Here is a 72089-nt window from a genome sequence, read left to right as displayed (position 1 = left end):
TTAGGTCCTCTTCTTCTCTCTCTCACATTAAATAAAGCATTAAACTGATTCTATGTAAATGTTGATGCTGCAACATGTTTCTCTCTCTGCAGTCTGTTTTCTCCTCTCTCTCCTCTTCCTCTCTTCATTCTGACTTTTATTTATATTATTTCATAGAATTATAATATTTCCTTTTTTTAACCACATTTGTTAAGGGTTTTTATTTTCAAAAATGTAATTAAATTAAAATTTTAAAAATTCTAAAAATAAAATTTTGTAAAAACAAATTGGAAAAAATGTCAGTTTTTTTTCTTTTCTTTTTTTAAATTTTGGAGATTAAAACTATTTTTCAAGAATTAGTGACTGTTCATTATTGTCAGTGTCTCTGCTGTGATGTTCTGTGTTCGCTATAGTCCACTTTGTAATTTCCTTTTTTGGTGATAAAGTTGAACTGTTTCATCCTGTTTGGCCTTGTGTGTGTAGCACATTATTTAAAGGAGACGTTAGTTTAGAATCACTGTATAATGTGTTTTTTTTTTTGTTTTTTTTATATGCATACCCCCCACCCATTTAAACTCCTCTTCCTCTTTTTATGACATCACTGATATAAGATGATATTTTTGCTCAGTGCACTCACAGATCAGAGTGTGAGGAAACATTAGAAACATTGATCTACAGCAGAATGCTTCTCCTGCAGCTCACTCTGCTCTTTGTGCTCGTGCTTGGAGGTAAACTTCTTCTTCTGTTGATGTTGTTTTATCATTTAACAGAGTAGATGCTTTGAATTTCATTTGTTTTAATGAATTAGTGATAAAAAAAAAAAAAAAAACAGACCTCCGTGTTGTTACGGCAAAATTTGCGGTTGACCTCATTTGGAGACATGATTTATTGCTCTGGTTGAGTGATGGAGTCCAGGCGAAGCATTGATGATTTTATAAAAAAGGTTTCTTATAAAACTAAGTAAAAAAAAGTACAAAGATGGACAAAATTAGTGACCGTCCGGCCGGACGTTCGAAGGCAGAGTGAGAGACAATTCTCACACATCACGTATATTGCCCCTCCGTCCCCCCACTCCTCCCCCCAGGAGATAAAGAGGACAGAGGAGGGGGAAAGAGGAGAGTGAAAATAAGAGACAGTTTTCTTCTTTGGGTCAAAACAACCAGTTCTGGTATCTGCTGGTTGTCATGGGAGTGGAGGTGTGTGCGTTTATGTGTTTGTGTGTGTGAATGGATGTGTATGGGGTGTGTATGTGTGACTATGTGAGTGTGTGTAAGCATGTGAGTGCGCACACAGAGTGCCTACGCGTCCTTGTGCGATTATTGTTTTGGGGAGATATCGTGTGCTTTGGAAAGGGTGGCCTGACCCAGTGCTGGAAGCAAAGATGAAGACATGAGAATAACACAATGGAAACTTACAACCCAAGGCTTAAGGATCAAAAATACATGAGTAAATATATTATTAAGCATAACTAATAATTTTGCCATAACAGTGTTAAAAACATATGGTTAGAGAATATTGACAAAAATACAATTTAAAAAAAAAAAAAAAAAACAGCAGAAAATGTCTCTGTCTAGGGTTGAATGTTAAAATAAGGTGAATAAAATAAATAAAGGACATCCTGGATTTGTGTTTTTTCTCTTCTTTATCTTTTTAAATATTATAGAAGTATCGGATCGGGACTCGGTATCGACCAATTCTCAAAATCAAAGGACTCGGAGGCAAAAAAACTGATCGGGACATCCCTAGATAGAACATCAGAGTGTCCCAGACTAGTTGAGCTGTGAACTGTTAGCTCCAGCATCAAGAACCTGAAACAGAAAAGAGAGAGAAGGGCGAGGAGAAGGCACTGACTGCAGAAAAACATGATACAGTATTATCAGGTCTACCTGCATGGAAACATCTGGTGCTAGACTATGTGTGAGTGGAATGAGAATGAGTATGGGTGGACATCAGTGTAAATGGTGTGTAAGCAGTGTGGTGGGTATACGAGGTTCAGAACTGGGGGAGGAGTTGTCTACAACCCTGCACGACTGTGTCTGACTGGACTTCACCCATTGCAGCCCATTAGAGCTATGTGTAGATAGTGGATTGTGTTTGAATTTAATGTTGCTGTTCTACTACATAATTTTGGTTTTAGTTTCTATTTTTAGGTTCAGGGCTTTGTTCCTAGAGGTTAACACTATTATACGATATATGCTTTTGCAAATAAGTAGGTTTTTAGTTTAGCCAGGGCGGGCTCACTCAATAGGCAGAATTGAATGATGCTCAGGGCGCCGTGGCGCCAGAAAATTATGGAAAAAGTACGTTACTTGAACTGCTTTTATTTTGAAAACCTTCCGGCCGCACCACTGTTTTCCGCCTCCATGGTTGTTTTAAGTTCTGGGTGATCTGCAACCGAGCCACACTTGTGTTAAGTTCCTACGTGAACCGGCTCAAAAGTCCTGAATTAAATCAATGGATGGACGTGAATTAGCCTTTAATCGGATTCAACGGTGAGTTTATCAATCAGTTCGGTTTTTAAGAATTTAATTTTTTAAAAAGATATCTTTAATTTTCTTGTTTCTTTGTAGCGGAGGTGCTTAGCGCCATTTTTACAGAACTTCTAACAAAGTTATGTCAAGGTATAGAAAACTATTATTTCTTTATGAAAGTTAATAAAGCCAAAGTATAGGTTTGATATACGCTTTTCATGTATTGTTTACACCTTTTTTTTCCTTGATGAACTTACGTTTGTATATTTTGTAAACCAACCTTGGTTTTGTATGGGCCCAATTATGAAAATAAATGATTATGTTGTCCAACTTAAAATAATGATTGTGAACAATCTGAACATTGCAATGATTTAATGAATATACTTTTGGTTATTATAAGTGCACTTAATTTGAATTAATAATTGTAAATATGAAAAATGTATTTCTCAGGTAATGATAGATTACGTGATTCCTAATTGACCTTCTTTAGGTCAGTTTTTTTTAAAAAATCTTTTTGTACATAGTTTGCAAACAGTTGTATACAAGTATTTTGTACAGCTTTTGTATATTGTTATTGCGTATTATAAATGTATAGATTTTTTTTGTTGCAAAATGTGGTTATTTAAAGGGGACATATCATGCTAAATCCACTTTTTTAGCCCTTAAATGCATTTTGTTGTATATTTAGAGTGCTTAGAAGTACATAAAAGTTCAAATTAGTATCTTCAGGTGCTCCGTAGATATCTTTATATTCTGTTTTGCTCATATTTTTCAATCTGTTTCGATTTTTCTATTCTCTATTACGTTTTTTGAACTATTACATCACAGTATTTGCAGCGGAACTGCCAAATTAGTACATCAACTCCTGGTCCAACACTTTGAGCAATCCTCCATTTTTATTTCTCGCTTTTATTTTGTAGTCCAAGCTCAAGGATACCGAAGTTACGAGAGGATAAGTCAAAATGTTTGGTTGTTGGATGTAGTAACCCACACGCTTCATTACAACGTCTCCCAGCATCAGAACCTTTTCAAAGTGCCTGGTTTTTTTTAAATTTTTATTTATTCAGTTCATTTCCGACATGGTTGCATTCACAGAAATTCATTTGACATTCAGAGCAAAATCACATCAATGTTTTTTTTTTTTTTTTTTGTCCTTTTTTTGTCCTTTTTCATGCCGGAAAGGGCGACGGAAAAAAGCATTATGCTTATCCAGATCCGTCCCCTAATTTGAACACAGATAATTTTACATCCAAGTTTCTGAGTTTTATTTTTCATGGAAATGTACCCACATCTGTGGGTAAGGTCATTTTTGTGTGTGTGACGCACTTCAAGGATGACTGCTTCTGCAACCTCCACCAGTATAAAGAAGGATTTACAGAAAGACTTTGTCTGATTGAGGGTTCAATTCCTTCTATCTTTGGAGACGACGAACAGAGCACTTCGATAAGCTGTGAATAACGCTAAAAAGTGTGATGATAAGACGTCCCTGTCATTGTTTTGTTAGCATTAGCAGTTGCACCGTCTTCATATGTTAGCGCTGTGTGCTTGTTTTAGATCCTTGATAATATGGCCTACGTGATTTAATTTAAGTCTAAAGTTTTCATTAGTCATTTCATTTTGCCGTTTTTGTCTTTGAAAAGACTGTATTAAAATGCATTTTGTGACGTTAGCTTGGCGCTAGCGTTAGCTCGGTGCTTGTGTTAGCTCACTTGTTAGGGTTCTGCAGGTTCATCATCTTCATTTTCATCTCGCTCTGCTGGGTCAGACTCTGGCTCAAACATGTAAAGCTGGATGGACAAGTCTTCCGTTGTTGACATTTTGTAAATAATGTGTGAATATAACGTTTATGCGCCGCTACATAGACATATCTCTTCTATCAAACTACAAAAATGGCTGAACAGGGTGGAGTTGAACCGAGTGTCACCTGGAGAGGGGGCGGGGTATGAAGTGTCTCATTTGCATTTTTTTTTTTTTTCTCATTTGCATTTAAAGAGACCGCACCAAAACGAGTTGCTCTCAGAAGCACATCAGAAAAGGGGTAGAAAAGGGGTGGAGCTATAATAATGAGGAATTCAGACCCAAGCATTGCAGTTCTGCGTTATATAGACCACAACTGTATGATTTAAATGTAAAAAGGAAGGATTTAAAACCATGATATGTCCCCTTTAAATTTGATGTTTATTGTTGTATCTATAATATTTTATTGCTATTATTATTTATTCACATAATTTTTATTTTGTGGTAAAGATATTGATATTATGTGTCATATTTTCTTTTATTTCTTGTTTTTTAATCATCTATATTTTGTGACGTGTTCTACATTAAAGACAATGGTAAAAACAATTATATTCAATTTCTTTGAATTAAGTAAATTGCCGATGGGGGGGTGCCAAAGAAAATCTCTCCTAGGGTGCAGCATTGGGTAGAGCCGCTCCGAGTTTAGCCTTAAAGTTGGAGAGGGTAGCAGCCTCCTGTAGTAAGACTGGGAGCTGGTTCCAAAGGGGAGGAGCCTGGTCGCTGAACGCTCTGCCTCCTGTTCTACTCCTAAACACGTTTAGAACTTCCAGTAGACCAGCAAACTCAGAGCGGAGTGATCTGCCCGGACAATAGAGCACTACCAGGTCTTTAAGATACACAGGAGCTTGATCATGTACAGCAGGGGTGCCAGGGTGAAAATGGTCAGGGGGCCAAATTTTTTTCAAGTGAGACCTCAGGGGGCCGAATTACAATTACAATAACACTGACTCAACACATGGATATGCTGCTTGAAATTATTCATAAAGACCTACACATTAAAAAGAAATTGCATTGGCACCACAATAGCCTCACAATGAGGACTACAATCATATTTATTGATGGCTTACACATGAAAACATGCCAATGCATAATTAGGACAATTAAAAGAAGGCCAGGCCCAGTAGGCCTAAATGAGTCACAGAAAGTAAGTGTCAGAATAAAGTCATCCAACAATAGGCCAAGTGACTGAATAACCAGTAGGAATTAGTAAAACAAAAAGATTCTTGAAATAATATCTTAAAACATTACATTGGCTCAATAACAGATGACACATTAACTTTACCAGTCATCATCACCAGTAAACTCCAACCCACATTTCCACACACCCATGCCTATGACACTAGCCTATTATACAGCCTACACCAGTCAACTCCAACCCCTTTTATTCCCTCCCACCCATATCACACAGGATTATGATAAATGGGGAAACGAGCCTTCTTCAGCTACATTTTACTTGTTGAAGTCAGACATCTTTTAACTTTTACCAGCTTAGCTCAGCTGCAGCTGAGGCAGCAGCAGCAACAGAACAACTGACAGATTCTATGAAAATTAAATATGCTATTTTTCACTCATCTACATTTGTTCTAAGAACCCCAACAACATAGTAATTGAGGTTTATTTTCCCAAACCCGCCTGTTTTCTGGAGTTTTAGCCTCTGAAAAGTGACTTTCTGACCAAATCTAAAATCAGGCTGTTTGAGTGGGCGTGTCTATAGACACGGACTCCACCTATGGCTCCACACAAAAGCTGATCACTAGTGACTTTCTTTTGCTATTCACACCCTCTTGTTATTGTTTTCAGCCAAAAAACTGCACATTACAGTAAAACACATGGCTATTTAAGTGGATATTGTGATTGTGAGTCAGAAAAACACTGTTTTATGAAGTTCATGCACCGTGCAGCAACAGCAAAAGCAGCTGTTTAGCTGCTTCAAACACTTAACAGAGCTGCTACATTATACAAATGAGAATATTAGTAATGTACACGCATTATTCTAATAAGCAAATTTAAACAATGATTACTTAAAGGTAGGGTAGGTACAGTAATTTCCTTCAGATACACTTTTAAGTTTTTGGTTAAGCCTGTAAAAACTTCGACCAATGGCAGAAGACAGTTTGTTTTTCATTAACCAATCATGTCTCCTTGTCTCCCTGCTTTTTCTTGACCCCTTGCGTGCACTAGCCCACACTCAAAGTGGTGACAGAGTTAAAATGGAGTTAGCGTTGACACATATATAATAATAAAGTTTAGTGTTTGCTTACTGCTGAATGAGACATGAGACGTAGTTTCTTCACAATACAAGCGATGAGCTGAGGTCTGGTTCTGGAGCACCGGTGCTCGTGCATGTGACTAAGGGGCGTGGCATTAGAGGAAGCACAGAGGGGAGGAGACTGGTATAAGCAGAGCACTTTCAAAATCATGCTCGTTTTTCAAAAATTACCTACCCTGCCTTTAAGTTTACTACTGGCTAAACATTAAATACATTTTGTACACATATATATACAGTACATGTTATGAGTTAAATGTATGAAGTGTGTAGGTTGTTATTAATTTGCGTTGATGCAATGTAAAAGGGTGTGCGAAGGGAAAACTAATATAATAAAAATAAACTAATATTATAGTGGTCGTTTGTATACATTAATGAACATAAGTCCCTCCCTCATCCTAAAGACCCCTATACAAATGAAAACGAGCGCCAAGTGCGCCCAGCCAATAGGCTTCGACTTCCTGTTTTTGAGACTGTCAATCAAAGTGAATGCAGAACTGTGCACGGAAACAAGGCCGCGCGTCACAACATCAAACAGGTAAATATGATTTTGGCTGTTGTCTGACCCATAGACCAATATCAATGTGACCCGATGCAACCTTGTTATGTTCCACGATGCGCGTGGAGAACATGACGTACCTGGTGACATGACCACTGCTCTCTGAGAAAACATGGTGCGGTACATGTAAACAGAAGAGGAGACCGGGAGATTTCTTAGCGTTATACTTTAAAATTATTACTGCCACATTAGACGTGAAACAACAAAGGAATACGGAGTGTTATAAGGAGGTTCTGAGCATCAAAGTCTCGCGGGATGAGATTTCACAGGAGTTGCGAGGCTCCTGTCCAAACCAACGTTCAATGGAAACACGTTCAAAGCGCAATTATACTTTGTTGACATTTAGAAATATCACTTTTATTTTATGAACATCTGTAATGGAAATCCAGCTTGTGTTAAGAGTTCTGAACAAGTGACTCCGGCTGCTTGTTAGCAATCAAACAGTAACTAAACCCTTAATTCTAGGCTGGAATTTCAAAAAATGCCTTGATTATGGGTGGAGCTCCTGGAGCAGCTTGGACATGCCTATTCAGTCAGTCAACAGGTGTTAGCTTATATAGGAGGGGCGAGGCCAACAGTGGTGGTTGGTGACGAAAGCTGCCTCCAAAATGTCGGTGACCTCATCTCAGATAGCAGGCACCAAAATAACAGTTGAAATTGTCTCCAGTTTAGGGGTGTCAACTTTTAAATGTAAGGGTATAGATAATGTCTTAAAGAAGCGTGGATTTCTCTTGATTAAAACAAAAACACTGACGTACTCCAACATAATTTATATAAGCACATTATACACTGCTAAAAAAAAATAAGGAAACACCAAAACAACACAATGTATCTCCAAGTCAATCACACTTCTGTGAAATCAGCCTGTCCAGTTAGGAAGCAACACTGATTGTGAATCTATTTCATGTGTTGTTGAGCAAATAGAACATGCAACAGTTGGAAATGAGAGACAATTAACAAGGCAATCCCTATAAAGGAGGTTCTACAGGTGGTGGTACAAACCATTTTTCTGCTCTCATCCTTTCTGGCTGATATTTTGGTCACATTTGCTTTTGTCAGTGTCCCACCCCTGGAGGTACCATGGGGCGCTCAGGTGGTGCTGCTCATCCAAAATGTGGCAAGAAGGTTTGCTGTGTCTCCCAGCACAGTGTCCAGAGCATGGAGGAGACACCAGGAGACAGGCTAGTACACCAGGAGACGTGGAGGGGGCCATAGAAGGGTAACAACCCAGCAGCAGGACTGCTACTTCCTCCTTTGTGCAAGAAGGTACAGGAGCACTGCTCAAACAATCAGAAACAAACTCCATGAGGGGGATATGAGGGCCCGACGTCCACAAGTAAGGCCTGTGCTTACAGTCCAACACCGTGCAGGGCGATTGGCATTTGCCAGAAAACATCAGGATTGGCAAATTTGCCATTGGCGCCCTGTGCTTTTCACAGATGAGAGCAGGTTCACACTGAGCACATGTGACTGTCTTGACAGAGTCTGGAGATGTCGTGGAGAACGTGACGCTGCCTGCAACATCATCCAGCATGACCAGTTTGGCGGTGGGTCAGTAATGGTTTGGGGAGGCATTTCTTTGGAAGGACGGACAGCCCTCCATGTGCTAGCCAGATGTACATTGACTGCCGTTAGGTACCGGGATGAGATGCTCAGACCCATTATGAGACCATATGCTGATGCAGTGGGCCCTGGGTTCCTTCTGATGCATGACAATGCCAGGCCTCATTGGGCTGAAGTGTGTCAGCAGTTCCTGCATGATGAAGGCATTGATGCTATTGACTGGCCTGCCCGTTCCCCAGACCTGACTCCAATTGAGCACATCTGGGACATCATGTCTCATTCTATACATCAATGCCACATTGCACTACAGACTGTCCAGGAGCTGACTGATGCTTTAATCCAGGTCTGGGAGGAGATCCCTCAGGAGACACTTTGCTGTCTCGTCAGGAACATTCCCAGGTGTTGTAGGGAGGTCATACAGCCACGAGAAGGCCACACACGCTACTGAGCCTCATTTTGACTTGTTTTGAGGAATTTCCACTGAAGTTGGATCAGCCTGTAATGTGAGTTTCCACTTTTATTTTCAGTAGAATTCCAAATTCAGACCCCCATGAGATAAAAATTACAATTTACATTGATAATTTTTATGTTCTTTTGTTGTAAGCACATTCCACTATGTGATTAATAAAGATTTTCTACTGGAACATTTACATAATTGATATATATATATACTGTATATATCTACGCACACCCAAGTTTATGCAAGAATTTTTGTTAAAAAATAATTTGACAGAATTTTTGAATATTAGGAATTGCTAGAAAATATCTAAATTTTATTTGGCCCATTTTTTGTCAGGTAAGTAAATTGTTAAAAGCAGCGGCTTTTGACTAATTTTCTAGTGTGATGATAATATAATTCATATCAAGCTATTGCATGTGGCATTATTGATTTAATATAATCACATTTAATAGCCTGCTACAGTAGCAACACACTTATTCAAATGTAGAGCTAAAATGTGCTGTATTTCTCATTGTATTCCAGGTAAAAGGTCTGACCTTTATCTAAAGGATGACCCAGATTGGGTTAGGGTTAAAACCAGGTAGTTGACAATATCGGGATAAGCACTAGATGGAAAACTCTCTGGGTCGTCATTGATCCAAGACAAGAGAGCCAACAGCGGTAGAATATAGATGGATGGATGGACGGATGGGTGGGTACTCCAGCACACAGAATATTAAGGACAGTCCTGCTAAATTCTGGTATTTTCTGATATTTAGTTTTGAGTATTTTGAGTCATTTTCATATTCTTGTTGTTTGGTGTATTTTTCTGTAATATATGTTTTTTTGGAGTCATTTTGTGTGTTTTTGGAGCCTTTTCGTAAAAGCTGAATAAGTTTCACTTCTGGGCCGTCCAGAAGTGAAATAAAATTAAAATAAGCATTTGGAAATTACTCCAAAATACTAGTGTACTAGAGTACTGGTTCTTGATGAGATTGGGTTGAAAGTGAAACCAAGGCCAACTCTAAAAACAAGAGCTCCACCTATTCCTACTTTGTGTTGACATGACTGAATCCTCCAAATTGTACATTATTTATTGATATCGTATAACTAAATGTGTGGGAAGATGTTCAGGTCACAGTGGGGCAACACAATCGTCACCCCAACAGGGGGAATTGAAGGATATTTCACATGAGACGTGTGACATTCCATGTGCTTTACATGATCAAAAAGTGCAACAGAAAACATTCAACAGCTTCAAACAGCAGCAAAAAGTACCCTTCTTGGCTTGTTCACCCCCAAACCCAGCATGAAGCTAGCGATTGTTGATTCAGGCATGTTGGGCAGGCCCCCAACAATTCCCACTACAGGGGGAGCTTTTTATTAATCAAAGATATCTGATTGGCTATCGCAACTGACTGTGTCCATTCACTGACAGCGGACTGGAGTCTGCTCCATAGATATAATATACTGTGGTGTAAATGTTTCACATTTGTGCTACTGAACGTACCCCAAAACAGAAATACAGAAAAATAAAAAAACAGATAAGCAGAGTTTGTTCTGTTTGTGTGATATTTACAGGGACATTAGAGTGAGAACTGAAGTCTGCTGCAGCTGGTTTCCCTCCCCAGGTCTCCTCACACAATAGGATTTATTTCAGCAGTTTTCTGGTCCTGCTCCTGTTTTCATTCAGTCTGTGGATGTTTGAGCTCGTAAAAAGCTGCTCACGCTGTTGTTTTTGAACTGTAACACCGTGAAACAAGAGTATCCAAATAAACTACTGACTGACTGACTGTGAGGCTGGTGTGAGGAACAATAGATGTTAGAACTTCTACCATTTGACACTTTTGCAAAAAAAAAAATTACAGCTTTTTTTAGGATAGTAAAAATATTTTGCAAATACCGCTAAATACCCTGCTGCACACTGTGCACATAAAGCTGAAAGCCTAATGCTATTTCACTACATGTCATAAAGTACTATTCAGCAGTAGTATATATGAATGTGACAAACAACATATTGTTTATTTTTTACTCTAATATGTAATATACTCAATTTTTAAACTTTACTTATTTCCAAGCACTTAAATTATATCAAAATAATGTTTTAATCTAATCCACAACAAAAGCAGTACATACTCGGTCAAATATGAGAAATACAAAGCGTCCCTGAATGCAACATTGTTGTACACATTTAAGACTGAATGAAGCACATCCGCGGAGCAACAAGCTCTTACCGGCGGTGTCTTCGCTTATGAGCGAGTCAGTTTGTAGTAGGGAAAGTCCTCCAAACATACAGTGCATGGTACAGCTGTTCATGTGCTCTCTGATCCTTGCTGCTGCAGAGAGCATGCCAAACACTCAGATGTTCTGCTGATTACCCACACGTGTGCACCTGCTGAGCTACTCAGGTATGCAGCAGAGGAGGAGGCAGAGCTCACCAACAACACGCCCATTGTTTGACCCAACACGGAGAAACTCACAACAAACCTTTTATTTAACACACAGGACCACATGAGAACTGTTTTCACCTTTATTTTGACTGTAGTTTTGAAGCAACAGCTCAACAATGACACACTTTGGTGTCTAATTGCAAACAATGAGGTTGTAAATTGACTGGTATCTAATCCAGAATCTAGAGCTGTGTATCGTAGTGTTACAGTCAAATGTTCAGTGCTGTGGACAAAGGCCAGTCGCTCCACAGTTGCATCAGAGTTCCTGGAAGAGGTCAGTGATAGAAAGTTGTTTGTCCCCACAGTAACACGGTAGAAGTCATTATTTAACTCCTATGGTCAGATCACAGAAAGGCCCCTGACTGACATCAATAGCCTCTGCACAAAACTTCAGATTAAATGTATGAACAACAGGGAATATCAGTTTCTTAAGGAATATTGTGCCATTATGAAGCCTTTCACAGTCACACTGGACATCCTACAGGGTGAAGACACTTGTTTTTATGGAACGCATCAACCAACGCTAGAAGTTCTGACGGCCAAAATCTTAGGAATGAAAAATGGCCTATCACAAACGACCACTGGGCTGCCTGAGGTTATTGTGGGAGCAATCAAAACTCAATTTGCCACCACAATTGATTCCAAGGAAGCACTTCTGGCTGCTGTCTCCCTGCCAAAGTTCAAGCTGCGCTGGGTTAAAGAAGAAGCCAGAAGAGACCACATCAAGTTGCTCCTCACAACGGAGTGCCGACCCCTAACAGCAGAAGAGCCTACACTGTAGGGTGCATTAAATTTCAAAGTTAAATTTTAATTTCAAAATATCAATTTGGCTGGCATTGCATGTTGTTCCAATTAACATAAAAATGACCTTTGCAAAGTTTTGAGGAATTCCATTGAGCTTTAGGGGTGCCACCTCACACATGAACTTTGGTGAAATTTCGAAAAATGTGCAATTTTTAGTCTAATTGCCAAATGGTTGACCTGGAAATGTTGAGGACAGTGAACTTTTATACAGTAACATGTTCTATAGGGTTATCAACATCAAAGTTGTTTGTTTGCCCTTTGGGCAACTTGGGCATTTCTCAGAATTCAACTTTCAAGATTCTCCTTCATTTTTCCTATGGATAAAATGAATGGAGGTCAATGGGACATGTTTACGTCACCTTACCCTGAATTTTGTACAGCAGTGATGGATTTCGGACGCACATACACAGTTTAATTGACTTTAATGTTAGACACAAGGGGAGATACTGACACACTTAAAATAACAAACCTTTTCTAGTGGCTAACTCACTGGCAACTAACAGGGCCTAATGGTAAGACTGACAATAACTAAACGTCAAACTTAATTGCTCAGTCTGTGCCAGGGTCTGCTCCATGGAGCAACATCACCAGGGAGAAGGAGAGAGGAAATGGAACCTGAACTCTGAACCTAGCCATTGCGTCTCCCCCCCAGATATGTCTCCCCACCCGCCACCAAAGAGTAACCGTACTATTCAGGGATTAGCTTGCGTTTGCAGCGGCGAAGGTTTGGCTGTTGGTTGCGGTCATGTTCAACTGCCTGCAGCACATTCTGCAGGTGCTGCTCCTTCCTTGCCACTGCGACAAAGTCGGCGGTGAGCTTAACGCCACGCTCGGCACAGTCATTGACGACGTTCATTGCACGTACGTTGACCACACTTTTTTTGAACGCAGCATTGGTCACCCATTCTTTCACATCCAGAGACATAAATTCTGGATCAATGTGCAACTGGTGCATCCCAAACCAGCAATCCTTATTGGCGAGGTCAGATAAGCTGGTGGTTGGCAAGAGGGTGGGGAACTTTGGCTTGCCAAAGCCAGTGCCAAAGCGCTGCACAGGGATGTGCAGGTGGAGATCAGAAGGCTTGTGCTCCAAGATCGCTCTGGCAAGTGCACGCTTGTCATCAATCAATCAATCAATCAATCAATCTTTATTTGTATAGCGCCAAATCATAACCAATGGTATCTCAAGGCACTTTACAGTAGAGCAGTCTTAAGGACGGACTCTTCATTTTATGGATACACACATATGCATATATACGTATATACACATACATATGTATCCCACACCCAACATGAATTCATCATGGCGGCAAGGAAAACCTTCTGTTAAGCAGCAGGAACCTTGTGTGGATCCCATTCCTATGATGAACAGCCATCCACGTTATGCTGTGTTGGGTGTGTGCAGAGAAAAGGGTGGAGACAGAGCCGCTGAGTCTCTGTAACTCCACACTGAGGATCCCACGGACCTGCAAGACAAAAGCCAGAAGGAGTACAGGAGCAAACACACAAGGGAAGAAGCAGACATAGAGGGAGTGTTTGAAAGAGGAATGGGACCCTCTCCGGTCCCTCTCTAACCTAAATGACCTCTCTCCTAACGCCCTCTCCAACCTCTCTCCAACCGAGCATGCCAGACCCCCCCCCCCGGCAGTCTATGCCTATTGCATCTTAATTATGAGCTATGAGCTGGTTCCTAACTAAAAGCTTTATCAAAGAGGAATGTTTTGAGCCTAACCTTAAAGGTAGAGAGGGTGTCTGCCCCCCGAACCGTGGTTGGTAGATGGTTCCAGAGAAGTGGGGCCTGATAACTGAAAGCTCTTCCTCCTATACTACTTTTAGAGATGAATGGAACAACGAGTAGTCCAGCATTTTGAGAGCGTAGTGTTCTGGGGGGATTGTATGGCACTACAAGCTCCTTGAGATAGACTGGTGCCTGTCCATTTAGGGCTTTATAAGTGAGAAGAAGAATCTTGAATTCTATTCTATATTTTATGGGAAGCCAATGCAGAGAGGCTAATACAGGAGTAATGTGATCTCTTCTCCTAGTTTTAGTCAGTACACGTGCTGCAGCATTTTGAACCAGCTGAAGTGTCTTAAGCGACTTGCTCGGGCAGCCTGCTAAAAGAGAATTACAATAATCCAGTCTAGAGGTAACAAGAGCATGGACTAGTTTTTCAGCGTCGCCCTGAGACAGGATAGATCTGATTTTAGCAATGTTACGGAGATGAAAGAAGGCAGTTCTTGAAGTTTGTTTTATGTGAGAGTTGAAGGATAAGTCCTGATCAAATAGAACCCCAAGGTTTCTAACAGTTGTGCTTTGTGCCAGAGTAATGCCATCTAGGGCAGTTAGGCTAGCATAGGTTTCTCTAAGGTGTCGTGGGCCCAGTACAATGACCTCAGTCTTGTCTGAGTTGAGAAGAAGAAAATTTTGGTCCATCCAGGCCCTAATGTCCTTTAGACAGGCCTCAAGTTTAGATAGCTGATTTGTCTCACCTGGCTTCATTGATACATACAGTTGGGTATCATCAGCATAGCAGTGGAAGTTAACAGAGTATTTTCTCATAACATTACCAAGGGGGATCATATAGATACAGAAGAGGATTGGACCTAGCACAGAGCCCTGAGGAACCCCGTAGCTTACTTTAGTGTACACAGAAGACTTATTATTCACGTGTACAAACTGGTACCTATCAGATAGGTAGGACTTAAACCAGTTTAGGGCAGTCCCTGTGATTCCAAGTAATTCCTCTAATCTCTCTAGTAGAATATAGTGATCTATAGTGTCAAAAGCTGCACTAAGATCTAATAAAACCAGCACTGAGAGTCGTCCTTCATCTGAAGCCCAGAGTAGATCATTAGTTACTTTAACTAAAGCAGTCTCTGTGCTGTGTTGAGCTCTAAAGCCTGACTGGAAGTCCTCGAACAGGCTGTTGTTTTGAAGAAATTCACAGAGCTGAGCTGCCACAACTTTCTCAAGAATCTTTGAAATAAAAGGAAGATTAGATATAGGCCTGTAGTTTGCTAAAGTGCTGGAATCAAGAGTAGGTTTTTTGAGAAGGGGTTTGATTACAGCTACTTTAAAGGACTGTGGCACGTAGCCTATTGATAGGGATATATTTATTGTCTCCAACAAAGATGGGCAGACCAGGGGAACAACTTCTTTAAACAGCTTAGTTGGGATCGGATCTGAAAGGCAGGTCGATGGTTTGGAGGATGAAATAATAGAGTTAAGTTCCTGAAGTCCTATATGTGTGAAACAGTTTAGGTTAGGCCTATTTACATTTAATGGTACAGCAGGCCCAGGTGAAGGCAGGGAGTGGCTAATTTTATCTCTAATCTTGTGAATTTTATCGTTAAAAAATGTCATAAAGTCCTCACAGCTGAGGGCTAGAGGAATCATGGGCTCAATAGAGCTCTGACTTTGTGTTAGCCTGGCTACAGTGCTGAAAAGGTACCTCGGATTATTTTTATTTTCTTCAATTAGTGAGGAGTAGTATGTAGATCGACTATGTCGTAAGGCTGTCATGTATTTACTATGGCTTTCTTGCCAAAGTATTCGTGACTCCTCTGTTTTATTGGAGCGCCACATTCTCTCTAATTTACGGGTTGTTTGTTTGAGTGTGTGAGTTTCAGAGCTAAACCACGGAGCTTTCCTCTGACGTTTAATAGTTTTTTCCCTCAATGGGGCAATTGAGTCCAAGGTGGATTTTAGTAGACTAGCAGAGCTATCGACAAGCAGATCCAGTTGAGAGGGGTTATAATTAATATCATAGTTATTTATTGGATGGTGCACTGAGTTTAAGGCAGCAGGAATGGCCTCTTTAAATTTAGCCACAGCACTGTTGGACAGATTTCTACTTGTAACTATTTTATTGCACAGTGCGAGATCCTCTAGGATAATGTTAAAAGATATTAAAAAGTGATCTGATAGCAGAGGATTTTCAGGGTAGACTTTTAGTTCATTAATATCAAGGCCATATGTTAGAACAAGATCAAGGGTATGATTTAAACGATGAGTAGCTTCATTAATAGTTTGAAAAAAGCCAACTGAGTCTATTAGGGACATAAAGGCTGAGCTCAGGCTATCACTATCTTTGTCCACATGGATATTAAAATCTCCTACTATCAGTATTTTATCTGAACTGAGGACTAAGTTTGATATAAACTCAGAGAATTCTGATAGAAATTCAGAATAAGGGCCTGGAGGACGGTAAATTATCGCAAATAAGACTGGCTGGCAGGTTTTTGATTCGATATGAGATAAATTTAGAACCAGGCTTTCAAAGGAAGTGTAATTGGCCTTTGGTTTAGGATAGATTAGGGGAGAGGAATGATAAATAGCTGCTACACCACCTCCACGGCCTATGTGTCGTGGCATATGAGTATTTAAATGACTGGGAGGAGTGGCTTCATTTAAACTAACATATTCATCTTGATACAGCCATGTTTCAGTTAAACAGAATAAATCAAAGTTATTTTCTGAGATAAGGTCATTTACTAGTAGAGATTTGGATCTCAGTGATCTAATATTTAATAGAGCACATCTAATGGTTTTATGTTTTGGTGTTTCTAGATTTGAGATTTTAATTTTTTTCAGATTTTTATAATTGATAGCTCTTTTATTTGATTTTATGTTAAAATCATTGTGAAATATGGGTCGGGGGACTGACACCGTCTCCATAAAATAATATTCATCACCATCACAACAGTTGTCATGGCGATGAACACAGCTATCCTGATAGCAATGGGGGGGAAACTGTCCTAAGGCAAGCGCAGAGGGGCGTGGAGGACTCCCCCTCTGTAACATGGGATGTCATAAATGTGATGTCATAAATGTGCCATGTTTTCTGATAGTAGAGATGCTCCCTCCAAAGTAGGATGGATTCCATCTCTTCCTATCAGGTTCGGTTTTCCCCAGAAGGATCTCCAATTATCAATGAAGCCCACCTCGTTTTCTGGACACCACCTCGATAGCCAGCGGTTAAATGATGACATGCGGCTATACATGTCATCACTGGTCAGATTTGGTAAAGGACCAGAGAAAATTACGGAGTCCGACATTGTTTTAGCATAAGCACAAACTGATTCAATGTTCACTTTGGTTGCTTCCGACTGGCGACGTCGGGAGTCATTAGTGCCGACATGGAGGACTATCCTATCAAACTTACGATTACTCTTTGCCAGCAACTTTAGATTTGATTCTATGTCGCCCGCTCTGGCCCCTGGGATGCACCTCACAATGCCCGCTGACTTCGCTAGCTTCACGTTTCTCACTATGGAGTCGCCAATTATCAGAGTTTGTTCCCCGGTGAGTGTGTTGTCCTCACAGAGGGGGGAGAACCTGTTTGAGACGTGAACATGGTGGTGTCCCGAGCGGCTGTGGACCTTCGACTATGCTTACCACGGACAGTAACCCACTCATTGCTGGCCGGGGGGGAGGCTAAGCTAGAGCTAGCACGGTCCGCACCGGCTAGGTCCTGCTTGCTAGCTTCGGTTTTGGTATCAGGGGTGCGGAACCGCTTCTCCAGATTGTTGATCCTCGTCTCCATATCTAACAGTACGCTACACTTTATGCAACTACCATTGTCCCTAAAGGAGGACGAGGAGTAACTAAACATCTGACACACCGGGCAGGAGAGCGGAGGGGAGGAGAGAGAAGCCATAGGTGCTAAATTTAAGCTAAGCTAAGCTAAGGACAAAAGGAAGTTTAAAGGAGATTGTACTGCCTATAAGAGGCGAGATTGCTTTTTACTTAACCTTCGTACGTTTAACTGTACGGTAAAAATTAAAACAAGTGTTTTCAAGGCTAAAATATCAATGACAACCCATCATTGGGCACCTTGCTGCTGAAGAGAGCCAGGGGTAGCATCTCACCTGTCAGGTACCAGCGATGCCTCTCCAGCGCCTTGATCGCTGATGCTGCAATGCCCTCATCTACAGCCTTGTATGCCTGCAGTTGGTGGTAGAGTGTCAGGTCATTCCAGGCAGCATCTACAGCTTTCTCGCAGGTCAACCACCACTTAGCATAAATGTGTGAAATGAAAATGGCAAAAGCCCTAATCTTCGGCACCTGCTGCCGTGTGGTGATTGTGCCCTGGGGAAGCAACGTGATGTGCTGCTCCATCAAAGCCAGCTTAAGAGTGTAGAGCAGCTTGGCCATCCATCGTGCCTTGTGGAGCGCTCCCGGACGTTGGAAGGTCACTGTAGTCTGCTCTTCACAATCCAGAAACACAAGACACAGCTGCACAAACTCTTGGTAGTCACCTCGCTTGTGGTCCGTGACTTCCTTTGCGCACCTGACAAGTTCAGCACGTAAATTGCTTAGGAGTGGTTGCTCAGTGTTGCCAGGAATGTAGCGGGACCATTGGCTGCTTGATTCTTGTGGTAGCAGTGTCCATTTCTCTCTGAGACGGGTGAACAAGCTAACCTCTGGCGAGCGTGATGACTCCACCTTCAGGTCTGTAAAAAACCTGGTTCAGGATGACCTCGCCAATGTGGTGCCGGCACCCAGACCAAAGCAGTGGTCGGCCCAGTGAGAGCTGTATGGCAATGCAGGCTGCTGTGAGATGGCCGGTGTTTGACGCAGTGGTGTCAAATGCCATGTTGACAACATGGTCAGCGCAGCGCCAGTCCTGCAGCAACATGCATGTCAACTGTGCAATGATTGCTCCACATGCCTCATTGGTCTGCTTTTTATACGCTGGGACACCAAGCAGTTTCAGCCGCTCTGCATCTCCAACCACCACTGTAAGACGCTCCTCCAACTGGCGCACATTGCTGAGCATCGGTGTTAACTTGCTGTCCCAGTGTAGGGTGCACAATGGAGGTGGTGTCCACTGCTTGTGCTGTTCCTCACTGATAGCCTCCAGCACTTGGCGTCTTGCTCGGTCAGCTGTTGCATAAGATGCAGAGAGATGTGTACATTCACCGCCTGACTCTGCAATAAGGCCACGCGTGAAGGCAGCCTGTTGCATTGGTGACATCTTCAACCTTGTAGCCAGTGACACAACACTAGGTCGGCTAAGGATGTCATGTGGAATGAAGACGTTTGTTCCAGTCTTCTTATACTTGCGGGATAATTCGCCCTCAGATGGTGGATAGACTGTGTTAGTATCCTCCCCTGACTCCTCATCACTCTCCGACTCGAAGCTGGACATTGCCGTCATCTCCTCCAGCTCCTTTAGACAGCTGGACTGCCTGGCTGCTGCGGACGCTTGACGCTCCTCTCGCCGCTTCACCTTGAGTTGCAGCTTTTTGTCCAATACACCAAATGTGGCCACTCTGTCGGTCTTCATGCTGGCCAAGAAAGCCAGGTCTTCTGGATTATCAATCAGCTTTTCAACATTTGGGGGCCACAGCGGAAATGTGGCATCAAGTCTGGACTCCATTTTCTCCAATTGTTCTGCTGTAGTCTCACTGGAGCGCTTGGCCTGGGAGATCTTCTGCAGCTTGTTGTTAGCGTTGACTAAGTCTACCATTTTGTGGCACGCACGCTTGTCGCTCACCATTGGGATGTTGGCTTTCTTGTAAAATGGCCGCACCTGCTCCAGGACAACCCTGGCTGCCTCAAACTGCGATAACGCTCCATTTGCACCAGGTTTCTTGGCAAGCATGCAGCGTAAGATCTGACGACCAGTTGGAAGTTTGGCACCGGTGATGATGCCATCATCACTGGTGATGCTGGGGCCCAGACCAAAGACCAGGCTGCGACTGCTAGTCTGGCAGGGAACAGTTGGTGAAGGCAGCATCTTAGGAGAGCTGGATCCTGGGGTGGGTTGTGTTGTGCAGTGCCTGAGAATGAAAAGGATACAAGCTCAAGGACAGTGTTTAAAATAATTTTATTTTGGTAGCACTTTACAATAATGGTACATCAATTAACTGAGTTAATGCTAATATAATGCTATTAATGGTTAGTTAATGCATAGTAAATGCCTATTTAGCATTAAGTAAGTGTTAATGCTTAGTTATTTACGGTTAGTTAATGCTTAGTTAACTAATGCTTAGTTAAGCACAAACTAAGCATGACAGTTAGTTAATGCTTAGTTTATGTTTATTAAGCATTTACTAACTGTTTATTAACAGTTAGGTAATGCTTATTAAGCCATTAACTAGCAGTAAATTAATGTACCCTTATTGTAATGTGCTACCTTTATGTTTTATTTTATTTAACCTTTGTTTAACCAGGAGAAGTCTAATTGAGATTAAAAATCTTTTTTACAAGAGTCCTGGCCAAAACAGGCAGCAGCACAGTTAAATAGAGAACATATAAATAGAGTCACGGTCATATAAATAGAGTCAAATGTTATAACTATCATATCTTACCATACTTAATATCACTTAATTTGATAAACCATTCTTGCATAAGCCTCAACTTTTAGCTGTACATAGTCTAACTTCATCATAACTTGTCGTTACATCACTACCAGAGTAGCTAGCTGTGCTTGCAAATATACTTGTATTTAAAATGTTCATTTACTGTACCAACTACAATGCTACTCTAAATAAACATGAGACATATATGCTCTGAATATGACATTGATATTAAGCTTAATAGCTTAGCAAACATAGATAGCTAACTGTGGTTAGCAAACTGTTGCTAGCTAACGTTAGCTAGATGTAATGAGCACCAAATGCCTATTAATATGACTTATGATAAATAAGTATACAAACACACAACTACAGATATGATATTAATGTGTAATAATACATACCCAACACAGAAAGATCACTTGAAACAGAAAGATCTTTTCTTGAGCTGTAGTATTGTTTACCTCAGATCTCCATGGCGACCATTGAGCACTGTTAACCACTTTATCCAACAAAAACAGATGTGCGGTGGCACCCCTAAATCATCATGTACTGGAAAAATATTTTGCATGTGTTGTTTCTACATATATTGGAACACTTTTAGCACCCAGCCATATCAAGATTCAAGAATTGTGTTTTTTGATGCACCCTAGCCTACAGCCCTGATGCCCGATGCCCCTCAACCTGCTGCGACCAGCGAGGATGACTTTTTTCCCTTTGATGTACAGCCCAATGCCACGGCTGATGTGCCCATGTCAGTGGAAACAGAGGTAATGTTTTATCTCAATTCTGCCCCTGTGATGGAAAGCCTTATCCTGATGTGCTTCAACAGATATTTCAGTCAAGTGGGTAGTGAAATAGGCTAGCCCACCCCACCCCAGCCTTCTTTAGCAGAATGCTACCTCTGTTGAATAGGCTGTAAGTTAACAGCTTTCCTATTTTTTTCTTGTCCGTGTTTGTTTCATTTATTTTTAGTATTCTTGAAAAATGTGGTCATTAGCTAGAGTTCTAGCTCTAAGTTATTTTAATTTGACCAGCCTTTGTTTGGTAGCCTATGTATTAGCCATTTTTTAGCAAATTGGCCTGTGTTTTATTGATAAGCAGTGGTAGACTTTGTTTAACCTACATGTTCTTTGTTATTGTGAAGTTGGACTGAAATGACTGAGCCATGTTCCTTGAGGCCTACTCCTTCAAGAGCACTTTTTGATTCTTGATGAAGCCTAAGTTATGTCTGTCCAGTGCATGCCAGCTTTGTGCTGTGAGCTTTAATTAAAATAATAGAAACAAAAAGATTGTGCGTCTTGTCACGTCATAAGGATATAGGTTACATTGTAGTTGTTTCTAGCTCTATGTGTTTCATGTGAATTGGCCTAGACTTTAAATATGTACAATATCTTTATTATAACTTACCAGATTTTAACTTTGTCTGCTTTTGTGATTCTGACAGTCAATATCACTTATTGTATTGCACCATGAGCTTTCACTGTAGATATTATATTCAGTTGTTAGTAGCCTACACAGTCATTGTGCTTTACCACATCACCCTCCACTGGATATATAATCAGCTACAATAAACTATATTTTAGCATTTTACAATGCAACTCATACTTCTGCTGTTATTTTGGTGAAAGTAACTCAAAAGTAGTGTAACACATTACAATTCAGAGAGTAATATTGTAATGTAACTAATTACTTTTAAATGACACTAACTACTAATATGCAATTAAAAGTAACTTGCCCAACATTACTCAACACACACTTGCTCACATTTAAAATGAAATTGATTAAACACTGATAGAGTTTAAATTCCAAACATAAATAGTTTAAAGTTCATCAGTTTCATCTTTGTTGTTGGTTTAGTTAATACATCTGCATCCATTTCATTTGTTGGACAGTATTCCAAGCTCGGCTCATCCTGCTTCATTCATCACAGATCTCTCAAAATGATTTTTGACATAAATGTGCTTACATCGTTGTCCGTACACTTTGCCAAGGCTATCGCTCCTTGGTTGTCTTCATAGATTTGACAATTATACTGTAGCCCTCTAAAACATTTCAGTAACTGTAACTACAAGCACTCCTGTATTGTGGCAGCTAAAGCCATTACTCAGCCTGGCAGGTGGACAGTGCAACTGTAGGCTGTTTATTTGTTTTCCATGAAACCAAGGGACTCGTTCGAATAATGCAACACCCAGTGGTACAGTAGTGTGTTCAGAGTGAACACTAATTTAGTACTAGATTTATCTTGTATACCGCTACCTCCGAGGAACAAATGTAGTTTATCATAGAAACATTGAAAAATGACCAATAAAAAAACCTTGAACTTTTGACTAGCTGGTTAACAAATAGCCAAAACTACAACTTTCCCGTGATGCTGGACCCACTGAAAATGACTCATGTACACGACCACAGGCAGAGATCAGGCAAAAATCCAAGAACTAAGTCAAGGTACCGGGCAGACTAAATCACATGAGGAAAACTGCTGGACCACTGGTCTATGATGAACACAAACAATCTGGAAAACAGAAACTAAAGGAGCAGAATTAAATAGAGCAGGGATAACGAGTGAAATGGGTGACAGCTGGTAGAACAGATAATGCAGATTGCAGAGTGAATGAAGCAGCCTGAAACAGGAAAGAAAGTGAGGTAACAGGAAGTGTCAAAATAAGACCAGAACGAAACCAAACTGTGAGTGTGACATTTCCTCTCATACGTTTTAGGGCCTGTACTACAAAGCTGGACAAGTGTATACTGTTGCACAATATGGACTTATAGAAATGTTGCATTGCTTCATGACCTACTTAGCAAGGCAAAGAACCACACCCAAAAGATAGAAACCACCACTCAACTGCTTCTAGCCTCTTTGACTCGGTGGTCAGAAAAGGAGGGGTGTTGATTTTTACCCAGTGAGGCTTGCTTGCGCATGCAGCATATATGCGCACGCAGCTGAGCTAACCTCATAACCACAAGTGATGTAGAAGTTTCCATCAGGAAACTATATAAACCAAATGTTTTTGTATGTCAGGGCCGAACTCTTGCATGAGACACAGACCCTGTTGCTGATTGATTGATTGAAGACCTTTAAGCCTGTGAGCTCACTTATACTTTGTTCTTTTATTATTTTGATTTTTTATTCTTGATTAAACCAATTAATTGTAACATCAAAGAAGACTTCTATACTTTATCTGGTGACACTGCTAAGTGTCAGTCATAGTACCGATCACTCAATCTGCTGGTAATCATTAGGAGAAAACCCTTTAGGAAATTCCTGTCTGAGGGCTAGACGCTCAGTGCAATAATATATGTCAGTTCATAAGGTATTAGGAATTAAAAGGGAGTTGGCTGAGGCACATTACTGAGAAAGAAACTCAAGAAACGGGTTAAGGCGACCAGCATCCGAAGGGAGGTGACAGAGTACTAGAGGACCTACGGGTCGGTATAGGAATCGTCAGTCCGGACTTCGTCTTGTGAGAGGGCCGTAAACCCTGCACGGATCTCTCCCTCGCTGAACCTAAGAGGGATTGACGGTCCTCACCTTCTTGCCACGGGGGCAAGAGGACGTGACCTGAAGTATCTCGGGGGTCGACGTAAAAGTGGGGTTAAAGTGAAGCCGTGACAATCTTCTGTAGCAGGGCCCAGGCTATGACAGCGGGTTAACACTTGCCGTGCCGCGAGGTATAGCAGGACAACCGCTTGGTCTCTACGTCAACATATACACAGATAACTGTGATTGGTCTGACTTCATAAAAAAATATGAAGAATTAAAATCTACAATTCAGACCAAAAACTTTGTTGCTCTAAAAGCTGAAAAAAAAAACACAGCAAAGAAGCTGCTGACACTGTTAAAAGGACAGTATTAGGAAAAATTCACTTTATTTTTTATGAGTTGGATTTTTCTCCTCCTGACAATCTTCGCGCCTCCTACCCTATAATAATGTGAGAATGTGAGCTCCTCCCTCTCAAACTACCTCACACATAAAACAAACACAGTGAAGGCAGGTTGATATTACACTTAGTCACAGTTCATATCTTTACGTTCAGTATATAGATAATCCAGTATAAAGATAAACCAAAGAGTGCTCACAATCAGTTCCATTTTTAGTAGCCGTTATACCACCTTGTATCACCTTTATGGGATGATCTGACGTGTTTGTAAACCAATGCGACGCAGCGGTCGGACAAAACAATGGACAATTGTCTTAAATTGACTAGTTCTGTGACCAGACAAGTAAGGAGGAGAAGGAAGACTGTTGGTTTACTGTTGCTGCTGTTTGTGTTTCTGCCCACTCATGCATATGCATGAAGGCCCAAAATTAGGGATTATCCAATATTAATCCATGGGCTGATAAACAGACAGCTCTCTGATCAGTTTCACTTTCTTACAGCACACGTGTTTCTATACAGGTAGACCACACACTCTGGGATGAGAGCACACTGTTTGCTGATGCTGTCTACATCACTATAGCGTATGTATAAATGAATGAATGAATGAATTGATCGTTCGTACATACAGAGAGTGTCCAACACAGGTTTCATCAGCTGACTGTAGATCAGTCCATCAGATGTAAATCTATATCTTTCATCAAGGATGTCATTGGTAAACGAAATTATTACATTTATCTATTAATAATCTTTCTTTCCTAAACACAGCTGTCGGCTCTGCACCAACCAGTATCTTCTAACAATGGGCAGCTCCTTTTCTAAGAGAACTGATTGGTCAGGAGGCGGGGCTTTTGTACTCACTCAGAACTTATCCAGAACAAAATCTGGTCATGACCAAGTTAGTCGTTCAGTCTAAGTTACCATGGTGATTTAAGTTAGCCAGCGTTGTAGTACAGCACATACCCAATAAATCCCGGACGTTTGCGTGAGAGGAAGAAATCTAGCTTCATAGTACAGGCCCTTAATGATAACAGGAGATAAACAATATATTTACAGACTCACATGAAAAAACGTATTGTCCTCTCACCTCATTTTACAGCTTGATAATATATAATTAACCAATTATTTTTAGTACCAATTACTTGTGACAGCGCCCTCTATTGTGTGAGTTATGACGAGAGTGACAACCAACCCTGTTCTAACTTAAAGTGAAATGAATGTGCAGGAAATAATGTCAGTTCTATAGTAAGTATGGTGTGTAAAATAAAACAATTACATGGAACCTCAGGTGTCGATGCATTGCTACTGTCTATAAGTGCTGAACAGTTTGTCGTCTCCTATCAGCATGATGTATTTAACATTGTTTAAAAAGAACTGATTCCATACAAAGGCTGACAGGAATGTGTGGATTTTTACAGCTGCTGTTACGAGAGCTGTTAAACCTAAACTCATTTTCCATTGAACGTCTAAGTCCCACGAGGTAGAGAAGCCAGAGGAACTAAACAAACAGTAAAAATGTATCTTACTCAGGGGAGCAAGAGGCAGTGAGGACTATTTGTGATTAGTGAGAACTGACGCATGCTGCCTCGAGGACAACGCGCTCTCTCACTCTTTTCTTTTCTTTTGAAGAAGTCAGCGTTTAATATTAAAATATCAGGAAAGAACAGCATTAGTAGTGACTGAATGCAGAATGTCTCTTTACATGCTGTCTCAAATGTGTTTTTAGCACAGACTTTTCTCTTCCCTAAATTCATCTTATTTACTAAATGAACATAAAAAGAAACAATCAGAGATATTTAACAACACGACTTGTCACTACCAGTCTCCAGTTGTAGGACACACAGTCGCTTTTATTTTTGGCCATACCTGCCTGCCATTGGCTGATCTCGTCAGAACTCTGAAGCTAAGCAAGGCTGGGCCTGGTTATTACTTAGATGGGTCACCACTGAGATTTCCAGTTTCCACAGAGGGGTGGCAGTCGCTCCAGTGCAGTGTTTGGAATAACGGCGATAGGTAACAGCATTTTTTTTTTTACAGTAACAGGGTAATCTAACTAAATACTTTTTACACTGTTGCACCGCATTTAACGTTCAGTAACGTTAACGGCGTTACATGCATTGATATAATAAACTGTTATCTGAAAACACCCCTGGCTTCATACGCAGATGTAGTGAGGAGGTGGGTTAAAAACAAGGTGAGTGATTATGATTGGCTAAGGTGGCGTCATGTTTCATGGTAGCCAATCAGAGCCAGTGTTTTTACACATGTGCCAGCACACACACGCACACGCACACACACTACAGATTTGATGAATCAGCACCTCACAATGACACATCTAAAAAATCTGAATTCTTTGACATATAACCTTGGTAATGAGTTACCTTTATTATAGAGTAATTCAGTTACTAACGCTTTACTACTACTTATTAGACCAAGTAGTGAGTAACTATAACTAATTACTTTTTTAAAGTAACGTTCCAAACACTGCTCCAGTGGTATCTGTCAGTGGCCACGTTTACAAGGCAGCTTTAATTCCTCTTTAATTCAGAATAAAAGTTAAATCCTCTTTAAACTGACCTTGTAAACACTTAATTCCTAATGCAAATGCAATTCCGAATTAAACTTAATTCTGAATTAAGTGGCTGGTTTATTCCGATTTTAATTCTGAAATAAATGATTCCTCTATTTTGATGAGGTGGTGACAACATAGTCCAGGATGGCCGCCCGGACTCCAGCCGACACTATTTATTTAATCAGAGCCTTAGAAGACGTGGATCTAATGAAAAGAGTGGATGAACGGTAGTATAAACATGCGGACCATCACACGGACTTATTACACACACACAAAAACAGGCTTCATCGGTGCTGCGGGGTATGAAGCACCAGAGCGTCATCATTATGAAGTTCACTTTACTCTCATCATCCTGTATAGTGGAGGTAGAACAGCTGTTGCATTAACCGCTGGCTTTGATTGGCCAAAGTACGGACTTCTATCACCCTTCTCCGCTACTGTATCTCTCTTCTCCTGCTCCACGGATGAAAGTGAAACCGTGTGTTACTGTTAAGTTCCTGCTACAAAACTACAATTGAAATAAAAGTGAAAACAGTTCTAATTATGTGGTCTTCTATGTTAGAACGGAAAATAAAAGGTTTGTTGTGTGTTTTTCCCACTAGAAATGAATATATATGGTTTGCCCCCTGTCCAATAAGAACCCTTACCAACTCCCAGATCTAAAGTGGAATTAAATATAGCCGAATACACTTGTTTTTAATGTAAACCTCAATTTAGAATTAGTATTTCCATGTAATCATGAAGCAGAACACTTTAAAACTGAATAACTAATTCTGAATGAAAAAACATGTAACTGTGGCCATTGTGTCCTAGGCATTGCTCCCACATTGTTTAGTATGAATGCAGTGTGTGAGTGAGTGACTGGTGTTCGGAGGGACCGATGGTGCGCTATGGCAGCCTCGCTTCTCTCAGTCTGCCCCAGGGCAGCTGTGGCTACATCAGTAGCTTACCATTACTAAGCGTGAAGTGAAAAAACAGAAAAGCGCTATATCAAATCCAATGCATTATTATTGCAACAAAAGACAGCCAGAGTATCAGTGACGTGCTATGAAGAAAACCAGGAACACGTCTGCTTGATCGGATAAAAACCTGGATTTTTTTTTTTTTATAAATTTGCTAGTTGACAAGGGACAACATTCAAACGGCCATAATTCCTTCAAATACTCTTTATTTTCTGTGTGTGTGACACCACTGGAAAGCTTAGAATCTACAATTCCAGAATCTGTAAAGGACTCAAAACGCCCCCTGATTGATTTGTTCCTGCTTTTCTTATGGTACGTCACACTTCTTTGACAGTTTGGAGAATTATTTCAGAATGGGTGGTTGTGGTGGTGGACGACCCAAGAGCAGAAAGTGAACGTGACATTTAATTGCAAAGCTAACAAATGCCAAATCCAAAAACAGGCACAAGGAAAACTGGAAGCAGGGGATAAAATGCTGCAGCACACATTCCCAATGATCCAGCCATTATTCTGTGTCCTAACACTGAACAGCTAAATAGTGAGGGAGGCTTGATTAGGAATGGGCCACACCTGGGTGCAAAACACGAAGCAGCTAATCAATCACAACCCAAACACACTGACATCACCGGGAGGAGGAGACACGAGCAGGAATACCAGGGGGTATTTCAGCAAAGTGTTCTCAGTAGAGCCAGGCTTATGGTTTAAACCTGGTTCAGCTAAGCCGTCTGTGACCACGCTGGCTTTTACTATTTCATCAAACTTTTCTCAGCTTCCATCTCCCCATCTGAGCCGAGCCAGCTGACAGTGTTTAGCTTAAGTGCACATCCTCATAAGACCCACGAGATCGATCACAGATTTAATGATTAAAGAGTGACGGCGCATGCGCTGCAGCTTTTATGATGAATGAGAAGCCAATAGGAACCAATGCTGAGACCAACAGGATGTGATGTCATCTGTTACTGATCAGTGAAAATAAATGACACACACACGTTAAAAAAAAAAAAAAAAAAAAGGACAGACTGTGGTTTGACATTTTAAAAAAATTGAGTATTTCTCAGAGATGGAGGAAGAAATCCCAATAATACTTTAGGGTTGTTTTTGATAAAGAATTAACATTGTAACAAAGCTCAAAAAATGTGATTTGATGATATACAGTGCATACGGAAAGTATTCACAGCACTTCGCTTTTCCCACATTTCATGTTACAGCCTATGGCAAGCCCTTTTAACATTTAATAAGATATCTGAAATTGAATTGCAGATATCTGCAATTCAATTGTTACATGTAAAAATTGAATTGCAGATATCTGCAATTCAATTTCGACATGTGGCAATTCTAATTCATGATATCTACAACTCAATTGTTACATGTAACAATTGAGTTGCAGATATCTGCAATTCAATTGTTACATGTAAAAATGTGCCATTGACTTCCATTCAAATTGAATTGCAGATATCTGCAATTCAATTGTTACATGTAAAAATGTAATTGCAGATATCTGCAATTCAATTTTGACATGTGGCAATTCTAATTCATGATATCTACAATTCAATTGTTACATGTAACAATTGAATTGTAGATATCTGCAATTCAATTGTTACATGTAAAAATTGAATTGCAGATATCTGCAATTGTTCTCACATTGCAGATATCTGTAATCTAATTGTTACATGTAACAATTGAATTGCAGATATCTGCAATTCAATTGTTACATGTAAAAATGTAATTGCAGATATCTGCAATTCAATTTTGACATGTGGCAATTCTAATTCATGATATCTACAATTCAATTGTTACATGTAACAATTGAATTGTAGATATCTGCAATTCAATTGTTACATGTAAAAATTGAATTGCAGATATCTGCAATTGTTCTCACATTGCAGATATCTGTAATCTAATTGTTACATGTAACAATTGAATTGCAGATATCTGCAATTCAATTGTTACATGTAAAAATGTAATTGCAGATATCTGCAATTCAATTTTGACATGTGGCAATTCTAATTCATGATATCTACAATTCAATTGTTACATGTAACAATTGAATTGCAGATATCTGCAATTCAATTGTTACATGTAAAAATTGAATTGCAGATATCTGCAATTGTTCTCACATTGCAGATATCTGTAATCTAATTGTTACATGTAACAATTGAATTGCAGATATCTGCAATTCAATTGTTACACGTAACAATTGTATTACAGATATCTGCAATTGAATTACAACATGTCGAAATTGAATTCTTGATATCTGCAATTACATTTTTACATGTAACAATTGAATTGCAGATATCTGCAATTACATTTTTACATGTAACAATTGAATTGCAGATATCTGCAATTGAATTACATGTTCAAATAACATTGTAGATATCTACAATTAATATGGTAATTCGGACTACATATCCGAAATTAATATGGTAATTCGGACTACATATCCGAAATGACGTCATTGTCCCGCCCACATATCCGAAATTAATATGGTAATTCGGACTACATATCCGAAATTAATATGGTAATTCGGACTACATATCCGAAATGACGTCATTGTCCCGCCCACATATCCGAAATTAATATGGTAATTCGGACTACATATCCGAAATTAATATGGTAATTTGGAGCACATATCCGAAATGACATCATTGTCCCGCCCACATATCCGAAATTAATATGGTAATTGGCAGCCTCTGACTTCTCAGGACTTCTCATTGGGCAACTCCACAACCGTGACGCGCACGTGCGGAGCGCGCATAATCTGCGAGAGACGTTTGAAAATGGATCGAGAGGGAAACACTGAGACCGCAGTTTCTGCGTTTGATCGAATTTTTAATGTGGCGAATCGAGCCAGACAGGAGCTGTTGCAGAGTAACAGTGACATCCTTGTTCCTACCAGACGCTTGTTCTGACGTGCCCGACATCGAATGACAGGTAAACTATAACGGTGTAGTAAAATTAATGCTACCGTCGCTAGAGCTAGCCATAAGCTAGTACTACAGTATTGTTAGCTAGAGTAATGTCACCAAACAGGTAGTGCAACGTTATTAACGTTATATAGCTAAGATGCTAGCTGAAAATCAGTTTATATTTAAAATAGAATAGGTAACTGGACTTTGTTTGGCTGTTTCACGAATATTAAAATGAACATTAAGGTCAAGTATGTAGACAGACTAATGAAAGCAAACAATATAGCCCATATTCTGATTGCTAGTAATAATAGTAGTAATAAATAAAAAGTAATAAAGCCATATTCTTTTGCAGGGACAGTTGGGAGGAGGGAAAACCATTGTGGAATGTGAGTCTTTTTCTGTTCCCTGGTCCAAATTACACACGGATCCCAACACCAAAACAACGAGAGGAGTTTACTCAGATTGGTTTTGGTAAGTTTAGGATGTCTGAGCGAGTGAAACCATTGAAACAGGCCTTACCTAACCAAAATGAGACAATGAATATAAAGTAATTATATGTCATTTATAAATTATATTTACAAAACATGTTCACAAAAGATTGACATTGTACAAACTTAAACAGTAAATCATGTGTGCTGAATGATAAATCTTTTTGTATCTCTCAAATTTCTTCAATTTTAGGGAAACCAATGCGTGAGACAGAGAAAAAACAACGCTCTCAAATTAAACTGAACTGGAGCTTGGCAGAGTTTAATCAGTTTGTCCATCAGAACTACCCCCAAATAAGCTTAAATCTGGTTGGGTTTGAGTTGGCCCGGGCTGATAAAGGCAAGAGGCTGACAAAGATCCAAGTCCATTCTGTCAAAGAATTAAAGGAGGGTACTGGGAGGAGTAGACTATACATACTCCCACTTGCTAAAGTGTTACAGGTTTGCAGTTCCTCATACAGTAACTTTAAAAAGTGGTAAAAAAAAAAAAAAAAAATGTTGACCTTGGATTGCATGAGTTAATTGTCTGTGAACTTTCACACTATATCACAGGAAACAACATTAAATATGCCTCTCGCACCTCCTGAGCCTGCACCAGCAGGATCCTTTGAAAGTGAGCCTGTGCCAGGACCACTTTTTGAAAGGAACACAACTGAGGTAATGAAGAACACACCTCTTGCCTTCATTGCAATTCATTTTTGGTAAACGTTTGTATTTTTCCAGGAATGGATTACTGTCAAACACTTGTCTATTCTAATTATGTTGTATCTCTCGGTTATACTGATTGCTATTCAGACATTGCAAGAATGGCGGGCTCTACGGTGTCAACAAGATGCAGAATTTAATGCATCATTGTTGGCAGACAGACAAAGAGTAGGCTACTTTCATGCTGGATTGTCATTGAAAAAAAAAATTGTGTTGTATTAATGGATTAGTTGAAAACATGTTCTTCTATCAAACAGGAAATGAGACATCAGGGACTGGAATCACAGGAACAGAGAAGGTTAAAGGTAAATTTTATTGCTTATGTAATGAAATACGATTTCAATTACTCTTTCACAGCCTGTTGCTCTAAACATGAATTTTAAAATTTATACAAGTGTAATTATGTGTTTTAGGCAATGGAGGCAAGACAAGACAGAATGGAAGCTTTTCAAGAGCCTGCTGATGGTGTGCCGCTCAAATTAAAGTTTCCAAATGGATTGGAGAGGATGAGGAAGTTTGTCTTGTCTGAATCCATTCAGGTTATCACTTTACCTGTCTTAATGTTAACCTCTGAGAAGGAGTTCACTTCTGATGTTAAGTTGTGCCCTGGGTTGTGTGTGATAATTCATAGATGTAAACTCTTGTTTCTGTTCTCTGCTTTAGACATTGTTTGATTTTGCTGGGCAAGAGGAAATGGCCAGTGAGGTTTTTTGTCTTAGAGAAGCAGCATCAACCAATCTACTCGAAAGCACACTGTCAGGATCCATTGAGCAGTACAACATCAAAGGTTTTTCAACTCTCTATGTTCAGTGGATGGCAAGACCAGATGGACAGGTGATTAACAATGTAATTTCAAACATTTTAATTTGTACTATTTTGTATTTTTTTTTAAATAACAGTTTTAATGTATATTGTGTATCTGTATTTGTGTGTATTTTTGTCTCCAATTCAGGAAATGGATGCATGTGACCTGAGCAATGCTTGCCTTGCCATAGACCAACACAGCCCTTCAGCTACTCCTTCTCCTCCTTCTCTCCCTTCTTCTCCTGACCAGTCTCCTGTACGATCACTGCCTCTTCAGCCAACTCTTAGAACAATAGTGGAGAATAGTGAATCCTCATCATCTCAGTATGTTATTTTACTTTCATTTGAATAATTAGTCTCAAACTTCAAAGTTGTCTTTTGTAATCTTAACTTTTTACATTTGTTTTTATATTACAGAATTGATCTGCAAACTGTCTTGATGAAGCTCCTCAGCAAAGTGGATCTCACCTGCAATCACACAAGCAATCAAATAAACGTTTGCAGAGACAACATCTTGCAGGGTAGCCTTCAAGCGTTTAAACGACGCCGCTTTGACCCAGGAGCAAAGCTGGATGTGATATTTGTCGACAGTGAGGGGGAAGGAGAAGGGGCTGTGGATGACGGGGGGCCAACCAGGGAATATCTGCGGTTGCTAATGAGGGCTGTACAGCACTCAAAGATATTTGATGGGCCTGAGGATGATAGACTGTTGGCGCTTGATACTCATTGTAAGTAATTATGAAGTTTTTTGCATATTTAAAAAGAAGTGTAACCAATTAAAACTAATTATTTTAATCTTTACATAAATGTTTATTTTTCAGATCTTGAGACTGGACTGTACACCCTGTTTGGAAAGATGGTGTGTATAATCCATGGTGGAGTTCGCCCATGCTTCTTTTCTAAGCGTCTCTTTCTCCGGCTTTGCGGTAAATCTCCACCTGCTGCTTCATTGGATGAAGTGGGAGACCAGTCGTTCAGAGAAAAGTTATTAAAGGTTGTGTATTGCACCGTTTTTGAAGCTTGCTCATTATATTTTCATTGTAGATTTTTTCCCCAAAATGTGACGACTCTCAGTCAATATATATGTTTTTTTAGAGAAAAGGAGCTGAGACTGTCCGTGAGGCAAATGATGCAATCACAGATGCAGAAGACAGTCTGAGCATGATGGGAACACTGAGATACATCACATCCTTGGAGCAGAGGGATTCCCTGGTCCAATTTGCAGCACATTATTTTGTTGATGGGTGAACGCACATGGCATTCAGACAGTGAGCAGTTTATCCATCAGGGCAAAACTGAGGGGTGTGAAAGGGTAACTTGTTCATAAAACATTGATTTGTAATGTTCTGATTTATGTGTGTTTTTTTCCAGGTTTGAGGAAGGTTTCAAAACTCTTGGTTTCCTTGATGAGCTTAGGGCTCACCCTGAAATCTTTGAGGACCTGTTCACTAGTGCACCAAAACCACTGGAGGCAAAAGACTTGTCTACTTTGTTTCAAGTTGATTTCTCGGTCCCTGGAAGTAACAGACGACCCCTGGAAAATCAGACCATCTGTTTCTGGAGAGACTGGTTAATCGATGTTGAGGGTACGATATTTCAATGGCATGTGTGTTTTTGGCGGGACCACTAAGCCAGCCCTAGGAATTGGAATCAGGTTTGGTTGATCGGTCAGCCATTTGTGTCTTGTTGTGCAATTATAGTTATGCTGATGGGCCCCAGGGTGGCCTTGCATATGTCAAAACGACAACTTGAAAATAGCCTCAGACCTCTATTGGGAAGTTTCAGAAGAGTTTAGCAACAATGTTCAACAATATATATATATTATAGATCTAGACTATATCATCACTTTCATGTAGATACAATTGTACAATACTTGAAGCGTATTAGTGTGACAGGCATTCATATTTATTTCCATGTGATCTACAATTTCCTTTGCTTGTGTTTTTGTAGAAGGAGAATGCAGCCCCTTGACGCTGGAAATGGTGCTGGAGTTTGCCTCTGGAGCTTCAGCAGTGCCTCCCCTGGGCTTCCCACTGCATCCGGTCATTGAATTTCTCTACAATGAAGACACTAAAATCTTTCCAGAGGCAAACACATGCGCCATAGTGCTCAGACTGCCCATTCACAAACAATATGAAAAATTCAAAAGCTGTATGACAGAAGGAATTCTGCAGGCTCCAGGTTTCGGCATTGCATAATATAACTAGGGTCCTACATAAACACTCTAAAATCTCTGCATTGTTTCAAAACAACCTCCCAAAACCTGAGCATTTTCTGAAAAACTACAATAAAATTGTATTAAAACCAATTGAAAGCTTACTTGACTTTAACTGTAGCATTACATTTGCCCTAAAATTAATAAATCTTTAAACCAATGTTGTAGTCAAGACCACACTAAATATGACCAAGAACTGCCCGACAACAGAGAGCTCCCAGGCATTTAGGGAACGAGACCAAGTCCAGACCAAAACAATAAAAATATCAATATAATATCACAAAGAGGTTGAACAAAATACAAAAAAATCCATTGTTTAATATGTTTGTGTCTTTAAGTCTAACGGCAACAAACAAGGTCTCTGCAATTTGTTTTCAGTGCCGCATTCTGTGGACAAAAAGTTTAAGTCAGTTCAGGCTTTGAAGTACAAGTTCACTAAGGCAAAGCCCGCTTCAGACTTCTGTAATGTTGCTGCAATTTTCTTAAAATTAAAACTGCTTTTTCAGTGCATTTGTGTAAAGTAATCATAACTGAACACAACAATAGTTAGAAGTTATAGTATGGTTATACTGTTAAAAGAAGTTCATATTTTGGAGACAAATATTTCAGAAACTGATATTTTCATGTTAAGTACAACTCACCCTTTTCCCCCCTCAAATGTGGTTGTCAGTTAATGTTCCAATGTTATGCAGTGGAGGCAGGACATTTTGCAGTTGTACAATAAAATAAAGAAATATATTTTCAAGACAAAATGCAGTCTTTGATTTCTGAGGTAAAATGACAGGGTGTAAAGTGGTGTACTGCAAGAAGTACAGTGTTTTCCGGACTATAAGTCACATTTTTTGTCATGGTTTGGCTGGGGTGTGACTTGTATACAAATACATTAAACATTTTAGAGGTACAGGCACAGAGATCAGTGTGATACACAAGCCTACAGTACGCTCTAGCGGTTATCCGTGTGAAGGCCACTAGAGGACACTGTAGGCTTTTGTATCAGTGCATGCTCCTCTTTGGCTGGTGCGACTTATATATGTTTTTTTTCTTCATCATTATGCATTTTTTGGCTCGTGCGACTTATATTCCGGAAAAAATGGTAGTCTTATTATTGGTCATTAGACAAAATATTACATTACTTAACTATGATCATAGAGGGTATTTCAAATAAATGAATAAGCGGATTCAACACCTGCCTTTATTATTTGTTGAAATAAGATATTAAAACAGTCAGTGAACATTTACTATACAACGTATAGTGTTGTACTACTTGTGCTTTTGTACAGGAGTTGAATACTTCTTCCATTATAAGCTATGGTATACCTATATGGTAATTTATGAAACAGTTTGTTCTGACCAGGCAATATGATTGGATCAGAGGCATTACGTGAGCAACAATATAGGACACAACTTTACTGGGACTTTCCCCAACATGTATCACTCCACCTCAGCCAATAGCTTTGAATACTCTGAATTGACAATTATAGCTGAAAGGTTTTATCTTTTCAACTTCTCAAACAACAGACTTGAATTTCAATCGTTTCATGATAAAATGAATTTATTTTAACACACAAGTTAAGATTCATACAACAAAGTAGCTGCTCTGTGGTAACCATGGAGACCAACAAAGTTACAGTGCAGGAGAATGTATGGGTTGCTTAGAATAAGACTGAGACTAGTTTTAGTTAAACTGTGGAACTCGTTGAGTTGGTGGAGTTAAAATAATCTGTTGAGTTTTTAGTTGTTACCACTATTTTGTGCTTGTATTAATGTTGTATTAAAGCAACATCACACTCTAGGTTGAGATGTTGTTCTGGGTATCATCACTCTGGATATTACTTTAAATTGTCCTCCAGTGTATCAGTTTGGTCTTTAACTCATTCACTATTTTCACTTTGGGGCAACACAAGCATATTTGCAATTACTGTGCAGCAAGTCTGATATTTCTGTGTCGTATCTGCAATATCTTCAATTGCCTGGATGACGAGTTGCTGTTGCTGTGAAGTGAGGTGGATTCTGGGTCCTTCCACAACAACAGCTGGGAAATGGTCGTCGTCATCAAGACTGGGGAAAGTCACAATCCCATGGTGTGCCAAAAGGGCCTCCAAACTCTGTTCACTGTAAAGGTCCTCACCAAACACATTGTTGATGGCTGTGTTGTCCATCTCCATATTGGCCAGCATTCCTGCAATCCAGATTTGGACAGGTGTTCTGTTGTTTTCAGTGCGCAGACAGTGGTTGTTCCAGGCATTTCTGAAATTGTGAAGTGTTTTCTGAATTTCTGGCAGAAAGACAATTTGCAGTGCCATTTTGTGGAGGTCCTCCTCAGGATCAAGAAGCTCAGAATTCTCCAGAGAGTAAAAAGCATCATAGAAATATTGTAGAAATATGCAGAAAAACATCTCTCCAAAGACGTTCTATTCTTTGGTTATGGACAGACTCGCCTGTGATGTGACTCCTCCTCTCCACACCTTGAACAAGGTTCATGAACAGTGCAACTTGTGAATTCTCACCTCCATAGTCTGATCTAACTCTGGAAGGAAGGCCATACATACAGGTTGCTTCTACAAACTGTGTCAGTACAGTGGAGGCGCGATTATTTGTGTTGCAATTCAAGTATGTGATCAGTCGAGAGTGTCCATCAGTGGCTCCATGGACCACCAAACCCCACCTTGTGATAAACAAAGGAGAAAGGTACATTTGATTATAAATCTAGCAGATTGGTGGAGTTGTTTTTATACCTCTAGATTATAGTGCATTGAAACTACTCAGTAAATGTACATACAGGGAAAGATTAAAGGAAAACCGCTAAATAAAATACACATAAACATCTGAAAGTGAGATTCTGTTCACCAGGGCTAACTGAATGGTCTGGTGAGGATGAAAATTATGTGAATAAATGCTCGGGCCATTCAGTCAGCAGAACTCAACCAAGCTGAACATCTACGGAAAATTTTAGCCAAACGTCACAATGCTCTTGACCCCCATATCCATAACAACCACTGATATAATACAAACTTTAAACTTCTAATCTATTTCGTGATGCATGCTATTTTCTCTGATGCTATATGTAATTTGTTCAGTCTGTCCGTGTTTGTTTGTCTTTCTATCTGCTGGACTCATGTCTCTCTTCGTAAAAAAAGTATAATCTGATAACATAAATCATACAAATGATGGAATATCTTGTGTAGAAATGGAGTTCATCCCTGTTAATAGTTAGTCATGTATATAACATACAGACGGAACATGGTACACCCTTCTGGTCACAGCACTGCTCCACCTGCGTGCAGCTGCACCAGGATTTATCTGGGTCAATGCGTCTCGTACCCTATGCCGTGGAATAAACAGCCCCTCAGCTCGGAGGAATTCTCTCATCATCTGATAACATAGAACCAACACACAAACAAAAAACATTTTCAGCAAGTTGTATTGGTGATCCGAATTACAACATACATTTTGTGTACAGTTCATGGGGAACATAAAAACTACTGTACCTCACTTCCTGTATTAGGATAAAGCCCATGAAGTCTTGTGATGTGTTGGATGAGCTCTTCGTCTGTCACTGGTAGATGTCCTCTTCGAACACACACTCCAAGCAGCTTTGTTTTCTTGTAAAGAAACGATGAGGAGCAACCAAACATGCCATCCATTTGCTTGACAGTGTATCCTTGTTTCAGCAAAAACAGTATTTGCTGCCTTGAAACATCAATGGCTGGTCTGCCACGGCCTCCTGAAAAATAAGCAACAGGTAGCTCAAAAATGACTTTCAAATATATGCATTGCAGATTTCTGACTACCTTATTAAACTGTGAAACACTCTCTAAAAGTGTGTCTTATAATCATTTATCTAAATTTGTACATATGTAAAAGAAGATTTAATATTAAATGCACTAAATTATCAAGTTAAACTACACTATGTATTTTTTGTATGGTTTGAAGTGTTCAATTGTTGACATAGGGGAAATAGTGACTAGAGATTCTGTTCAAATAATGAATGGTACAGTTATGCTGACTCTGATCTCCTTTTAACGCCTTTGAAAAGGCAAAATTGTCATCAATTTATAACATGTTTTCTGAGCTGATCATGTCTTCAGAGTAGCAAACAGGCCTAACTGAACAGTTAAAATAATAGTATGGTGTAAAAAGAATAATTTAGCCAGCTAACTAAGCACATCCACATTATATACACAATCATTGAAAGAACACAATCACTGTATATCAGGGGTCACCAACCTTTCTGAAACTGTGAGCTACTTCATAGGTACTGTATAGTTCAAAGGGCTACCAGTTAGAAAAGCATGTCTTTAATACTATATTTTGTCCCTTTATTAGAGGGTAAGATAATAAGGAAGGCCAGCAGTAACTTAAAAATGTAAGAAATCTTAAAGTATGCAATCGTTTCATTTTCATGACATTTTGTAGAAAACAAACTACTTTTACCTATTCATATAACGTAACATTTGTAAAATGTAACAATTGTCATATTTTACGAACATCCACCTTGCATTTTTTTTAAATAATCTTATATATATCCTATTATATATAACAACACATACACCAAATCTGCAACATGTAAAAGCATTTGTGATGATGTTCCAGTTAAAATAAACATTTAAAGATGGTTTATTTAACACTAAAACTTATATTTATTATATTATATTTAGTAGTATTTAACTCTACTTAGTAATAACTACATCTCTTATATGTATTTATCTTTGTGAGTTTGAATCTTGGAAAGTAAATCAGATTTTAGATGGAGCTCATTGGTAACTAGAGCTCTTGAGGGCCCCTCACATGGTCCGTGAGGGCTACCTGGTGCCCGCGGGCACCGTGTTGGTGACCCCTGGTTTAGATGTATGCACACCGTCGTGCTCACCTGGTGTTAGCTTGTATGTGCCTGTCCTGTTTACATCTTTTACCTTTCTTTTCCTTACAGAAATATCTGAGTAACGTTAGCCCTTAACAAATTTTCTTTAACTGGCCACCATCTGCCTGGATTTTGTAATATTACTTATGTTATTCACGGTAGACCAAAGCTCACCGTCACCATTTAGCATATTAGCATGTTCACATAGATAATATGAATATAATTTTGACCAAATGATTCAGCACTTACCTGAACGAACTCGATTAACTGAGAAGGCTGCCGGGGCATCTCGCTGCGAACTCAAAATCAATTCCTTGATTTCCAGAAGGGCGTCTCTTAATTCATTAGCTGTCTCTGTAGAAAGTAGGTCAGCAATTCTCACTAAATTAACAATGCAGGCGTCTGTCGTGCGTAGTTCCCTTTGACTACATACACCTTGTTGATAAGCTCGTTCGATTGCAAAACATTTTCTTTGAATTTTAAGGATCACTTGCTCCGCCATATTCTACGTCTTCCACTTCAAAACACATATGGTGCGAGCCACTGGCACCGTCATCTGCGACCGTCACAGTCGGCCAATGGAATGGTACACGACGTCATTGTCCCGCCCACATATCCGAAATTAATATGGTAATTTTGAGCACATATCCGAAATTAATATGGTAATTTGGAGCACATATCCAAAATGACGTCATTGTCCCGCCCACATATCCGAAACTGCATTTCCACATGTTGTAATTCAATTGCAGATATCTGCAATTACATTTTTACATGTAAAAATGTAATTGCAGATATCCGTAATTCAGTTTCTACATGTCGAAATGACATTTTGACATGTTGAAATATATTTGTTACGTGTGAAAATGGCTTTACAGATATCTTGAATTAACATTTCAACATGTCAAAATTACATTTGAACATGTTCAAATGTAATTTCCACTAGTGAAAACTAAATTGCTACATGTCCGCCAGACTTATTAAATGTTAAAAGGGCTTGCCATAAGTCGTCATGGTTTTAAGAAGATCCACTGCAACTCATCTGTTGCTCACTAACGCTTTCCTGGGTTTTTTGTGGTTTTTCAGTTGTTGTAGATGATAAATCTAAAGAATCTACAAGGGCCTTCTCCAGAGTTTTCATCACAGTTCCAGCAGTGAATTCTGGGTAGGTTACACACTTAAAACCAAAGTGCTGATTGGCAGCTGTAGCTTCAGATAATGCTTGCCTCCACTAGTATGACTGGAATGAACAAACGGTTGCATGTTCAATTTCATGTCAGTAAATACTGTTTCACCACGTGTGTTTTCTGTGTATTCCTATATTTACCTAATGTATGTTTATTTGTCCATAAAAGAAAATGATAAACCATAATGCTTTTACACAACAACCATTGTTATTGTAGAGATTACTAGGGATGGGCACCTTTCACATTTAAACCGATACTTGGTACTCGTAAATCAGTATCGGTACTCAACGATACCACTTTTCAGTACTTTTGTGCAGTAATAAATATTAAATAATATAATCTCAAAATATTCCAATTTACCATATTTATTTATCATATCAATAATTATAATAATAATGATAATTATAACAAACAACTTTTAACAAATATATCAAACCAACATCTGTTTGTATTGTAGCACATTATAATCAGGGTTGGGGTCAATTATAATTGTAATTGCTTATTTGATAATTACAATTATGCCATAATTATAATTGTAATTTTAAAAGATCTCTTGCTGTCATAATCATGATTATATTGTAATTGAGTTCAGATAATTGACTATTTAATTGTCATTGCCATGAAAATTCTATCAAAATTGTCAATTATAGTTTAATGCTAAACTGATAAACCATGTTACAGTTCTATATGTACAGTTCTACACATATGTAGGTAACAATATGTTTGGTGTGGCCCTATAACACTGTAATATTAACACCATAGAAAGTCTCTAACCTTTGAACCCTGTGGTCCTCGTTCATACTTGAACAGTTTGTGCATCATCAACGACCAGCTCTTCATCAGAATGGCTACAACGGAGCAGATCAGCAGAGCTTTTGTGGCGCCTGCCCCGACCCCTTCCTCCAGCCCAGTGCCCACCCTCACTGCCCCACAGCAGGAGATGCTCAGCACCTTCTCCCTGAAGTCAGGCATGAAGCTGGAATGGTCCCTGAAGTAGGTGTCCTCTCCTAATGCCGTCTACCAGACTGGGATGAATGTCACAGCTCACTGGTAAACACTGTCTGTGTGTTGCAGGTGTCTGCAGGATAACGAGTGGGACTTGAACAAAGCAGCACAAATCTTCACTCAGTTAAAGGTGACACGACTCTAAACAATCCACGTCATGGTTTAAATGTGCTGATGTCTAAAGTAGCAACTGTTTCTGTTTCAGACGGCGGGAAAGATCCCAGACGTGGCGTTCCTAAAGTAAATCGTTGAAGAAAGAAAAACAGTCTTTGTATTTTTGTATAGAATAAAGTTAAAGTGAACTCATATGAACCGTTTCATCAGATATTTGACCTGAATACTGTTGGGTCGTGAGTCTTTTAGTTACATTAGTTCATTGACCCCCTACAGAAACCACAGCTTGCTTTATTAGTAATAAAATCACATTGTTAGTGAGATAATTGTGTGCATTCTTTCTGTACCCACTCCAGTTCAGGTTGTTTTCTACCATTACAATACATGTAAAACCCTGTTTTTTATTTATTCCATGCTGAGTGGATCTAGTTAAACTACTGGTCAACAATAGGGGTGTGAAAAAAAAATGATTTCACAGTATATTGAGATTTTTTTGGGTGCTGATTTTAACTAGATTTATTTATTTATTTAATTAATATTTTTGTGTATTTGTGCAATATTTCAGTGGTTACAATGCTTTCAATTTGTTGCAATGGTTACTTGATTTTATGATGGCAGTGTGTAATACCTGCAATATTTATGTATTCACAGACATTTTATTTTCATATAATCTGTTCAGATCAGTGTTTAAACTGATACAATAGGAGAAATTATTTGTTCTTATTTTTGTACATTATCAGTAACTCAGGGTGATTTATCATTAATGTTCTCACTTACAGTTGTTACAATGCCGTCATTATGTTGTCATGGTTACTTTGAGACTTCTACACAGTAGTTTTAGTGAAAAGAAACTTGTTGCACTTTATGTTATGATGTCAGTGTGTAACACTGTATTTTTTTTTTTTCAGTGAAAATGTGTAAAAACACTAATAATAAATAATAAACAGGAGATTTTGAAGCAAATAGTTTTGACTCAATTCATCCTCTGACTGATCAATATCTACTGATGAACATATACAGCAACTTGATTTTTCATCTCTACGTTTAATTTTGATATTAACTGGGTAGAATATCGTGATAATATCGTATCGTATTGCATCATCCTTGCCAATACTCACCCCTAGTCAACAACAGACTCCTATGATGGTTTGTCATTTACAGTGTTTCCCCAAACTGTTCACAGTCCCGTACCCCTTCAGACATTTAACCTGAATCCATGTACCCCCACCACTGCACACTTGAAAAACACTGCATTCCATTATGTTTTTTAACCATGGGGTCATGACCCCATGTGGGGTCGCCTGGAATTCAAATGGGGTCCTCTAAAATGTCTAATAATTTATAATAATAGAAAAATACTGATTAAATGTGCGTTTTTAAGATTTGTTCATCTTTATTTTTTTTTCCAAATTATAACACCATATACAAAACAATCTTAGACGACAGTATAAATAAAAATCTAGTTGAAATGAAATAAGTATAAAAATAGCATAAACGGTATAAGGATATCTGAGCTGGTGCATCTTGTCACTTTGAGCACTAATCCTGGCAACAACAAACATTATCAAACGCTAATTGGAGAAAGAAAAAAATGATAATAAAATGGAGTCACAACACAAAAAAGGTTGGGAACCACTGATGTAATGTCACATACAATGTAGCCTTACAGTGACATCTGTCTCTGAATTTGACCTATCCTGTTGAGAATAACATATTAATAATAATTAAAACATTTTTGCTGAGATTGTTCACTGTCACCACTAGAGGGTCGTCTGACATCGGCTAATGTGTCATTTGTGCCAATGCATGGAGGCTCCTGACTGCTGCTCTATTTATATTCTTGTTTCTAATTTTTATTTTTATTCATGTACCCCCCCATGACAGTTTGCGTACCCCTGGGGGTACCTGTACCCCACTTTGGGAAACTAGGATTTACAGTTAATGAAACACAGACTGAATCAGACAAAAAGTGATGTTATGGGTTTTATTCACTGGTTTAAAAACTATAGCTGTAAATTCTTCAAAATAAATGTTGCTGTTTAAAGTTGACATTTTTTAACGCCTGCTGCCAATGGAATATAGAGCAGTAGAAACATGATCTGGAAGAAGTTTTGTCCTAAACGGCCTCCCGTACTTTTGCAACACTTTTTTTTTATTTTTTATTTTTATTTTTACAAACAATACAAACAATACATATACATTTTAAATCAGGGTACAATAATACACTCTGGCACTTGCTGTAGAAGTAAACAAAAAATAAACAATAAAGAAAGAAAGAAAATGTATGCTTAATAGACAAAAGGAAAAGGGCAAATACAAGGCAATGGCATCTTAAAAGAACAAGAACATTTTAATTTCTTTATACATTTTGGATGCTTTTTTGGTGTGTTTGATTAATTTAAGAGACTTGAAGTAGGTAGTGAACCAAATAATAAACACATTACACACAGGAGTAGTCTTTGCATTTACAAGTATGAATAAAATATTTATTAAAATAACATTTATAACATCAGAGATACGTGAGTCCAAATTGTCCATGAAATAAATGATGTCTTTAGAAGAAAAGGTGGTACATTGATTTTTAGAGACAGTCAGCTGTGAATGTCAGTTCAAAAACATTAGTCTTTACATAACTAAAAAATAAATGTTCAATTGTTTCTGTGGAGGATGAGTGCAGGGTTCAGTGTCAAAATTGAACCTTTTATGCACAAAATCATTAACAGGTTATAAGCCAGAAATAATTTTAAAATGTGTTTCTTTAACTTTTGGGGCAATAGGGTAAGATTAGTAAAAAGAAAAAGGTTTGTGTTTAAATGAGTTTTCTAGGTCATGTCTAATATTTCTATTAAAATGACAAAACATTTGTTTATTGAAATTTGGGTAACAATTTAGTTGTTCTATTTTTTATCAACAAGAATAACTTGATCAATAGTTAAAGTAGGCGGTGAGGTTATGATAAGCAAGCATAATGTTCTGAATGAGTCTGAGAAAAGGAATGGGAACTGCATTACAGACCTTGTTGTAGCCATTAAGAGAAATCTGTACATTATACTTGATAATGAAAGCCTCATATGATAAAAAGAGACCATCAGGGTGAAACACGTCATATAGAAAACAAACGCCATTTTTCTACCAATCACTTTTAAACAGAGATTTCTTGTTAACAGTCACAGCTCGATTATTCTACAACACTGAGTTATGGAGGTAAAATTGTGAGAGAGAAGCAGTTTCTCATAGTTAAGCGCTTGTTTGTGAAATGCTGCTAATTTTAAGGGTAACCTGGATGTTTCAAAATCACATTTAAGCAGCCATTAGTCACACCCTTATGATATCTGTGGCTGGTGTCACGTACTGAGTTTACCTCTGTACTGAGATTATGACCCTAACCTAATCCAATAAACAAATAAAACACATGTCAGTTCACTTTGAAAACAAATATATATATAATAATAATTATTATTATTATTATTTGAGATTATTATTATTATTAGTTGTGAACTCCTGGGTACAGACTCATGGGAACAGACTTGAATAACAGACTTACAGAGTGCGCAAGCGCCGACTTCACATACTCGTTGTTTTGGGACAAAGTAAACTTCCTGACATTGTTGTGTGGAGTATGTGCGCTCCACTGCAGACATCAAAGAAAATAATATGTATCATTGAGACGATGTCATTGTTTTAAATATTAATTATTCTGTATGTTTTTATGTATAACAACAATAATAAAATATTTTATACCAAAATAAGGTATTTGAATTCTTACTTAATAATTAGAGTTTTCAGGTATTGAATTCAATTCATAATAATTGTTAAAAAAAATAATGATAATAAAAATAAGCAAAAAACTAATAAATAATTCAATACTTGGAAATACTTTAGGCCCACAAACATCAAGAATAATAATAATAATAATAATAATAATAATAATAATAATAATAATAATAATAATAATAAAGTTGTTAAGATTGTATATATCTTACTCTCTATGTGACTGTATTGTAAAAGTTGAGTGTTATAACACATGTTCTCCCCTTGAGGGCGCTCTCGTACTGTATAGTGTTTAACATGTGTTCAGAGAATAAAGTGTATCCTCAGAGAGGACGTTGATGATCAGACCTGATATAAGTGTCGTTCATGTTCACACATAAAGGACTCCTTTAAGCTCAAACACCTTAACAAAAGTCATTCTACGTTTTAAATAAGGATTTTTAATTCTCAATAATTACATGTTTCCATCGAACTATTTAAAAGGTTGAAACCTTGCTATTTAAAAATCATTAGAAATTTATGTTTTGAGTAAATTCCGATTTATTTTGTTTTTTATTTGATGTTTGGTTTTTGATTGTCAATGTTGTGTATTGTGTTTTAATCCGTTTTTGTAATAACTTGTTTTCCATATGAATCATTCACATTTCTTAGCGTGGAGAATAAAATGACACCTACTCTTTGGAGATGACATGAGAAGTTGAACCGTCCTGTCAAAATGATCAGGTTTGAAGTGTTGACTACAGATCACTGATGATTTAGTAGAAACTAAACCCTCCCGTCTTAAAACAACTTCACATTGTCTCCTCAAGCCTGTATCACTGGGAAACCTTCATAATGTGTGTGTGTGTGTGTGTGTGTGTGTGCGTGTGTGTGTGTGTGTGTGTGTGTGTGTGTGTGTGTGTGTGTGTGTGTGTGTGTGTGTGTGTGTGTGTGTGTGTGTGTGTGTGTGTGTGTGTGTGAGAGAGAGAGAACCAGTTCCTGCTCTAATACACGTAAATAATATTAGTTAAAATGACATAATATTATAAAATGTAAATAAACTAAAAGTATTGTTCAATCTTACTTGTTAAAGGTAATCCCACAGGATCTGGTTTGAATACTGCACCGATTATTGCAATTAAAAACTGTACAAAACACCAGCATAGTTGTTCTCTAGTGCTAGCGTAGAGTGAGGAGACCTTTCCAATATGGCGGCGACGTCATGAGGCGTCTACGTATATAATGTCAATGGTTTTGATTCCCTTTATAAAAACTGTCTGATTATCTATGTCATTAGTAATATATGGAAGCCCATTCCTGCCAGTAAAATGAAACAAAAAACTAGGAAAAATAAAATTATATTTAAAAAGTAAAAATCTATTCAGGAAAAAAACAAATAATAATAATAATAATAATAATAATAATAATAATAATAATAATAATAATAATAATAATAATACAATCTTAAGTCACAATTATGAGAACTAAGTCATAATTATAATATACTGATCCCAGACATTGTTTACCTGTTTTACAAAAACATTTAAAAAAAAAAATCCCTTTACAAAACCTTAATGTCAATTTATATTTAACAATAAAACTTGATTCATGGTTTAATAAACCTAAAACAGCAACTTTTCGCAACAAACCACATTTAAAAAAAAATGTATGTCAATTTTTAATGTTACTTTTGACCAGATTTACAGAAAAACTTGTGAAATTATTTTTATCGGAAATATATAACATCAATGTTAAATCTAAATGTTACATTTAAAACTATGTGTCACATTTAAATGTAAATGTTCAATCTAAATCTAAATGTTTCATTTAAAACTATGTGTTAAATCTAAATGTAAATGTTAAATCTAAATCTAAATGATATATATCGAAACGTAAATGTTAAATCAAAATGTTATATTGAAATCTAAATATTACATCTCAATCTAAATGGCAAATCTAAATAATAAATGTTGAATCTCAATCAAAATGTTTAATCTGAATATTTACAGTAGCTAATATGCAAATTCACCAGAAGTACCAAAATAAAAACTCATTGATGCAAACATTTGATCAGATTTAACATTTAGATTTAGTATTTAACATTTAGATATAGATTTACATTGACGTTATATTTTTACAAGAAAAGTAAATGTATCAAATTTCACAAATATTGCTGTAAATCTGGTTAAAAGTAACGTGAAAAAAATTCATATACCTTTTTTAAAATGTTGCTCAATGTTGCGAAAAATATATGTTTATTATGTGCAACTTTACAATCAGCACCCCACACATATCAGGTTGTGTCATTTGTTTATATAATATAGTGGTCAAAACCCTTGATCTGAAGCTCAACTTAAATATAACGTTTATGGTAAATGTATTGCTAAAAGTTATATTCTTGCAAACAAAATTTATATTACAAAAACAACTTAATTTCAAAGTTTTATAAAACAATGTAAATTTTAAATCTGTTCTCCAATTTTCCCCATAGAAAATGTAGCACAGAGCAACTTTAATTAGGGCCTCATTTTAATCAAATTTAATTAATTTACTTAACATTTATTTTATCTTTGCTTAGAAAAATACAAAGAAAACAGTTGCAACTGGTGCCATGTTAAAAACTCTGGATGGTTCAATCAACATTACATGTTTTTGGAAAGAATTTGGCTAAATTTGAACCAAATGTAATACTTTTATCACAAAATGGAGACTATTATTGAATTTCTGGTTAAGCTAACTCATTCAAATAAACAGGGATGTATTGTATTCATTGTTTCTAGAGGGTTTTACTTGATGACCTGTTAAAGTTATCATAATGTCAGAGTTTAGGCCAAACCCTAAATAATGTGACAATATTTTGCACAGAAAAGTGTATTTTAAAATGTTTTTATTGAATTATATGAGAATATTTAAGAAAAGAAGACAAAGCATACAACTGTGAATAACTGGCATCATGGCTTACAATTATAAAGTAAAAAGAAGTTAAACATGTTCTAGTACCAGAGAAAACAATAATAAAATGATGTTTAATGTAAAACACTAAGAGCCACTGGTTTCCCATGTCTGCTGGAAACTAAAGAACAAAACAATCCAAACTGTTTATTTCATAAGTAGTTGTACTCGTTCTAGAAAAGCAGTATTGGCACTGACAGTAGGTGAAGTGTTGCCTTCACATTCACACGTTCTTCTTCACTTCTTGACCGTTGCATAAGTCACTTCTTCTTCACCTTCCTCTGGTTCTCTGACCTAAAGGAGACAATGGTGGAGTTTTGAGGTGATTGTGTATATTTAAAGAGAAACTAAACCCCTGCTTTCTGCTGACCTGCCACTAGGGGGAAAATTTAAAAAAAAACTTCTTGATTATGGGCGTTTCTCCTGGAGCAGTAAGACACGCCCACTCAGGAAGCCGGTCAGAGCTGGCAATGACAGAGCACCGTCTTCTCAACTACTACACACAATGCATAAGAGCGCACGCACGTACACACACAACAATACTTCGCTACATTGGAAATAGATTCCGTTGCAGAGTAAAATAAATCCAGCACGCCTGTTTCCGTTACATACTGTAAATTACAATATTTAATTTCAAGTAAAACCATATTTTTCATCAGTCCCTGGGTGTTTACTGGTGAGTGAGGCCAGGGGCTCCACAGAACCTCGTCCTCCCTTCCACCGCAGCCTCCCATTCCACCTAGAATGTTTTATAGACTTTATATAACACACTTTTTTCTGTACTCTTTCCACCTCTGGTCTATACATACACACATAGTTTGATGAACCCTATGATTAGACTAGAATCTGTTCTTTATAGAAGCACAGAGTCAAAAACATAACCACAGGAGATCTTTTATAGAAGGGGCGGGGCCAACAGTGACAGTTGGTGACGCACGATCGTCACAATAATCCGTCTCAGCCAAAAGCAAAATTCAATTGTAATAGCAGCATTCGACCCTTAGAGGGCAGTAACTCTGACATTTTACAACTAAATACGCACAATTCCAATACTTTTACTAAAATGTTAAAAGTTGGACTTGGATCAATCAACAGCACGACTTAATACTCAAATATATATGTATTCAGCAGAAAAAAGTAGGTTTGGGGTTTAGTTACTCTTTAAAGGAGGATCATATGGACAATTTAATAAAACCAAAGTTGAAGTTTTTGGACACAAACTACTGGGAGCATGTCACCATCACTGTAAAGAATACTGATATATCCTACTCAAGTAGAAGCACTTGATTAAACTTACACGTAAGTCATACATTAAATACTCAAGTACAAGTAAAAAATTGCTGAATTAAATAGTACTCAAATTAAAAACTACTAGTTTCTTTCACCCTCCATGTTTATTTTTGGTAATAAATCTCATGTATAAACTTAAAAAGAATAGATGAAATCTTACATAATTGAAACTTAATTTATTTTCCTCAAAGGCATCTGTATAAAATAAAAGGTTTGTCAAAATGTAAATTGAAAAATAAACTAAAACAACACTAATGAATTCAATTCAATGCTGTTTTGGTGCGGTACATTACATTTAATCTGATTGGTCAGCTATGATGTGATGCATTTGATTGTTGTCTGGTCATTTCATTTTTTGTAGTTTCACAATGTCCTTTGATCATTTTAAAACAAAAAAATAATAATTTACTCAGTAACGGTTGGGTGTAGAAATGTAACAAATTACGTTACTACTTTTAAAACACACTTTTAAGTGCAAGTAAAATTACTGATTTAGAAATTTAGAAAGTACCCATGAAAACAACTCAATTACAGTAACATGAATACTTGTAACTTTGTAACTAGAGGTGGACGATATGGGAAAAATATCATATCACATTTTTTATTTGTAAAATCACGATCACAATTTTTTTCATTCAAATCATTGAGACTATTTTAAAGTTATTTAATAATAAAACAAACCAATTCACCTGCTTAAAATAATCGGCCTAAATGTAAAAAAGGAATAAAAGATCATTTAAGACAAAGTCATTTTAAAATAATTTAAAAAAAATGTATGTAAGCAATTTATCAAACTGGTTCCAAGTACAATTAACATCAAACAAAAGGGCTGACATGTTCTTTTATTCACACACAGCCTTTTTACTTTGTTTACATAAAGTGGTGTAGCATTAGCATTAGCATTAGCAACAGCTGCTACATAACAAGTAGAGTTTAGATTCTTGGTCCGACCCGGGGCCGAGCTCAGGCCTAATTTTTTTAACTTTTTTTAAAAATTTGTTTTAACCTCTATTACATTAATGTTATTTTTTAATGAACACAAAAACACTTCTATATTGTTGTGGTATCATTTCTAAAGTGATTTCTGCTCGTAGTGGGACGAGATATTGACGCCGTTGTGTTGCGTTTAGTTGTTCAGCGTTCACATTTACTGAATATTGCTGATTTGGCTCATTCCTCACTTGCTGCTGGAGCGCAGGGAACAAATAGGATTATGTGTTTCAGTCAGGTCTGTGCTCCACGTACGGGCCGCCCGCTCTGGTCTGCAATACTGTTACGAACTGGGTTCTATGTTCTGGTTATGTTCCACTTGTGTGTGTTCAGTGGTTAACTGATGCTGAGATTTCCCATGGCAGAGAAGGCATCATGGTTACGTGCAGCTTTCTCTGCCAATGTGTGTCTTTGTTTACATGTGTTCTGAGTTTTGATTGGCTGGAAGGCTGGGCTAAGGGCGGGCGTAAGCGGGGAAAAGACTAGTGAACAATTCTCTTCCCACGGTAGTGTGAGTGTATGACGGTGTAAGACGTTTCTCTGTGTGTTTGTTTATTTTTGGCGTTACTACAACCTCCATTAAAGTCTGTAAAACTGTGATAACGGATCGAGTCACGTCATTACAGTACCGCTACGTGAAGCACCGCGCTAATAATCTACTGGCTGCAATACGTTCAATAAAATAATAGTTTACGTCGGATTTGCTTCGGGCTCAGGCCTACAATATAAGTTAATAGGTCGGGTGTGGGTCATGTCGGGTTTTATGCCCGTGAGCCCGGGTCGGGTCAGGCTGGTTTTTTTGGGCCTGATCTAAACTCTAATAACAAGGCATCAGATCAATCTAGTGATTTCTATTAGTTTTTTAGGTAACACACTCATATTAATAAAATCCTACTTTAATCAGTGTTTGAACGCCTCATTTCACACAGTTTAGACATTCATATCCTTTACAAGATAAAATGTTACTGCTTTGGTTACATTAGGCCTGGGTGATATGGACCAATATTCATATTTCTGTATTTTTCCTCAAAGTGGCAATAGTTGATATAAACTCCATTTATTTATTTTTTTCAATAGTTTTACAAGAAAAACAATAATGGGTCAAAGTCAGTTGAGAAAAATGCCACAAAGACCCTTTTATTAATCACTAGCAGCACAAAAACAACATTTAGTGTCACTTGACTTTTTCCTTCATTAAGGCTGAAATGTGATTAAATTCTGTATTGTTGCTTTTTTCAGGGCAGCTCTGAGTTGCTGAAAGTAGTTTTTAAAGTAAATCACATTCAGGACACTGTCTCTTTAAGAATGTGGAAACAGCAGCAGCAGATCTCTGCTGAGGAGAGACAGAGAGTTAGTTACAGAAGAGAAACACATGCAGTGTTTCCTCAAACATCTCTTAGTTCTTCAACACTCAGAACTGATAGAGTTTTACAGACAGACAGACTGACAGACCTCTGACAGTCGCTAACACAGCTGACTGTGTGTCCGTGTACTGGGGGGAGGGGGAGCGGAGCGTATTTCTGCCTGGTTTAAGCACTTAATAAGTATTCTGTGTCTGTAAATAATGCTGACATGCTGACTAGCAAATGGTTTGATTTGGCAGAGAAAAAAAACCTTTGGATGTTCTGTGTATGGACCATAGACATATGACACAGACACGGCACTGCAAGGGTTAAAATGTGAACTACAGGCGGTTCTACAATCTCCGTAATTTGGGAGATCGTCGTCATGTTGTAATCCTTAACGATCATTTTGGAGATAAAGCAGCAGGTCTACAAACAGCACGCAGGCAAAAAAATCCCAAATTTCGGGACAAAATGGTGAACAATTGCAGTGTTTTTGGAAACAAACTACTGGGAGCATGTCACCATGTGTTTGTGGGGATTACTTTGTGTATTGTTGAGTATTTAATTTATGTTAATAAAAATTTTTTATATTGCAGTCTGCAACTCTTATAAAAGTGACTTTTTGTCATATTTGCTAAAGCTGTCACTATGTAAGGACAGCCTTACATGAAACTAGTAGTTAGTGTGAAAAAAAAATCTGGCTCATTGAGCCAATCTGCTGATATCCAGAATGTACCATGACAGAGCAAAAAGAACCACTCTTTGATGGGCTGTCTGACAGCTGTTGCTCACAGTCCCCGCCCCATTCCAGGTGCTGGAGCGACGTCTTTTTTACAGTGTATGGTCTGGAGGAGTAGAAGATAGAATTGGTGACTTTTCTGTTTGAAAGATATTTACTGCTGCTTGATTTACATTATGTTTGATTTGTAATTGTTACACTAGAACTCTGTAGTGCATGTGTTAGGGTTAGGGTTAACCCTTTTACTTGAGTATTGACGACTAGTACTTTTGCCACCTCTGATTACACATCACTGAATGATGATGTGTGCATGTCTAGTTGATGTGAATTCAAACCCAGTTTGGTTTCTTGTGCTTTAGCGACTCTGCTAAAGTGGGAGCAATGGTTTGACGTAGGGAGTCACTTACCTCTGAGCTGGGCAAGGCCTCTTGGTTTCGGTTTCTGTAGCTGACGGTGACATAAGTCACACTGCTCTCCTCCCCATCCTGAGGTCAAACAAAGGAACAAATCACTTCCTCAGCAGGATTTATTGTATCAGCAGTTTAAATGTCTTTAGCTCAGGCCTGTCAAACTCTTTGCATTACTTCTGTGTTTATTTATGTCTCAGGAACCTTTATCTCAGGTTAAGTTTACTATGATTAGATTTTTAAATATGAAAACTATACATTTTTGGAAACCTCATAGTATAAGCAATGTTTCCATTTGCCCCAAGTCCTAAATAGCCACCATCTTGGATTTTACAAAATGGCTGCAGTGAAAAACATTTTCATCAATATCTCAGCATCTAAATAACCTGGAGCTTTTATTTTAACAGCAAATCTATCATTTTCAGAGCGAAGTAATGAATGCACCAAGCATGTGCTGGACATAATGGAAGAAAGAGTCAATTTGCATGATGGCATCTATGTTGAGGTCCAAAGAAGACAGCAAAACTGTACAAAAAACACACTCCCTACACATCAGACAGTCTACCATCATAGTTGCCATGAAAACGCAGCCGTTACGCACATGCATTAGCTACAGGTCTCCACACGGCCAAGAATCGTGGACAGAAAAGATTGGATTCCTTGGCCCTGAAAATGGTAGTTTAGCTGTCAAAATAAAAGCTCTAGGTTATTTAAAAGCCAAGATGTTGACAAAAACCCTTTTTATGGCGTCCATTATGTAAAATCCAAGATGGAGGCCAAATAGGTATCAGGGAAGATGAAAACATTGTTTTCTGATTGCTTATACAATAGATTTTCCAAAAATGTATAGTTTAGATACTCTCCACAAAAAAAGTACCTGACTATAAGGCCTGTTTAGATTCTTTTTCTGTTTGTTTCCAAAAAGTTCCACCTTCACACGGCAACGTTTTCAAAATGATCTCCACTCACATGAGAAATAAGAAAAAAAACTAAATAATGTAGTCAATAGATGGCGGTGTGATTTTGCAATGAACCAAAATAAGCGCATGCGCAGAGAAACTTCAGTAACACTTTACTTGAAGTTTGATACATAAGGCTGACATTAACGCTGTCATTATCTGACATTAGCATGAATAAGGTGTCATGAAGGCAGTCATTAAGTGTCATTTGTTACCCTAACCTTAACCCTATTGCTAACCCTAACCCCTAACCCTTCTTTACCCTAAACCATAACCTTAACCCTAACTCTTCTAGATCCCTCCACCTAACCCAAAAAATGCCAACATAGCTCCAAAGGTGTCATAATTTAGCAAAGGGCATACAATTATAACCCTGGATTTCCACTGGATGCGTCGCTGCTCTGAAACTGCTCCGCTGTGTAACTTCAGCGTAATCTGTAGTCCAACAATCCCCACCGCCTCCGGTTTTGCTGCACATCTGTTGCAGTAAGGTGTCAGGAGATCCCGCTAATTCACGTATAATCGTGCGTTATATGTATGTGTTACAACCATGGATAAATATTTATATGTGAAATACGATTTTAAAAGTGCTGGGATTGGGCCAACCATGGTATCAACGGAAAGGTCCGGTTCCCCCGAGTCTGAATATGTGCTTGGTTCTTGGGTTGAGTCTGAATCGCTAGAGCTGAAACGCACAATTTTCAGGCCGAATCAATGAGTCCCAACCATTAGTGAGGTTTGCTGTATCGGTTGGTGAACCTCTGAGTACAGTAAAGAGACAAAGGAACAGGCAGATTAATGCAGGCTTTCCACACAAATCTGAAGAGAAACTAATAATAAATCTTTCAACAAATCAAACAGCTGGTTAAAAAGTGAATAAACAGCTGATCGTGAAGCATGTTTGATAATTTCCGATTCATCTAAAAGGGAAACACACTAAGTTTATCTGCATGGTGATGTAAAAAATAGCTGCAACAGTTTGTGAGAAGTGGTGAGTGTTTAAATATACTCACAGGAACACGAGCTCGCTTTGGGGCGTCTGTAACAAACCAATAATACAGATTATTATCTCAACCACTCAGCGATGCAAAGACTTTTTATTGTCACAACCGTCAGCGACAGGAAGTGGAAAGTTACTTTTCTAGCTCAGCTCAAATCTTTAAAACATGAAAAGAAGCAGTTCAATAATAGAACATATAATCATAATACAGATGAATACTAACAAGGTTTAATTAACTGATTTTACATTTCAGAGTTTACTAAATTCTGTGTATATGTGACATCATCATCTGTCTCTTCTATGATTGCTAGACATTCATCCACCTGCATGAGGATTGCAAATTATCTCCTAATTTAATCCTCACTCAAAACTGTCCTCATTGGGAGATAGATTAACTCACAGAGAGGATTTTGTCTAATTGATGAACATCTTTTTTTTAAAAGACTAGTTTGAAACTGAAGTAGACTCATTCAGAAATAGAGAAACCTCTATTAAATGGTATCAAGAGCTTAAACAGAAATGTCTAATTGTTTTGTTGCTTCTGATCTCTAGAAATGTTCAACCCAATCCTGGCACTGAAAAGTTGTAAAGCCTTGTTGATTTTAAATCAAGGGCAGATCTTGGTTTCATTCATTTAAATGTACACAGTCTATTTGCCAACATGGACATGGTTCACATATGGGAACTTTCACCTGATCCTGATGCAATTCTAATACCAGAGTCATGGTGAAACAAATCTATTTTGGATAAGGATGTTGGTATTGATGGTTACAGTGTCTAAAGCAGTGGTTCTCAAACTTCTTTGGCTCAAGTTCCACCTTTCTCTTAATTCCTTTGTCCGACTACGTCATTGTGCTTAGAAAACTATTTAAAAACAACTATAGAACATAATGATGAAATGAATGAGTGATAACACATTTTAAAGAATCTCATTTTGTAAATAAGTGGAAATAATCAGTATTTAATACAGTGATTTCCAACCTTTTTTGATTGTGACCACATTTTGATATCAAGAATTTCTGGCGACCCCAAAAACATTTTTTTCTAGAATTAGTTTTTTACCATGTTTAAGCTCAGGTACAGTAATTATTCTTTTTTTTTTTTTATTTAATGCATTTAAGCTTAACTAGATTTATATTTCACAAAGCAAACGTGTAAAAATACAGTTGCTTAAGATTGTGTCTTAGTGGTTAGCTCGTCCGCCTCACAGCAAGAAGATTCTGGGTTCAAGCCCTGGGGTGGACACCTGAGTTCTTTCTGTGTGGAGTTTGCATGTTCTCCCCGTGCTGTGTGGGTTTCCTCCTGGTACTACGGCTTCCTCCCAAAAACATGACTTGACTCTAAAAATTGCCCATAGGAGTGAATGAGAGTGAGTGGTTGTTTGTCTGTGTTGCCCTGTGATGGACTGACGCCCTGTCCAGGGTGTACCCCCGCCCAGCGCCCAATGAGAACTGGATATTGGCACCGGCAGACCCCCATGACCCTGTGAGACAGGAGCAAGTGGGTTTGAAAATGGATGGGTGGATATTTTGATTTTAAAGAAAATTTCAGGTGACCCCATTCAAACATTAGGTGACCCCACATGGAATCTCAACCCCAAGGTTGAAAAACACTGATTTAGTGGCTCCTGAATAGATTTATTTCTATAGTTTTAATCATTTCCGGTCATCTCACGCCTGGGGTGGAACAAAGACTGACACTTTATTTGTTCATTTTCCACTTTCTCTCTCTCTCTCTCTCTCTCTCTCTCTCTCTCTCTCTCTCTCTCTCTCTCTCTCTCTCTCAAGTACCCCCTGTAGTTCCATCACGTACCCCCATTTGAGAAACACTGGTCTGTAGGACAAAGTAAGTTTCATGTAAATCTGCTCTTGTCCAAATCAGTGAGTAAGAAATTAGAATTTTTAGCTTTTGACCTTGAAGAATCCAAAACACTTCATTTGACTGTTAATGGGTGTTATAGACCCCCTATTGATACCAGTGATGCTTTACCATCAATGATGAATCAATGAAGTCAAATAAAGTTCTCTCTATGGGAGACTTAAATCTAAATCTGTTACAAACAGTCTGAGATGACCTCAAACCTTTTTGTAATTCATTGAATCTGTTTCAGGTGGTGAATGGTTCTACAAGACCAAACCTTAAATGTCTGATAAATCTACCTTTATTAACCTGATACTAACAAATGTTCCTCATGAATGACATCACTGATAATTCAGATAATTCCTGATATTTAAAGTGCATAGACATTCCTCTATGCGGTGTTGGGGTCAGTTACATTTTTCAGTTTGTCGGGGCAAAAATTTTTACTCATAGACCTTATTCTTTTTAAGGCTTTAAGTTGAGACTTTTCATTTCTGCTGTCTCATGTTCTCTGCTCTCTTCTCGAGGTCAGCTTCCCAAAACACATCTTATTCCGCAGACACGGAGGCATCACACAGTCACATGCCTACAAACACTCACATAGTCACACATACACACCACCATCCATTCATACACACAAACACCATACACGCACACACCTCCAACACTCACGACAATCAGGAGATACCAGAGAACTGGTTGTTTTGACCCAAAGAAGAAACTGTCTCTTTTCACTCTCTTCTATCACCTCCACCCTGTCCTCTTTATCTCCTGGGGGGAAGGAGGGAGGGGGACTGAGGGGGAATATACGTGAGGAGTTAGAACTGTGCCACTCGATCATCGGACGTCCGCCCGGGCGGTCAATAATTTTGTCCATCTTTGTACTCCTTTTTATTTAGTTTTATAATAAACCTTTTTTTATAAAATCATCAATGCCTCGCCTGGACTCCATCACTCAACCAGAGCAATAAATCATGTCTCCAAATGAGGTCAACCGCAAATTTGCCGTGACAAGTTACAATTACATTTTCAATTACCCATGTTCAATTACAATTAAATTAGGACTACTGTGGCCAGCAATTTTTCCAATTACATTTAATTACAATTATTTTTATCCTCAAAGTAAATTACAACTACGTTCACAATGACTACATTTCAATTGCAATTAATCACAATTACTGAGCCTGAAATATATAACCTAATAAAAGTTAACCTTCCTCTTGTGTTAGCTTTCTGTTAGCATCTGAAATATCTATCATCTCATTTATTTCATATCTATTGGTTACCTTGTTAGGTTTTATAATCAATGAAAATATAGGTTTTAATATTTTTAGTGTGGGCATCTGAGACTTTTATGTGTCAGTTTATCCTTAGATTTATATTTTTGTTAAATGGTAAAATGTGGTAAAGCTTGATATGAAACATATTTTAATAATTGTTAACTACATATGTGTAGAACTGTACATAGAACTGTAACATGGTTCCCCAGTTTTGTGTTAAATTATAATTGTATTTGATATTTTTTTATAGAATTTTCATGGCAAAGTTATTTATCTAAACTCAATTACAATTTAATTACAATTATGACAATAAGTAATTACAATTACAATTGTAAATGAAGATTAATACTGAGCAGAGTTTAGTTCTGTTAATGTAAATGATTATAAACTGTAGGGTTGGATACAAAACAATGTTAATACAGGGCTGACTGTGAAAAATCAGATGCTATAAATAAGCTTTATAAAGTCAAACCTTTTGTGTATTTAACACACATTTAAAACACTGGGAAACTATAACTACAAAACAGCAAATAAATGAACCTTTATGTTAGACACACACACACACACACACACACACACACCTTTTTTCCTCCTGGATTTGATGAAAACAGTCAGACCAACTATGACCAGGATGGTCAACAGTCCGACTGAGGCTACGATGATGATGATGATCTTGTTTGGAGCTGAAAACAATGAAGAACATATAAAGACAGTGTTTACATGTTAAAGGTGAGATTTGATTGGTCGTCCTACCTGTAGACACAAGTGTGTAGTCAGCAGAAATCTTCACTTCATTGTTATCAACAAACTGGCAGGTGTATCTTCTGTTGTGGTTAATCTGATGTGTTATTATCAGATCAGAAACACAGTTAATCTGTCTACTATAATAGACTTCATCACCATCTTGCTTCAGTTCATCTCTCTCCTCATCCAGCCATCTCAGGCTGTCTGCTTCACAATAGATGTCTGTCAACCTCCACAGAGTGCACGTCAGTGTGACTCCTCCCACTGGATCAGTGCTTTGATTTGCTGACACTGAGGAAAATGTGAAAGTATGCAAATAATTAAATGAACAGTGATATTTGTGGTCAGTACCAGGGTTGGGGACAATTATATTTTTCAGTTACAATTACTGTAAGTTTTCAATTACAAATATTAGGAACAGCTGCAATAATGTCATGTTACTCACGTGTTAAAATGTTCAGATACACATATGTGGCTTGTTCATATGTGTTCCCATAGTAACATCTGTAAGCTCCTGCGTCCTCAGAGGAGATGTTTGTGATGGTCAAAGAACATCTACGGCCCAGACTCAGTTTAGCAGCTTGAGGTGAATTTTTATTAATCTGTCCATCACTAACAATGGTATCTGTAGTAGATCTGTATCTGTAGTAAAACCATTTAAAGCTAGAACATGATGTTTCAGATGAATCCACATTGTTACAGGACATGATGACCTCATCTCCAGCTCTGTGATAGATGCTGATGTCGTCACTGCTGCCTGCAGCAAAGAAACACAGAGCAGTCGTTATAAAGTTATAAAATAAAACAGGGATGGGGTCAGTTATAATTGTAATTGCATAATTGATAATTTATGATATTTATGGCATCATTATAAATGTAATTGTAATTTTAAAAATCTGTTGCTGTCGTAGTTGTAATTAAATTGTAATTGAGTTTAGATAATTGACTTTGTAATTGTAATAGTTAACAATTATTAAAATATGTTTCATATCAAGCTTTACCACATTTTATCATTAAAAAATATATAAATCTAAAGGTAAACTGACACATAAAAGTCTCAGACGCCCACATCAAAAATATTAAAACCTATATTTTCATTGATTATAAAACCTAACAAGGTAACCAATAGATATGAAATAAATGAGATGATAGATATTTGTTTTTAGTGTATTTTACAGCTGATTTAGGACCAGTTATCATTAGAGATGCTAACAGAAAGCTAACACAAGAGGAAGGTTAACTTTTATTAGCTTATTTATTTCAGACTCAGTCATTTTGATTCTTTGTAATTGGAATTTAGTCATTGAGAACGTAATTGTAATTGACTTCCTGAGGATAATAAATAATTGGAATTTAAATGTAATTGGAAAAATTGCTGGCCACTGTAATTGTAATTGACAACATTTACAACCATGACAACACACTACTCTCTAATTTATTGTAAAAACTTTGTAAAAATCAATATATATGTGTTATGTGTATATGTACATATGTGTAAATACATTTGCATTTCTGGGATTTATAAGTATATCTGTGGTTCTGGTATTGTTAAATGTATTCATAATTCTATTCATATAATCTATTTATAATATATCTATAATTCTGATATTTATGAATGTATTTATAATTCTATTTATATAATTCATAATATATTTGTAATTCTGGTATTTTTGCACTATGTTGTGGTTGCACTGGTTCACTGCTTTTTTAGATGTGCCAATTCACACCTGCCTGTTTTACAGTCTCTGCAATTATAAATGTGATCGATTATGTAAAACATCTATAATATATATCTCACAAGTCTCATAGTTTTTTATTGAATCATGTGACCCCCTCTGATCTGTGACCTATTCATCCCATGTATATATGCAGGTGTGTCAGAGCTGTTTCCTAAGTCTGATGAAGGGCTAAGGCCTGAAACGTTACTTTTGCTGGTGAGAAAGACATTTTTGGTGAGCATTACAGCTGTGCAGATCTATCACATTTCTTTAAAATGTTTCCTCAGCCTCAGATTTGTGATGTTCCTCTTTGTGGTGATCTCACTGAGCACGCCCAGAACGACAGCACCGGATTTCATCACATTTCTCGGCTTTTTAAACTCACACTGTTCAACTATCAACTGGTGTTCAGGCAGAACAACATCGAGACACAAAGAAAGTCAACCATAAGCAGTTTTTCCAGTTACAATTCAATTACAATTATTATTTATCCTCAGAAAGTCATTTACAATTACATCTCAATTATGATTACAGCGACCAGCATTTTTTCATCATTTTTAAAATCATATTTCCACTTACACACAATACCTTCAGATTTATCTTTGTAAGTTTTTAAAATACATTATTTCATTTGATTTCCACAAATGTAAAAACTGAAAGTTTTTCATAAACTAAAAGAAGAAGAAGAGGAAGCTCCAAATAAAAAAACCTTCTAAACATAAATTGATAATTTTCATTCTGTGGCCCTAAATTAGGTCCATACTCCTTCATTGTGTTCTCCTAATCATTTGCTACTGTTTGTTCAAAGAAATAAACTCATTTGATCAAAGTAATCACAACTTGAGTAGATTCAATTTTATAACTTAAAACTGATGTATTTCAGCTTTTTGGGTTCATTATTATCTGACTGAAATAAAACTAACTTTAAAGGGGACATATCATGGTTTTAAATCCTTCCTTTTTACATATAAATATTACAGTTGTGGTCCATATAAAGCAGAACTGCAATGCTTGAGTCTGAATTCCTCTTTATTATAGCTCCTCAGCCCCCTTTTCTGATGTGCTTCTCAGAGCGACTCATTTTGGTGCGGTCTCTTTAAATGCAAACCCCGCCCCCTCTCCAGGTTCAACTCCACCCTGCTCGGCTATTTTTGTAGTTTGATAGAAGAGATATGGCTATGTAGCGGCGCAGAAAAAATTTATTCACACGTTATTTACACAATGTCAACAACAGAAGACTTGTCCATCCAGCTTTACATGTTTGAGCCAGAGTCTGACCCAGCGGACCGAGATGTAAATGAAGATGATGAACCTGCGGAACCCTAACAAGTGAGCTAACACAATCACCGAGCTAACGCTAGCGCCAAGCTAATTTCACAAAATGCATTTTAATACAGTCTTTTCGGAGACAAAAACGGCAAAATGAAATGACTAATGAAAACTTTAGACTTAAATTAAACCACGTAGGCCATATCATCAAGGATCTAAAACGAGCACACAGCGCTAACATATGAAGACGGTTCAACTGCTAATGCTAACAAAACAATGACAGGGACGTCTTATCATCACACTTTTTAGCGTTATTTACAGCTTACCGAAGTGCTCTGTTCATCGTCTCCAAAGATAGAAGGAATTGAACCCTCAATCAGACAAAGTCTTTCTGTAAATCCTTCTTTATACTGGTGGAGGTTGCTGAAGCAGTCATCCTTGAAGTGCTTCACACACACAAAAATGACCTTACCCACAGATGTGGGTACATTTCTATAAAAAATAAAACTCAACCAGGCACTTTGAAAAGGTTCTGATGCTGGGAGACGGTGTAATGAAGCGTGTGGGTTACTACATCCAACAACCAAACATTTTGACTTATCCTCTCGTAACTACATCAAAATGCATTTAAGGGCTAAAAAAGTGGATTTAGCATGATATGTCCCCTTTAAACTAAGTTTTTTTTTTTTTTTTCAAAATGAGCTCTGTTTTAAAATAAATATAACAATTTGCCTTTAAACTTGAAGTAAAATGGTATTTTGTCAATATTCTCTAACCATCCATATGTTTTTACCACAGGTCTAGTTTTTTTCTTAATCACTAATTAATTAAAACAAATGAAATCCAAAGCATCTACTCTGTTAAATGATAAAACAACATCAACAGAAGAAGAAGTTTACCTCCAAGCACGAGCACAAAGAGCAGAGTGAGCTGCAGGAGAAGCATTCTGCTGTAGATCAATGTTTCTAATGTTTCCTCACACTCTGATCTGTGAGTGCACTGAGCAAAAATATCATCTTATATCAGTGATGTCATAAAAAGAGGAAGAGGAGTTTAAATGGGTACAAAAAAAAAAAAAAAAAACATTATACAGTGATTCTAAACTAAGGTCTCCTTTAAATAATGTGCTACACACACAAGGCCAAACAGGATGAAACAGTTCAACTTTATCACCAAAAAAGGAAATTACAATGTCGACTATAGCGAACACAGAACATCACAGCAGAGACACTGACAATAATGAACAGTCACATTATTCCAACAGTCTACACTCATTTCACTACATTTATGACTCTTGTAAAAAATGTTTTCATTTCCAAAATATAATTTAAAAAAAAAAAAAATGTTTTCAAAAAAAACCTTAAACAGATCTGGTTAAAAAAATAAATCAATATAATAATTCTATGAAATAATATAAATAAAAGTCAGAATGAAGAGAGGAAGAGGAGAGAGAGGAGAAAACACAGACTGCAGAGAGAGAAACATGTTACAGCATCAACATTTACATAGAATCAGTTTAATGCTTTATTTAATGTGAGAGAGAGAAGAAGAGGACCTAAACCAGGGGTTGGTGACCTTTAGGATCAGCCATTGAGTGAAGATGTTACTTTTGTGTGTGATCTGCCTGAAAACAGATGTTGTTGTGGAATAAATGTTTTTCCAGATGCAGCAAAAAAAACTTTCTTTTAATCCAACGCTTTGACAACAGTCAGAATACAGACACAGTGCACTGTACGTTGATCATAGGTTCCTTTGGCTAAACACAGCTTAGTTCAGGCCCGTGCAGAGACCTCCAAAGGAGCTGGTGCTCAAATAAAAAAGGGCACATATTACCAGTACACATCATGGAATCTTGGCCAGTATTAGACAGTTTCATATATATAACAAAAGTAGTAGGCATGAAAAATGAAAGATATTTTATTTGAACAGAATATATAAAATATATATAATATATGAAACAAACGTGTCGCACTTATTTTAAACAAAATGTTTTCATTCAAAATGAAGTGAGAGCTCCTTTGATTCTAATATTATCTATGGCTAAGATCTTACTGGCACTGCTGGGCTGAGGAGATGATGGAAAGATTGTGGACTGGGGAGGGTCATGACAAGGAAAGAAAAAACAAATGTACATGAGCACACTGTTGGTATTTTAGTATACTGTAATAAACCATTATTACCAAATGCTTTGCCAGACTTACAGTAGTACATTCTTAACACTAGCAGCAAACTGGAACATGGAACTGCAGACATAAAATAAGAACAGAGCAGATAAAAAACATGTTTTGCCCTAATAAAGATATATTAACATTCCTAATCAGCCTCTATTGATCACCTCAATTTATGATCCAACTTTATGCGTTTCATCACCTGTATACAGTTTATTTTTTCCCTCTTCTCTCGTTTTCCTGCCTTTTCTATTCTATTTCCTTCATGGTCTTCTTTACTCAAAATATTTACAACTATTTACAACTATACTTCTTCATTTTTAACATTTTTTTTAAAGTATTTTTCCAGTGCCTTCTACTCTGACCTTTTCTTTGTGGTTTGTTCTCCATTCTCTGATCCACTGATATACAATGTACTTTAGAATTATTGCTTTTTCAAAAGATCTCTTCTGTAACATTTCACAGGAAATTACATTATACTTTTATACTAAACACTAACGTTTTTAACTAAACATGAAGTACACTTTTCCATGTTGGGACAAGTTAGAAATAGTTCAAGTTTTAATAAAATAAAATTCCTTTAGATTTTCAGATAAATCTTGTTAAATTTGTAACACAGTGGTTTGACCTGGACTCATTAGCGAGTCTCATTATAATTATAAATTTCCCATAAATAGAGAGATAGAAGTAGTCACATTATGTTTTCTGGTTGGTTTCCAGTCTAAACCAACAGTTTGCTCCATTAGACAGGCTGAACCTGTCTGAGGTGAGCAGCAGTGCAGACAGAAGCACTTTTCTCTGACGCTGTCATTGTCAACAATACAGTTACACTTCTGTCTCATATCTATCTATCTATCTATCTATCTATCTATCTATCTATCTATCTATCTATCTATCTATCTATCTATCTATCTATCTATCTATCTATCTATCTATCTATCTATCTATCTGTCTCATATCTATTTATCTATCTATCTATCTATCTATAAAAGCAAAGAAGGTCTGCGTGAGTGTGTGTGTGGAGTGAATTTCTCCCCAACACAATGTTTGTTGGACGTCAAACTTTATGAACGGCTTCCAAATACCCCAAGTTTTAGCATCCTTAAATTTGGAGTAATTTGGTCATTTCCAAATGTTTATTTTAATTTTATTTCAGCTTGACGGCACATTCAAGTTCACCCAGAAGTGAAACCTATTCAGTTTTTGACCTCAGTGTGTGAGGGGGCTCTAGCGCACCATCTATATCTATTTCACTGTACAGCTCCTCGAGAGTCACGTGTGCGGCCAGAGCCAATCGCTGCACACACAGTCAAGCAGACACGGACTGCAAACACACAAGTGAGAGAGGAAAATAGGTTAGACCGGAGAAGGGGGAGGGGCATCTGAGCAGCCACGCTCACACTGATATATTGGCAAAGCTCTCAAGTCTCACTTATTGGGCCTAATGTGAGTCACTGATGTGCGTGCATGTGCGCGGTTAAAGCGCGTGCGTGTGTGTGAGCCACAGAGTAGCGAGTCACACACACACACACACTTAACTGCTGTGTATAAATGGGGAGGCTTAGCTTCAGCTCAGTGCTGGGACATTTTCTACAATGGTTTTTCACTTGTTTTCTGAGCTTGGTTTCATGCTAGTAATTCCTGGATTCTATAACAAGTGTTTCGTCCCTGCTTTTGGACATTCTTCTTATATAATTATAATTATTGGGTTAATGCACCTGAGCTCCACCTCCTTTCCTACATTTGGGTCTGCAGCGACACCTGCACATGACACTACATTCATTTAAGTTCTGCATAGAATAGTTTGTCCAAATGTGCAGTTATTTTTTGAATAAAACAACAATGAATTCAATTAAATTCAATTATCAGGCTCTAAGTATAGATACATTTATGAACTCTAAAACTGAGAAAATAACCTCCATTCAATGCTGTTTTGGTGTTGTGTGTTACGTTTAATCTGATTGGTCGGCTATAATGTGATGCATTACATTTAATCTGATGAGTCGGTTATATTGTGATGCATTTGATTGTCTCATTATTTCATTTTTTGTAGTTTCACAGTGTCTGTTGATCATTTGAAAACAAAAAAAAATAACTGACTCAGTAATGGTTGGGTGTAGAAATGTAATGAATTACTTTACTTCTTTTAAATGTACTTAAGTACAAGTACAATTACTGATTTAGAAATATACTCAAAAAAGTACAAGTACCCATTAAAGCTACTAAATTACAGTAATGTGAGTACTTGTAATCCATTACTTTCAGCTCTGCTTAAACATATTGTACCTGAGACACTGACTGTAACTGAGCTGTGTGAGATTTTAATCTACAACTGCAAAGAAACTGAGGACTTCAGTTGTGGTGTTTGCTGAGATAATTACAGAGACGAAAGCAATGGAACAAACAGAAAAGAGGAAGTCAGTGAGAAAAAAGAAGCTGAAAATAGGAAGTACATTGAGAAATATTTACATCTTATCTTGGGTCAGAGATGAAGAAAGAGTATCTGTGTGAGCATCGTTTTTTTAGACTTTAAGAGTAAAGTTGTATTAGTATAAGACATTTTTAACAGTCATTAAGTCATAATATTCCAAAAGTAAACTTATTCTCTTACAAGAAAAAACTATATAATATTATTAGAATAAAGTTGTAATTAGACAAAGAAAAAGCCCTGAAAATAAACATTGACAGTCGACAAAAGATCTTGATGTTCTTTTCAAACTTCTGATGATAATGTTATGTTATGGTTTCTTTGTTTCAAGCAACAGTTCTTTAATAAATCCACTTTGATCTCCTGACATGTTTCGACTGACAACTGCCAGTCTACATCAGAGGCGTCTGCTTATTGCTTTGATGTTTCCACACTTTGAAAAAAGCTGATCCACCAAACCAAACTGTAAAAAAATGAGCCACAAAAAGAAGAGTCACTGCGTAACAAGAACTTATGAAATGCACACACATCAGTGGAGGCGTGTTACTGCTACAGCTTCTTTTCATGTACAGTTAAAGCTGGTGTAAAATTCCTCTGTCCTCTCCTCACACACTATCTTCTTCACTGCTTCTTTAACTGTTGAAGACATCACTTCTTCTTCCTCTTCCTCCTCTTTTTTTCTGACCTACAGGAAACAATACGGGAGTTTTGATTGATTGTATATCTTTAAAAGAGGATAGCAGCATATGTCAACAAGGAAGCATTTGTCTCCACCTTCATGGTGTTTCACACCCTTGTAATTTAATCAGAGTTTTAACCCTTTAACACCTGTAATATTAACATCTCCAAAAACAGGGCATTTTATGGAAACTAATTACAGGCGTTTTTGGCCCTAATGGCATCAATGGAACTGAAGGAAGCAGTTCCTGTGTGGCTGCAGACACAAGGCCTACATCACAAACACAAACACTTCCTAGGAGTTCTCTTGCAGCAAACTTTGCAGCGCTGTCGACCCAGGATGGCAGTGGGATTTTGGAGGCTGGAGCTATTTTGCATCTCATTCCTGCTTCATGCAGTGTACGACACCATTCCATCACCAACAGAAACCACCAGTTCCCAAGAAAATCAAGAAGGGCCTTCTCCAAGCAGCACAATCATGGGAGATGAGAGTGGACCATGGCAGGAGACTTATCTAAACCCCAGTTTATACAAACACCACTGAGGCTTGACTTGTTCTTGTGCTCAGAGGAGTAAAAAAAAATCATCCTGATAGAACTGACCATCCTGTGGGAAGAGGGATGCGAGGAGGCATACGAGAGGAAAGATTCTAACTACCAGGACCTTGTCGAGCAGTGCAGGGACAAGGGTTTGTAGGCCTGGCTATTCCTAGTTGAGGTTGGGTGCAGGGGTTTCAAGGCACAGTCTGTGTGGAAGACACTCACAGCTCTGGGAGTAAGACGACTGTCCACAGGGTGGGTGAGGCAGCAGAAAGACCATCTTGTGGACTCTAGAGTAGGAAGGGGCCAGGAGAAGATGGGCAGTGACTGAAACTGAAAGCACAATAGCGCAGACTTTTTACACTGCTCTGAAAACAAGCTAGAAAAAAGACAACAGAGTTTCATTCATTCAGACTTTCAACCAGGAACGAGAACTGTTATGAATTCACATTTCTTCATCAGAAACTGCTCCTCTATGATCCCACTGAAACCGCCAATGCAGTGGTTCCAAAGATTAGATTCTGCAATTACAAAATTCTATGTGAGGAATAAAAAACCTAAAATAAGTCTTTCAAAAAATAAAAGTGAGGGTGGTTTAGAAGCCCCTAAATTCATGCATTATAATTTAGTAAATTTTATATTTAACAGAATGGCTAAAACCAAAAGAATACCACAACACCTGGCTAGAAATAGAACAGTTAGACTGCAAACATATTAAACTCTCTGATCTCCCTTTTATCACTACGACTCTCAAACGTCACAACTGCTTTAAAAACCCACTGATTGCCTCCACCCTGACTGCGTGGTAGAAAGCCCTAGACATTACGAATCTTCAATTAAAAACTAGAATGTTGTCTCCAATCTGGCACAACCCCGACTTTAGAAAAAGAAAAACACCCCTTTATCTGAAGACATGGAAAGAAAGTGGAATCACTCATCTCCAAGACCTCTTTGAAATTGACAAGCTCAGGACATATAACAATTTAAACTAAACATTCAATATAAATAAAAGTAATTTTTTACAGTACTTACAAGTAACAGAAACAATCAAGAATAGATCCAATTACCTTACAACCTCCATAACTGGCTATATATATGAAAAAAATCTCAACAAAAACATAAAAAAAAACTCTCAAAAATATACAGAGCACTCTCTAAAACTAACTCTAATCACTTACCAATCACTAAATGGGAAGCTGAACTCTCAATCACCACGAACACCGATTTATGGACAGAAATGTGTTGTAATACTTTTAAGATGACTAAAAACTAAGATACACAAATACACGACTCCAAAAAACATCTGTTACAGAAAAATACACCATACAAAAAAATATGCCCCAGATAGCTACAAAAGTGGCAATTAGTATCGGGCTCTATAAAATCAGCGTTAACGGAATCAACCAATAAAAACGGTTAAACGGGGAAATGGAAAAAATCGGCATGAAACGCCGTCACCGTGGGGCAAAGAACGTTTTTTATGGGGAAGTTTTTCTGGGGACCGCTTATTAGGTGCACCGCCCTCTCTCCTCCTGTCCTGGCTGCATTAAACTCTGCCTAAATCACCACAAACACTGTCTAAAAAGCAACGCAAATCATCACTGACTCCTAACTACAGAGCCTCCAGTGCACGTTAACTTTGCTGTGCCTGTGAAGCTCCGCCCATTTTTTGTGTAGCGCAGCGGCGCTCTGAAAATGTGATCAGCTTTAATCATCTTCACCTGCTCAGTGTTCGAACTGTTGTGCCAGGTTAACTAAGAATAACTCAGTCCATGTTGTCTTTTAGTTCTTTTTATTCCAACCTTTTGTCCGTGTCTTGTAGGTAAACATTCACAGTCAGCAAGCTACCTCAAGTACAACAGTTTCAGTGGGAACTTCTGGTTTACAAAATAAAAGTCCATTGGAGCAACGCTATTAGAATATTACATTCTAACAACTCATCAGAGCTACAGTAAAATGTATGTTAAAATAATGAATTAATAAACAATTAACTAATGAAAATCAAAGTTTATACTTGACATATTTTATTTATTTTTTATTCATTGTTTTGTTGTTTTCCTAAAAAAAATGTTTGGTTTTCTTTTGTTTTTTAACTTCAGTGTATTGCATGGTGTTACTTTCGCCCTGACTATGGGGGACAAAAGTAACAAAGTGCAACATCTAGTCAACGTCAAATTCCACATTACACAGAAAATAATTTAAATTAGGTTAATTTAAACTAAGTTGATCAGAACATAATCATTAAACCTGATCAGATTCAGTAAATCATTGATCCCTGAGAGGAAATCAGGTGACGTTAATGCTGTTCTCATACTTTGTACATGTTCATACATGTTCTCATCTTTATATGACATATAAATAATTAAAAAATAGCGGCCATAATAACCCATGTCATTACAATTATATCTACCTTTTAATTGTATATACTTTATTTTTGACAAACATTTTTGTTTGATTATGAGGTTTTTTTTTATTTATTAGTATTTATTTTGTTTTTACTTTGATATGTGAATTAAAACCAAAGTAAGGAGCCATCGTGAGACTGTTTTATATTTCATTTTCAGCCAATTTAAATTGAATAAAATAGTCTAAAATAAAATAAAACATTGGACAACATTCAACCTATTCCTCAAATGCTAATAATAACCAATGAGGGATTAACAAAGAACCCCCCCCCCCCAACACACACACACACACACACACACACACGTGTGTAAACAAACATAACACAGAACTCTGTTGTCATGACAACTCTGTTTACATCACTCCTTGCAACAGCCAATAGAAAAAGAGTTATCTCCTGCTTTCATGTTCTAAAGCTCTTTCATCTTCTCATAGAGCTCACAGTGTTCACTCGTGTTCCAATATAAGCAGTTCTTCAGCATCTTTCTCCATTGATCACTATTTCTTTGACATTTCCTTGACTCATTTACTTTTGTTCATTATTATCTGTATATTTCCTTCTCTGAGTGTATTTTTCTGAGCATCGATGGAGCTTTTTCAAGAAGGCACCTATCGTCCCATCGGGGTGCTGTTCGACACTCCTGTTTATAGACAGATTTTTCAGAACTGTTGGCATATGCCCTCCTACAAAGTTCATGTAGCTATGGTGGCTGAACTCCTGAGGTTACAGAAGGAGAACCAACTTCTGTCTGAGGTGACTCCTGAAGACATGGCTCGACACCTCCATGTAATGAGCAAACGCAGTCTAAGGGTGCAGCTGCTGGACTTTCAGCTGCAGGAGTACGATAACGATGATGATGATGAGGTTAGGATGCTTCTCAGCATGGCGAGGAGGTCAACGACAGCATTGAGATGAGGGATATTCAGCTGGATGCTCAAAGGCTGATCAGCGCTCCAGAGCTCATGCCTCCAAACTTTATGTGAGTTACATACAGAGGTGTAAAGAGTAGTGATATATCCTACTCAATTACAAGTACAAATGCATTTAATTGTTGTCTGGTCATTTCATTTTTTATAGTTTAACAATGTCCATTGATCATTTTAAATGAAAAATACTAATCATTTTCTCAGTAATGATTGGGTTTAAAAATGGAACGAATGAGTTTATTTCTTGAAAAACTTACGCAAGTACATGTAAAATTACAGATTTAGAAATATACTGAAAGAAGCACAAGT

At 37.7% G+C, this 72089-nt stretch overlaps 2 protein-coding genes across 2 annotated transcripts; one reads left to right on the top strand and one right to left on the bottom strand.

Moving 5' to 3' along the window:
* Positions 1 to 41064: 41064 nt before the first annotated feature.
* On the top strand, positions 41065 to 42525 carry LOC114461113 (nuclear RNA export factor 1-like). Its single transcript, XM_028442953.1, has 4 exons — positions 41065 to 41192; positions 42025 to 42207; positions 42289 to 42349; positions 42425 to 42525. The coding sequence occupies exons 2-4, from the start codon at positions 42059 to 42061 to the stop codon at positions 42461 to 42463; spliced, it is 249 nt and encodes an 82-aa protein (XP_028298754.1). The 5' UTR covers positions 41065 to 41192; positions 42025 to 42058; the 3' UTR covers positions 42464 to 42525.
* A 6565-nt stretch (positions 42526 to 49090) lies between these two features.
* On the bottom strand, positions 49091 to 63606 carry LOC114461111 (uncharacterized). Its single transcript, XM_028442951.1, has 7 exons — positions 63537 to 63606; positions 60096 to 60407; positions 59660 to 59941; positions 59488 to 59589; positions 55780 to 55805; positions 53808 to 53885; positions 49091 to 49329 (listed from the first exon to the last, which is right to left on the bottom strand). Exons 1-7 carry the CDS (start codon positions 63580 to 63582, stop codon positions 49273 to 49275), a joined length of 903 nt encoding a protein of 300 aa, XP_028298752.1. The 5' UTR covers positions 63583 to 63606; the 3' UTR covers positions 49091 to 49272.
* Positions 63607 to 72089: the final 8483 nt, after the last annotated feature.

Source organism: Gouania willdenowi, unplaced genomic scaffold (genome assembly GCF_900634775.1).
Source record: "Gouania willdenowi unplaced genomic scaffold, fGouWil2.1 scaffold_93_arrow_ctg1, whole genome shotgun sequence".
Classification (NCBI taxonomy): domain Eukaryota; kingdom Metazoa; phylum Chordata; class Actinopteri; order Blenniiformes; family Gobiesocidae; genus Gouania; species Gouania willdenowi.
The sequence above is the reverse complement of the archived record's forward strand: the minus strand, read 5'-3'. Positions and strand labels throughout refer to the sequence as shown.

Coding starts and splice junctions, on each gene's coding strand:
- LOC114461113 (XM_028442953.1), top strand. CDS start 42,059: ATGGCTACAACGGAGCAGATCAGCAGAGCTTTTGTGGCGCCTGCCCCG. Junction 42,208..42,288: donor AAGCTGGAATGGTCCCTGAA/GTAGGTGTCCTC, acceptor TGTGTGTTGCAG/GTGTCTGCAGGATAACGAGT. Junction 42,350..42,424: donor AAATCTTCACTCAGTTAAAG/GTGACACGACTC, acceptor TTTCTGTTTCAG/ACGGCGGGAAAGATCCCAGA.
- LOC114461111 (XM_028442951.1), bottom strand. CDS start 63,582: ATGCTTCTCCTGCAGCTCACTCTGCTCTTTGTGCTCGTGCTTGGAG. Junction 55,806..59,487: donor CAAATCCAGGAGGAAAAAAG/GTGTGTGTGTGT, acceptor GGTTTGTTACAG/ACGCCCCAAAGCGAGCTCGT. Junction 49,330..53,807: donor AGGCCTTGCCCAGCTCAGAG/GTAAGTGACTCC, acceptor TGTCTCCTTTAG/GTCAGAGAACCAGAGGAAGG.